This window comes from Epinephelus fuscoguttatus, linkage group LG20 (genome assembly GCF_011397635.1).
Source record: "Epinephelus fuscoguttatus linkage group LG20, E.fuscoguttatus.final_Chr_v1".
Taxonomy (NCBI): Eukaryota; Metazoa; Chordata; class Actinopteri; order Perciformes; family Serranidae; genus Epinephelus; species Epinephelus fuscoguttatus.
The window spans coordinates 14,374,876-14,436,642 of record NC_064771.1 but is presented as its reverse complement, the minus strand read 5'-3'; the positions used below and the strand labels follow the sequence as shown (position 1 = coordinate 14,436,642).

The 61,767-nt window shown below is 41.0% G+C and overlaps 3 protein-coding genes and 4 non-coding genes across 7 annotated transcripts; 4 read left to right on the top strand and 3 right to left on the bottom strand.

Annotated features, from left to right (window-relative positions):
- Positions 1-9,827: 9,827 nt before the first annotated feature.
- tex2l (testis expressed 2, like) lies at positions 9,828-32,993 on the bottom strand. Its single transcript, XM_049562586.1, has 12 exons — positions 32,929-32,993; positions 25,477-26,893; positions 21,296-21,496; positions 19,178-19,508; positions 17,456-17,733; positions 17,115-17,264; positions 16,347-16,446; positions 15,650-15,782; positions 13,346-13,483; positions 12,688-12,897; positions 10,580-10,700; positions 9,828-10,491 (listed from the first exon to the last, which is right to left on the bottom strand). The coding sequence occupies exons 2-12, from the start codon at positions 26,860-26,862 to the stop codon at positions 10,318-10,320; spliced, it is 3,222 nt and encodes a 1,073-aa protein (XP_049418543.1). The 5' UTR covers positions 26,863-26,893; positions 32,929-32,993; the 3' UTR covers positions 9,828-10,317.
- A 4,386-nt stretch (positions 32,994-37,379) lies between these two features.
- neurl2 (neuralized E3 ubiquitin protein ligase 2) lies at positions 37,380-39,657 on the top strand. The gene is made up of 2 exons (XM_049562585.1): positions 37,380-38,364; positions 39,400-39,657. Exons 1-2 carry the CDS (start codon positions 37,578-37,580, stop codon positions 39,513-39,515), a joined length of 903 nt encoding a protein of 300 aa, XP_049418542.1. The 5' UTR covers positions 37,380-37,577; the 3' UTR covers positions 39,516-39,657.
- A 646-nt stretch (positions 39,658-40,303) lies between these two features.
- msrb1b (methionine sulfoxide reductase B1b) lies at positions 40,304-44,282 on the top strand. Its single transcript, XM_049562584.1, has 4 exons — positions 40,304-40,722; positions 42,524-42,666; positions 42,789-42,906; positions 43,693-44,282. Exons 1-4 carry the CDS (start codon positions 40,668-40,670, stop codon positions 43,707-43,709), a joined length of 333 nt encoding a protein of 110 aa, XP_049418541.1. The 5' UTR covers positions 40,304-40,667; the 3' UTR covers positions 43,710-44,282.
- Positions 43,436-43,554, bottom strand: LOC125881382 (5S ribosomal RNA). The gene has a single exon (XR_007448236.1). It is a non-coding gene; the product is annotated as a 5S ribosomal RNA (ribosomal RNA).
- Positions 44,283-44,804: 522 nt separating the features above from the next.
- On the top strand, positions 44,805-44,923 carry LOC125881376 (5S ribosomal RNA). Its single transcript, XR_007448230.1, has one exon. It is a non-coding gene; the product is annotated as a 5S ribosomal RNA (ribosomal RNA).
- A 1,196-nt stretch (positions 44,924-46,119) lies between these two features.
- On the bottom strand, positions 46,120-46,238 carry LOC125881383 (5S ribosomal RNA). The gene has a single exon (XR_007448237.1). It is a non-coding gene; the product is annotated as a 5S ribosomal RNA (ribosomal RNA).
- A 1,584-nt stretch (positions 46,239-47,822) lies between these two features.
- On the top strand, positions 47,823-47,941 carry LOC125881381 (5S ribosomal RNA). The gene has a single exon (XR_007448235.1). It is a non-coding gene; the product is annotated as a 5S ribosomal RNA (ribosomal RNA).
- The last annotated feature ends 13,826 nt before the right edge of the window (positions 47,942-61,767 follow it).

Sequence of the window (61,767 nt, the reverse complement as noted above, 5' to 3'; positions counted from 1 at the left end):
CTGTAATATCAATACAATGGCGGTTGGGTTTAAGCAACAAAAGCACCTGGTTAGGCTTAGGAAAAAAGAACAGGGTTTGGCTTTAGAATCTTACGGGACGCAAACACTGCCCATTCAGTTGCAAGCCGGTGTTTGCCGGACCCAGCCACCTCCTGTTCATACCTCTTGGACATTCGTCGCCTTAGCTTTTGTCCTTGTCCGCCAGGGGACGTTAAAGTATAAGGGCAAGGGCACCTTTTTTCGTTGGTTTCTGACGCCCCATGTCACTGCCCAAGTGCCGGATTTCGACGACTTTGGAGTGAGACAGGGCTCGGAGATCTGGTTTAGCCTTGCCAGTGGATATCTGGGCCAAGACTTCCTCCTCCATGTACCAGTCATTAGAGCTAATCTCTATGAACAGTAAAACTGACAAAAGCTAATATAGGGCTGTTGTCAGAGGATACTTGGAGGGTTCTAAGATTGCACTTTGGCCAATGCATTGTGATGTGTCAGTACTACTCAGACTACAAAGGGAAACTAGAAAACTTCCGATACCAAAATCTTGTCTACAGATTCTGCAAACGTATGCATATATCTGTATATAAAGACTGCGTTATGACCAAATCCCTTCAATACCAAGACTATTCCCATCAGCCGCCTCAGCTGTACTTGTTTGTTTAGCTCTACTTAGCAAATGTTAGCATGCTGAACTACGCACATGGCAAACATTTTACCTGACCATCATGTTAGCATTGTTGTGGTGAGCATGTTAGCATACTGATGTTAGCATTTAGCTCAAAGTACCACTGTGCCCAAGTACAGCTTTATTAATCTGCTGGCATGGCTGAAGACTCTTCATCTTGAGAGTCTTGTGTCATTATCAAGTGGTAAAAAGTTTCTTCAGCTTTAAGGCATTTCAGGATTTTCGTCATTTAGCAGGTTTGCACACATTCTTCAAATGCAGAATTCACAAAATAGTTGGATGGAAACGCATCAGAGGAATTTTTGCGACTTCAAACGGCAAACAAAGAATCTCAGATGAAAGTTGACCTGTGTCCCTGTACAGTTTTTTAACTTGTGCAATGATGGAAGGTTGAGCTGCAATAAAACAATCAAAGCATTGTCTAATTTTCAGTGAAACCTGTGTTGTGATTAATCAGTACACACAGTGCATGTAAAGTGTATTAGGTTACATTTGACAAAAAGAACATATTTCTCCGTGTGATTCAGCTTCAGGTTGGACAAGCTGCTTTGGGCTTTCCCTGCTTTCATCAGTGATAAGAAGTGAACTAACGCACGGGGTTTGAAATACAGGGAGTGTTTCAGTGCTTATCAACTAAAGGCAGCAACATCCAGGTCAAAAATCTTTCTGTAGACGTGATATACTTAGAGCCTATTGTTCCTGTTGCAGACTCTGTAACCTAAACCTGAGCTGAGCAGTACATCCCAACAGTTACAGAAGATTTAGTCAAACTCATGCAGCCGCATTGTTTTATTATAGTCTGATTGCTCAATAAAATTTCACAAGAAAAACATAAAACATGACAATAGATATGACTTTTATTATCATTGATTTGCCACGCAGTAAGAAGGAAACAGGTTTGGGTCATATTTCAAGAATCGGCTCCTCCGTTTACTTTAGGAGGGACAGTTGTCGTCACAAAGAAAGGATTTATTGTGTTTACGGAGAGTGACAAGGAAGCATGAGGTGAATAATTGGTCAGAAACGTGCTGCTGATCGGAAAAGATGCCCTCTGGCTAGGCTGACAGCACGCTCTTTACAAACACTAAACCTGTTTTATGGATATAATGAGTGTGTGTGTGTGTGTGTGTGTGTGTGTATCATACAGTAACCGGGAACCTTCAGGAAGTGCTGTGACATGTATTGGGTCATACAGTAATTTTGAGGAATGTACAGTGTGTGCGACACTCTGTTACACACTAATGACACTGTACACTGCCATCACTATTATGTAAGATCACCTTTAACAATAATGACCAGAAAAATTGCCAGTAATTATATTTGGTGCAAAGCTCTTCTTAATTTTAAACAATATCTGGAGAGAGCAAAGTAAAGGAAAGGAAAAACAGGTATCAATGAGCTGACCTGTAAGATGTCTGCAACTCATTCAGTCAACCATGTATTTGCTGATGACCTGATTAAGAGATTTTTTACCTGGGACATGTTCGACATGCTTCCTTAAAGGAATCTTATTCATGTGCATGAGAGTAAAGAATGAGGCTCTAGCTAACTAACAATAGTTGATCTAATTATAGCGATTATGTCACTAGAGTCACAGGGCTGCCATCTGGGAACATAGCTGTGATTGGGAAAAAGGCTGATTTAAAGTTTGAGCTTTTGTTCAGGAGTCATGGGTTAGATTTCAATCAGACAGAATTACATAATGAAGGTTTAATTTCAGGTGCGTGTTGAAAAAAAATCCCCGCAGATAGTCTTCCTGGACGAGGTTTTGCCACCCTGCAAGTTTGGTGGCGAGCCTAGACTCTGGGCAGCCCCAGGCGAAGAAGCCCACTGAGGCCCCTATATGTAGGTATCTGACTGTCCTGACTCACACTTTACTCACTTACTTACACACTTTACATACTTAGCATTGCATAGTTTGCATAGTTCTTTATTTCGTACTTCTTATTTCTACTTCCTTAAAATCACATCAGAGTGACTGTAACGTATCACAATTTCCCAACAGGGATCAATAAAGTATTTCTGATCTCTGAAAATTAATGGTACCCAACTGTCATACAGCAGGGTTTTTTGATGCAGCAGCAGTGCACTCTACATAGTATTACTGATTTTATCCCAGCAACAACTCATGTCCCTTGTTATGTATGTTATTTTATGCTATATAAGGTGACATTGGGTGTTTTGAAAGGTTATTGTTATCCATAGTGCCTTTATGGGATGTTTAACTAAGGGGGTGTCGTTGCAAATATGCCAATTTGAGTGGCCACTGGAGGCATGTTTTGGTGGTAGGGATAGTGCAAACAGTTCTCTCTCCTGGTGGTGTGCCACTGAGGTATTTTTATTTTTAATGGGAAAGCAAACATGTTAATTGTTATGGAATATCTGGATACTCAGAAGTGTTACCATTTCCTCTATGAAATCTGTGCAAATGGATGTGCAGTGGTTAGCACTGTCCCCAAGCAAGCAGCTCAGTGGCCTAGCAGTAGAGTGTCCACCCTGAGAATGGGAGGTCGTGGCTTCAATCCCCAGCTGGGTCATACCAAAGACTATAAAAATGGGACCCATTGCCTCCTGCTTGGCACTCAGCATCAGGGGTTGGAACTGGGGGGTTAGATCACTACATGATTTCCACTGCTGCTGCTCACCGTTCCCTCAGGGGATGGGTTAAATGCGGAGAACAAATTTCACACACTCAGGTGCGTGACAATCAGTGGTACTTTAACTTTAAGGTTCTGGGTTCACATCCACCAGCCAGAAGGAGCTCTTCTGTGTGGAGTTTGCATGTTCTCCCCCATGTCAGTGTTTTCTGCGGGTACTCCAGCTTCCAACCACAATCCAAAGGTGAGCATAAATGGTTGTCTGTCTTTATGTGTCATCCCTGTGATAGTCTGGTGACCCGTCCAGGGTGTACCCCACCTTTTGCCAGCCCCCTTTGACCCTGTACCAGGATAAGTGGTTACAGAAAATGAATGAATAAATGAATCTGTGCAAAGTTTAATATTCATCCAAAACTTCACATTTCAAGATAAATGAATTGAACTTAAGTGTAAGTGTTGTACATGGACTATATTGAAATTAATTCACAAAAAAAGGTGAATACCAAGAAAATATTTACAGTTGCATTTACAGCCATTGTAAAGAGTTTAATTTGGATAACTTTTAAACCAAACAACAAAATTATTTGCTTTATTTTTTAATTCGGAAGAAGTATTGTGGCCAGGTGCATGCATCTTCATTATCATCATCATACAATTCCCTTTTTTTTTCTTTGTTGCTGTTGTTTTAAAAGCCGTAGCCGGTCAGGTACAGCTTATTTATACATATTTTAAAAGTTCCAGCACCATAATCCCTGTACTTATATTTACAACACATCATTTAGTATCGGACCAGACTGCTGTACAAAGGCAGTCTCAGGAAGAAGATGGAGAAGGAAGGATGGATGCTTTCACTTCCAAAATATAACAGACTTACATAACAGGTGTTTTTTTACAGTAATGCAACACCCACATCAAAAAATCATGCATGAAATATGTGGAGGAATGCAGTTTGATTGACCTAGCTGGCTTATCTTCAACACTGATATAATGGCCTCTAGTTTTGCAGACTGGGCGAGGCGGGGGCGCAGCGCACCTCCAACTGGGTGTGGCCAGGCGGATTTTGCAAGTTTGGCACACCGTGCGTGCTGGCGCAGCTACTCCTCTTTCCCACCTTCATCCCTCCTACCTGTGCAAGTTGGAAAGAGGGAGGAGAGAAGGCGTGGAGTAGGTTTTACACACATCACACCAATCAAATGAGCCCCTCTCCTCGCCCTTAAATGCGCTGCGTGAAGGCGTAATGAGAGTTTACTCAATTCGCCATGGCAGAAGAGAGCAGCAGAGTCAGACAGCCAAACTTCTCCCAGGAGGAAACTGATGTTTTGGTCCGGGAGGTCTGCTCTCAGTGTCCGAATATAGAGCAGACCTCCACGGGCTGATGATGCAAAGGTAGCCTGGGAGGAGGTCACCACAATTGTAAATCAATGTTGCGTTTCTCTCGTGTGCGCACACTCTCTCTTTCTCTCTCACAGTCTCACTCTGTTTCTTTTCTTTTGACTTTTCTAAGATGACAGATGCTGAATATATACTCTCTATCTGATGCTGTGGCTGTTTGTGGTTGGCTGAGAGGGATGTGAACTCATTAGTTTGCAGCTGTATTAATCAAATCAGGTTGGGTTTCCATTACGCGTGCCAAACGTGCCAAACGGTGCCAATCCCCTTTGATCTGACATCAGATGTGACGGAACAGTCGATATAGAGATACATTTATGTGCTGATTGCAGATAGTTGCATTGAATAGTGGTTTTGTGGCTATTTATTGCATCGTTAATGTGCCTGACATTCTGGAAACCTGCCTGTGAGGTTTTGGTGACGTGTGCGCACTGTCCGCCGGTCAGCCAAACTTCGGCTTACACCGACTGCGCTCCGCCTGCGCTGACAGTAGACCTGGTTTCAGTTGGCAAGCTTTTAGTGCACCTTCAGCGAAGCCTTTTGGCACGAAACTGTCACTGCGCCAAGCTGCATCTGTCGACACCTCCCCCTGCTGCGCCGCCGCACCCATCTCAGCGCACCTCGGTCTGCCAAACTACCAAACTGAGCACGCCTCAGGTTGCGCTGCTCGAAACTAGCTCTGCGTGGGGTTCGCTACCCTGCGCCACCCTGCGCCACCCTGTGCCGTGACAGGAAACTACAGCCCAATATGTTAATCTAACAATACTATGCCTAATTGTGACTGTAAGGCCGCAGTCTGGGAACTTAATTGTGACGGGAAAAGCTTTTGTTCTGAATTATATTTTCAGATTTTAATTTGAAAGACCCCTCTCTCATGTGAAGGTTTAAAATTCAGGTGTGTGCTAAAGAGCCACCAAGAATGTTTTCCCCCGAAACTAGTTTGCCTCACTTTAGAGAAGATACCAATCTGCAGGTCTGGTGTCTTTTCACTTTTGCAGAACCAGATCTGAAAAAAAAAAAAAAAATACACTACTAAAATTAGTAGCACTTTATAGGCTGTAGATATTGTCATCATAAGAAAAGCAGGTGTTGCTAATGACATCAATCATGACTCAAAATTACCAAGAACATTACCAGATATCATTTGTTTCATTATTTACACTGGTGTTTGTCCTGCTGTGAAATACCAACATTTATTTTGTGAAAATATTTGTTAAAATCTGTTATGGAATATCTTGATATATGCAAAAGTTAATATCCTGTATTGATGTCCTCTGTAAAATCTGCACAACCTTTGTAAAACTTCACACCAGTCACGTTATATTAATCATAATTAACATGAATTAATTCAATTAAAGTTCAAGTGTTGTACTCATGGTCTCTGTCATCCAAAGTTATTGCACGAACAGTAGGTAAATACTGCTTTAAATCTGAGGGAACATGTTTACAGTTGCAATCATTTTAAGGGCTCAAATTTGGATAAATGAAATGGCAAAATTACTAGTTCACATTAGTATTTACCAGACTGCTGTGCAGAGGCAGTTTCAGGAAGAAGATGAAGGAGGAATAAGGAAGGATGATGATTGATTGATGATTTGACCGCCAGGACTTCCAGACATACATAACAAGTTGTTTTTTTTTTCTGTTTCATGATGTACAGTAAAGCAACGCCCACATCAAAATCATGAATGAAATACAGTTTGATGATCCTAGTTGGCTCATGTTCACCACTAACATGCCTGTTTAATTACAGCACATTGCTTCTTGAACAGACTGTCATTGTCAGAAACAGAAACAGACACAGAAACCTAAAAAAATTACACAAAGTGTTATACATGTTATAATATGCAAGATGATACTAAAGTAGTACACAATTTCAAGTCTATCTTAATACAATACTGATGTGCTAATAGGCCATATATGGGGTTATTTGTCGCTGTGACTGGACCTCCTGCAGGTCTACGCAAGTGCAGCGTCTACAGTCCCTGTTCTGAGAAAAATGCATGCTGAAGTCTAACTAAAGCTAAACCGACACTTCAGTAGTCAAAGTTCAATCAAGTTAGTATCCTTCATTGTTACTGTCTTTTTAGTATTAAATTCCATCCTTTTGCTTCCTGGCAGTGACAGTAACACAAAGTGGAAATTTGATTCTAAAAGGGATGTAACTAGATACCCACCATTTTATAACTTAGACTACTAAGGCTTCATGTTAACTTTAGCTGAACTTTAAAATCCATCTTTCCATGGAAACTGCATGTCTATCACTTCCACTTAAAGGGTTGGTTCATCTCAAAATCAAGAATGCGTATTTTTCCTCTTACCTATAGAGCTATTTATAAGTCTTGATTGTTTGGGTGTGAGTTGCAGAGTGTTGGAGATATCGGCTGTAAAGATGTCTGCCTTCTCTTGAATATGATGGGAGTAGATGGCACTCAGCTTGTGGTGCTCAAAGCACCAAAAAAATTCATTTGAAAAATTCAACAGCAATGTCTCTTTCCAGAAAACATGCCCTTGTTACTCAAGATAATCCACAGACCTTTTTGTGTAGGAACTATTTTCTTTCTACTGCACTATACACGCTAACTGTGTCACCTCGCAGAAGGAAGCGTGCATCTACTTATATCTACCGAAATACAACTGTGAACCAGAGCATGTGCATTCGTGAAAAACCCTGCGTGAGTTCATTTATTATGAGACTGATCTGACCCCATAGAGACATTGCTGTTGAGTTTTTCAAATGTATTTTTGGTGCTTCCAGCACCACAAGCTGAGTGCCATCTACTTCCAAAATATTAGAGGGAAGGCAGACATCTCTACAGCCGATATCTCCAACACTCGGCAACCATCACCAAAACAATCTAGACTGATAAAAAGCACTACAGGTAAGAGGAACTGTCCCTTTAAAGTGCTTTAAGAAAGGAATAACTCTGTGGATGGACCTACTGCTTTTAATTTACAGGCTGGTGAGCGCTGGGTTAAGATAGACTCAGAAAAATAGGAAAACATCCTTCAAGGATGAGAGTAAGATGGTAAGAAAGTCGTGTTGTTGGCAGGTAGAGGAGTGTTGTAGACTTCCCTCCTAAATGTTGAGCAGGTGCTGCCCTCTAATGTTTGCCTGAAGACACTACATGGCATATGGTCAGTCCAACTACACAGCCTGAAGGAGGAGGTCTGCACAGGCGATCCTTTTTCATAAACTCTAGCTTTATTCAAACAGCATTATTCATGCTACTTTAAAGTCTTGCCAACTGATAATAATTTGTTTATTGTGAGGCTTGGTTTTGTTTGTTTTCATCATTCAAAGGACCATAAAAATATAGTTAAGAGGTTACTACAAATGACTTCATGTGGATTATTTCTGACTGTGGAATAATTACAATCACTGCAGCAGTGAATCTGCATCTCATACAAGTTTCAAACATAGACCTAGGTTCTGTCTAATGAACCATACTGCAAATAACTCGACAGTATCCCACAGAGCGACATGTTCACACACACTCTCACACACGCACCCTCCCACACGTTATCACACCTCCTTCTCCATGTGATTTCATTTCATGCATCAGGACTTTGCATCCTGTGCGAGCTGTTTTACCACTGTGTTGTGTTGTCGTTTTGTTGAACAGTTCCTGACTTCTGTATCATTGATTTACTTGTGTTTTCTTTAATCAATAACCATTTGTCACGATTATCTTCTGTTCCTGCATTCGCTGTTTGCTAAGAGTTGAGATGTTTGATTTCAGATAAAGCCTGAGTTAATGAGTCATGTTTTCTGAAGCATTGAAGCAGAGCTCAAAACCAAAAAAAGCATTAATGAATCACATTTTCCCCTGACTTACAGTTCCCCTTATCTCTCCTGTTAAATGAAGCTGTGGCTATGAGATGATGGAGTCACAGTCATTTGAACTAATCTCCAAACTTTTTCACTTCATAACAACTGCAAATGACATTCATATTATTTGGGTCAAGTGATGTGGAGCAATGCTCTTCTTCTAATTATCCCAAACAAACCAGAAAAATAACTTCCTGTTCATCGGAGTGTATTTACAGGCGAGTAAACTCTGCCTTGTGGCCTGCAGGAGAATGCTCACCCAGTCTGTAATGCAACTCATCAGAGGGCTCCCATGGGCCAGGCTTTGGAGTGGAATTACAATTTCCAAGTCTGTCACATGATGCCATGGGGCCCAAAGAAGCTTTTTCCCACAGACATACAAGACAAAAGAGATGTCTGTAAATCAGTGGATACATTTTTTACACCCCCTGCAAAATGATTCATTTTACTATCTGGGTTTGATCCACTCCGTCAGATTGCATTTGACTCTCTACAAGAGACACAAAATTAAATCATTTCATCCCCATAGTTAGCGGAGCACTAAATTGAAAGTAGTTAACTTGGCAATGACGCGGATCATCCAATCCAGGTAAGTTTTTATGCAATAACTGTGGTGTAAGGAAGTTACAATGGCCCAAGTGCACACTATTATGACGGGTCCTAGTACACACTGTCGTGCATGTATTGTCTTGACACAAATCGAGACTTGACATTGGACAACATCAACATTGCATATCTGACAAAAATATCAAATAAAGTAAGAAATTAATAATTTAATTGAATAGTTTTATAGTAGGCCTATATTTATAGATTTTGTAGCCTATATAGAAAAAGCATATAATTCGGTTTTATCATTTATCACAGGTATATTTCCAAGGCAGTCTGAATCACTTGCAAGGGCCCACTCTCTCTACGGGCCCCTGCACCCCAAGGGCCCTAATGGAAACGCATCACCTGCACTGTCTATATTTACGGCCCTGCCTCCAACACTGTATCCACTTAGCTTTATACATCCATGATGTACATATAAACGTCTCACTCTAAGTTAAGGAAAACAGAACGATTATTTTTTCAGGTGATTATAAACTAATGTAAATATACTTCTGAATATTAAACACTTTTTCTGAAAAAAAAGATGCCCCTAAATCCTACACACTGGACCTTTAAGCATTTTGAAGGTTTGCTATATGAATAAATATTAACCAACAAAGGAAATCATAAGCATTATAAACTAATGTAAACATACTTCTGAATATTAAACACTTTTTCTGAAAAAAAAGATGCCCCTAAATCCTACCTTCATGATCCATGAAAATGCTGCAGGAGAATAAGTTCAAGTATGTGCAGGAGGTCTCATAAACGATTCATGAGCATCTTTGCGGTATTTATAAAAAGGTTCAAATGTAAGATATGTAGAGGAAATGTGTTTCTGGTGTGTGATGAAAGTTTCACATTTACTCTGTGGTAGCAGGTGCTTTTAATCATCGTATATCCAAAGTGACACTGAGCTGTAAACGTCACAAATATAATCTCATAGGGGTCATTCACATGTAAACATTTGCAGAAGGTATCACTTGTACTTGTGCAGTAATCTGTTACAAACAAACCCCACCTGAGCACCTACAACACTGAACATCAGACCTGTAGAAACTCCTGGTTCAGACATAAACATGAGGGTTAGTGAGTCTGCCTAAGAGCTACTGAAGTCTGTGGAGGCAAATGTCACTTTGAGTTCTCATTCCTCTGCTTCCTCCCCCTTTTCTCACTGTGAGTATTAATGTAATGAAACTTGCAGTGAGGCACTCAACAGCGAGGCACTAGTCAGACTCTGCCCCAGAGATCTCAGGTGGGATCCTCTCTATGGACTCTGTGGAGGAGCTCTGGGACCGGTGGGACTGCGAGGACAGATGCTGGGAGGCTTTAGGGCTGTCCACACTGGAGCGCATCAGGGGTAAGTAGATGTCGTCCATGTTTGGCAGTACAAACACTTTCTGGAGGAAGAGGGAACATGATTGGTAGGAAAGTTAAGAAAATGGCAGCACTGCACATAGCAGGTTCTCTTATTTTATTTCATCTTACCTGGAACTCATCCTGTAGTTTCTTTTCTATCCACTCCGTCACATGACAAAAAGTCACCTCCCTCTCCCCGAGTTTGGGACGGACGTGCAGATCCAGCTTGGGGGGCACGCAGAAGCTGTACCTGCAGAGGAGATCCAAACAGAATCAAATCATATCTTTATTAAATAATGTTTTTTTCAGCCACATTTCAGCCTCATGTTGTTGCTTGAAACAGGCTCAGTACTCAACTAAAATAGTACAATAAATAAATGTTCTCTTGGCAGGAGATGAGGTGTGAAGAGTGAGTCACACCACAAACATTCACAAACACAACATGTTGCTGAAGATGAACTGATTTGTTTCTGAATTAGCATTGTTTCTGAAGCAGCAGTGCATTTATGATATACCTCTTTGCAGCTGTTTTGCATCTTTTTGTGGTTTTGTGTCTCTTGCCAGCTGTTGTAGTTTTTATGTCTCTTTGTAGTTCCTTTGCATCTCTCTTGTAGTCTTTTTGTGTTTCTTTGTGGTTGTTGTGAGTCTCTTCCTGAGTGTTTTTTTTTTTTTAAAGATGTATAAACGTATATAGTCTTAAGATAGTTCTGTCTATAACCAGAGTAGAGCTCAACCAATATTTGCTTTTATTAGCTTATTGCAGATAAATCTGTGTTGGTGTGTATATATCGGCCGATAACTAGCAAGAGGTAGTAGAGAAATTCAGGTAGTTTAAAAACTGTGTCATGATTATTATTTAGTTTGTCCACCAGAGATCACAAGTAGATTTTTACACTGTAAAATGTCCCACTATGTATGTCTCTTGGTCGCAATTTAAAAAAAAAAAAAAAAAAAAGTTATGTGTTTATGTTAAAAAATAAATAAATATGGGTAGATAAATCCCTTTTTTTTTTCTCGGTCGCCGATAATCCAGAGCCAGTAACGACAAACAACAAATCTGAAATTCTTATATTGAGTTTGGGTTTTAAAACATGGATAAACAAAGAGCTATTATTGATGGACAAATTCTGAAATCATTTGAAAAACTTCTAAAATAACTTAATTCACCTACACCTGCACTTTTGTACAATTTTTACACATTATCTTAAAAAAACCCACAAGTAAAGCGAGACAATATATGAAAACTGCAATCCTAACTAGAAAAATGTTAATTACAATTGTCAAAAACAGTAAAAACTTACTTCTTTCTCCCAGTTTAAGCGACAATTGAGTAATTTTTTGTAAAAAAAATAATAATAAATAACGTTTTTTAAATTTGCTGAAACTGTCACTACATTCGCACAGCACTAAGTTAGATAGATAATCTCTTCTGCCTACTGTATTGCCTTGTAGCATTTCTAATGGCCTTACTGCAGGGAAAACAACCAGTGATGTCATCATTGACATTTGTTGCTGACTGCAGAATGGTCGGATTTTAGCCAGTGCTGTTAGAAGCAGTTGGACATGATTGTTTATCTATCTGTCTCATGTACGTCTTTCAGAATATACCAACAGTTTCAGCAAATCTGACACAGTTATTTTCATAGAAGCTACCAACTGTAGGTTTAAAGCTACAACCCATAGTGTATATGTCAAATCATAGACGGTAGCCTATATAGAGATGGATGACATGTCTCTAATTCCTCCCATTGTACAAAAATGATGCCAAAATATCCAAGAAAGGGCGATGCTACCTTGTGATGTCACAAGAATCTGCCCAGTAGCTATCAGAGGGTGGAGCCATGGTATATCAAGATCCCACCCATACACTCACTGAACTCCATCACGAGGCAATCACCTGGACGTTAAACCCCCTTTTTTATGGCACCAAATTTATCAGAAAATTCAAACACTCAAACCTGCATCAGTGTGATAAGAACTATATGAAAAACAGAAACCATCTGTTAGAATTTTTTTTTTTATGATGTATACTTTATTTCTTTAGTTTGGCCCATGGCCCATCTGCTAACATGGAGGGGGCAGAGTTTATGACCTACACTGCAGCCAGCCACCAGGGGGCGATTGAGATGTTTTGGCTTCACTTACAGGGAGTTGTCATATCATTCATCTTTATCATAACCTCTATGTTCCAAATCATGAACAGTGGCAAGAAGCTGCTCTAATGCCTCAGTATTTACCATATCCTGTCTGTAGGAGGCGGTGGGATGTTGACGACCAGAGATCCTGACAGCTCCTGAACCTCCACAGTGAGCAGAAGGGGCGTGTTGGACATTTCCTCAAACTTCTTCTTAATGAACTCGTTCTCTGCCGCCTTCTGGAAGTACTTGGATTTAGCGATTTTGTCCACAAATCTCAAAATCTTCCTTCCAGTCTTTCCGCCCCCTGTCCTGTAAGAGAGGATTAGAGGAGGAAAGGAAAGGAAAGGAAAGGAAAGGAAAGAAGTTCCAGTATTAAGAGTCAGAAATGTAAATGAAAAGGAGAACGAGAGCCATCTGGAGTGTGACGCACTTCATTTTCTGATTTAGAAAAATGAGCATTCACAACACAGAAGGGCAGAGGTAACACTTAGAGGTGTTGCTTACTCAAAGTTACACGTTCACTCCTTTTACGTAGCTGTAAACAGGCCTATCTTTTGACTTCATTATCACACAAAAGTAGCAGTTGGTGGCTCATGGGTAATATTCCTGAATTAACGTAACCTACTCTGGACAACTTTTAGCTTTGAATGAGTCATATGATACTTCTGTCTCATATTTAGCAACATACTTTAGTACACATCTACATGTAGGCAGTGTTTTTGTTTGATACTACACTACTTAATATCTCAGTATTTACCCATCAGTGGCTGGTGTGGATCCCTTCTCCCCCACTGGGCCCTGAGGCTCGGAGAGAGGCAGCTCCTCCTCATCAGAAGACCCAGCGCTGGAGGACTCCTCATCGCTGTCCGCCAACACACTGAAGATGGGCCTGCAGCTGCAGTTGCACGGTAAACAAGTTAGGAACGGGCGGATGGATGACAAAATGATAGTATGCATGGAAGCATCAATTATACAGAACTTTCATCATTTTAGAAAAGTGAAATAGAGACAGATGCATGTTTAAGATCAAGTTGTTTGTCTCTGTGTAAAGCTCCAGATGCAGCACAGACAGCTAATATAAAGCTTTGCCTGAACTGTAATCCCCACAGCTGCAGGTCTGTGACAGGCAGGTCTACGCTAATCAATGTAATGTGGAGCTCTGCTCTGTAGATCTGACACTAGAGGGATAAAGGGATAGAAAGAGAGGTGCGTAGGTGTGTATGCGTGCTATGAAAAAAATGCAAATACAGGGTTTACTGCTATGTGGGCTATTACTGCTGCTACTTGGCCTGGGTGATATGATGAAATACACCTTAGGATGACAGAAATATTGAGGTATTGATTTTCTTTAAAGGGCAACCACAGATTTTTCACATAAAGGGCAGCTTACTCATCACAAGGAGTCTGACTCACGGCCAAAATACATGGGCACGAGACAAAACGTCAGACGTGGCCCGCAGGAGACTGTGATCATTTTAATTATCTGAAGCTGCTACACTGAACACAGAAGCCACGCTTGCCCACACAGACACCGCACTGCTCAACTCTATTTTTGCGCAGCTGGACGATTTTTCTACATCTGCGCATGGCTCCAACAGGATTTGGTTGGAGATTGCCCTCATTTTTGCAATGTGACCTGAACCAGTCGGTGAATGACATCCCTCTGATTGGTAGTTCAGCTCAGTGCACAAGAAAAGACTTAAATGAGGAAAGTAAACAAAAGGCTTAGGTCTAGAGGGAGCGAGAAACAAACTTGTTGTATTAGGTAAGACTATGTTTTTTAGCCATTGAGCTCTATAGCAGAAACGCTTCGTAATTGTTTGTGTTATTGTTCACTAGTACAGGGTAAATATGCTTTATTCTTCCAACACAGGGTTGTGTTGTTAAAGTGCTAATTGGCTAACTAGTGTCTTGAATCCCTCCTGTTGGTCTGCTGGTTTCCCTTTTTGAATGACGATTACAGACTACTGTCGCCTACTGATATGGAGAGTAATTTCCTCCTGTGATCATACATGCTAGTTAGCTGTTGATTATAGCGTTTGTGGTGTGTTCAAGTGCAACTTTTTGGCCAAGACACAGGGCACATGAGGTATTGCAACAGTCAGTCTTTGTTTTTTGATGTCAGTTTGGTGTCTCTGGGCCTTAAAAGCCACTGCTCAACAACAAAGCATGGATATAGGTCTGGCTCTGCGAGACTACTCAGCGACATACTCTTGTTCAGCAAGCTAACCCAATAGCACAAAGGGGCTAACAATGACAGAGAGCAGGTAAAAACAGTGTACAGAAGCAACATATTTTAACATCTAAACTTAGTAAATTAAGAGTTTATTTTGACCAAACCAAAGATGAAGATTGTTGGAACAATGGAAAAACTAACTAAGACAGTTTTATTTTGTTTGCTGATCTCATTTATTGAAAGAAAGAAACTAATTCAGAAAGTGTACAGTACAGTTTTTCTGTTTAATGAGTAATAAATATTATATAAATATTTCTCTAGTACCCCTTTGATATATCTAGGTGTCTTGATTCATTAGGTATTTAGTTCACTGGAAACAGATTATTTATCTGAAAACAGCCATTCTCATGAGGTTGTTTTGACCATGAGGTACCTCTCAAATGAATTCCCAGCAAATTTAAAATATCACAGTATTACCAATATAAAATGTCATATATTGTGACAGAAACTTTATCCATAGCACTCACCCCTATCCGTAAATGGTGCTGATATTAATAGTGGCTGCTGCTACTACTACCACAATTTACAGCATCACATTTACATTATTTCATACACAAGTGGAGATTTAGACACAAAGTGCTACAAATAGGTGTTGAAACTGTTTAAAAAACATAGGAATGTGCTAGGGTGAGGACAGTTGTTATCACAAAGAAAGGATTTATTATGTTTATAGAGAACGACAAGGAAGTATGAGGTGAGTAATTAGTCATAAACTTCCTGCTGATGGGAAAAGATGCCCTCTGGTTAGACTGACAGTACACGCTATACAAATGCCAAACCAGTTTTATGGATGTGAGTGTGTGTGTGTGTGTGTGTAGTACACACCGAGGGCTACCAGTTTCATTTGTACAGTCCGTGTCCTGACCTCCCTCTTTCCCCAGCTTGGACAGGTTGAACTTTGTCTGCAGGGTCATCTGCAGGGCACCAGTGTAGACCAGCTGCAGCTCCACCCACAGGCCTGCAGGAGGCAGCAGGAAGAGGTCAACACCAGCCCGCCAAAATGAAGACAAAACTCACACACACAGCTCAATCTGGACACACACACTGCTTAGTGGGCAGATTAAACAGCTTTTACAGTGATTATCGAGCCTTGAAATTAAATTTTATAACAAATTACGAGGGATTTTAAATCGCCTTTAGGAGCAGAAAATGGGATAATTTGTTGAGGGGTGGTTGTGTAACAGCGAATTGGGCGGAGAAACAGAAAAATTATGAGGTCACACACGTAGACGAATGCTGACACACATTAATTCCTGTGTTGTCTGCCAGATTGCCTGTTTTTATAACACACACACACACACACACACACACACACAAGCCAATATGCTCTAAATTTTAAAGGCTGTGGCGTAATGGCTCTTCTGCTCCATGAGATTACAACAGGATAACAACGTCTGATCTGAAGCTCTGCAGTGCTCAGCTGTAATCACACGAGCAACAGGTCATCTCCACACTCATCTCTTACATGTGTGTTACACTGGATGTGTGTGTGTTTTTTGTTTGATCTCCAGTCTGTCCTCACCTCTGTAGTTGACTTCTGGTCTGGAGGTAGTGGTGATTTGTGGCATGGAGCAGCCCATATCCAACTCAGTCAGAGTCAGCTCATTCATAAAGTAAGGCAACTGTAAAGAACATACCATATTCAAATTGATGTTAAAAGTATTACACTTAAAGGCCCAATCCCATTTGTTATTTTTACCCCTTCCTGTCCTTTTCGGATGCTACCTTGTCCCTGGGAACAGAGTTACAAGGGGTGGTAGTTGAGATCTTCCCTTGTGAAATGGCACAACCCTTCAAGACCCTGATACATCAGCAGTAGTTGTAGATGCTAACGTAAACAGTGCCGACTAGTGTTGTCAGACATTGTAAATATGCCGTCTTGTGGTTGTCAGGATGCTCACTATTTGTTCGCAACATATGTTTCACGCCATCAATCAACATTGCTTCGTTAACATTCGTTAACAACTATTGTGATTTTTAAATCTTTATTAACGAAGAAAATACAGCTGTGGGTTTCATTGGTGCTTCAGCAGCCATCTTGCCAGTGACTTATAGTAAACACTGGTGTTGAGAGTGCCTCTGAAAACCTCAGTTTAGAGGGCCATGCAGCCCCAACACATCGCCCTAAACCTGCATCCAAACATGAATCAAGAAACCCTACCGCTAGACGTGACTGCACAAAGAGGAGGGGTAAGGGCTAAGTCGTAGGGGCAAATGCTATATTGGGATTGGGCCGTACTTTCTTTTGACTTTAAACTGAGACAGTGAATTGAAATTAAACTGCACGCACTCTGATTTTGCTCAGCTTCTTCTGGATCTTGTGGGAAACCACATCAGCCCAGTGCTTCTCTTGCAGGAAGTCCCAGAAGATTCGACCAATTAGAGCGTTAGCCCAGTCCGTCTGGCTCGTCCGAGGATGCTCTGCTATATCACAGGTACACTGTAAAGAAGACACCTGATTAGAACTGAGCAAGGGCAAGAAAAACAGAGAAAGAAAAGTAGAATAATTTCATAGATGTGTCACTTCGCTCTCTGCACATGCAATATAAGATGTAAACTGTCCACCTCTGGAATGTTCCTACAGTCTCACTTCATTTTCTTCACTTAAGTGTATCTGTAAGCATGGCTTACATGTCCTTTGATGGTGGGGCTTGTCTCTGTGCTGTAGGCTCCGGGACTGGAGAGCGGCGTCAACTCCTCTGTGGCCAGGAGACGAGCCATGTATCCAGGGTAGTCTAGCAAAGAAAGGCCCCTGGTGCTACCGGAGGTCTGACCGATGGGAGCTGCAGGGATGCAGGGGACTGGGGGGGTGAAGGGGGCGTCATCGTCACTACTGCCCACTCTGCTGGAGCCTCTGCTGCTTGGGATGTTACCTTGGTTAGTAACGCTCTGTGCTAATGTTGGATCACCTGAGAAGAAAAACAGGCAGCATTTGGAGTCGGATGAGATCATGTTAATGTCAGAAAAGATTTTGTTTCTTTTTTGTTCTCAGTACACTAGAAATCAATATAATTTGGTAATAAGGATCATTCACAGAAAACTAACTACTGTGATTTTTGAGAGCACAAGAGGTTGCAAACTTTTAGGGGGTGCAATGAGAAAATTATTTGAATGGGACAGTATTCACCTTAAATTCTCACTGGCAAAAAGAACCATTTGGAATTGGGATATCCATTTCCACAGCCCTCATTACACTGGCACAGCAAGAGACATGTTATTCAAAATTAAAAAAGTACTTCACTGCTGCAAAGATGGTATTGTCATAAAACTTGGCTGCCTATGCAGTAAAAAGACGCAAATACTTTTGAAAGTGGCACTGCATGACCAGAGAAAACTGAGGAAAAGGGCTGTGGCATTTGCTTAATTTGCTCAAGAGATGGAAAACCTACAACTACCAGAATGCACTGCCTCACACTGCACCTATAAATGCTTCCCCTGGTGGGAAACGTAGTGCGAGCCTGTCCATTTTGACAAGGAAACAATATGGCGGCTAGCTGGTAACAAACAATCTCGAATTACAGTTAAACTGTGAGTTAAAATATGTCTTTGTAAACATTTGAGGCAAGAAAATTAAGGCTTGATTTACAGTTCAAAGGAAGTGTGGCAATCATTACGCAGCCCACTAACTAGCCATCCACAATTACCAAAGAGTATCAATGATTGTTGGAAAGCCCATGCTGTTGTGTGATAAGTGTGCCTCTCTGCCTCTCCAGTTTTTTCACCATTCATGTATACTACATTTGTTTATTGTTGTGCATAAATGCTTGAAGTTGAGTGTGTTGGTATTTATAATTGAAACCCAGTTATTAGATGATGCTAAATTCTGAGAAAAACAGAAAGCGATACAGTTTTCTGCGTCAGCGGAGTTAAAAAGTAGTCTGTTTCCACTTTAAAGCATAGACATGAGAGTGGTACAAACATTCTCAACTGACTCCCTGCAGCAACTCAAACTCTTCGTTTAAATCCTCAAATCACTTCCATTACTCGCCAGCAATTCCCAACCGCTTTTACTGCTCCTAAGTAATGCATGAAACAAGAGGGTGGCAATGTAAAAAGGAGGTGTGAAAGATGACAGATGAAATGACAGATGTGTTTTAAAAAAATAAGAGTGTTATATATTCCCACTCAAATATTTTCTTCAAAACAGATTAAAAACAAAGCTGTTTTATTTTTTTTCCTTTGACCTGCCATGTCACCAAACAACTGAGAGATCTGTGTGTTCCCTCGAGAGGGATTGGCTTTGAAATGCAAAGAATTGGAGCATGTAATCCATAATCCACACATATAGCATTTGTATAGATGCCTTATCTGGAAGCCCTCTCTTCTCTAATGCATTAATAACGTTTCTCGTACCCGATCTGGATACACATCTGCCAGGCCTCTGTCTGTCCCTCTCCTTCTCCCTCTCTGTGTGCATGGATGCAAACAGGAAGTGACGAAACCACTCTTCTTTCTCTCTTCCCGTGCGGCCAAAGAGGTAAAGAGTGGTTGGAAAGTCATGGACGTGTTTGGTGGAGCTTTGACACGGACTTGCTGGTTCGGCTCCGGGTTCCTCTCCTCGACTCTCCTCCGGCCTTCCTCCCTCATCCTCCAGGGAGTTTGCTCCCCTGGCCAGTTGGATGCAGATGGGATACTTTGGGTTCCACGTCCTCTTCCGAGCCAGCACAGATGGCAGCAGGAATACCTTTGGGGAACAGTGGCAGAGTTTTGTTGAGTCAATTCAGAAGACTCATTTTCAGGTTAATACTTGGGTTTCCACCAGAAATGTTTACATTCCTTAATGTTAAAAAAAGACTCTTAATTTGTCTTATGCTGTTTGTGCTGGAACAACAGTATTTAACCTGTCTCAGGAACGTTGTTTTAGAGCCTGTCTCTATAAGGCCGATTAAAATTTGTGCATAAGCTCTGCTGTAGCCTACACAAATGATCTAGGCTGTTGTGAGCATTTATAGGGTTCATGTGTGGTGGTGTGTGTGCATCACTCTGCATTCACACCTCCAAAATGCTAGTTGGAGGTGTTGTTTCTATGATACTGTGTTACATTTCTGATTGAATCAACTAAAACACCTAAAACACATATAAAACATGACTTAAAAGCATTAATAGTAAAGCAATAGTTTACTACAGTTTCAACAGTTTTCCCTCCAAATACAACATGTTAACGATCGCATAGCGGCACTTTCTACCTTGAAAGACAACAATGAAAGGTCACCCAAAATCTTCACAATCAGACATGTTCCAGCAGGAATATGACCTGAAACCATGGAGAGGTTAAGCCCTTTGAAACCTGAAGCGACATCACTTTTTATTGTGCTGCTTTCAGGCGCCTTTCGCAAGTATTTAAACCTTTGAGCAGATTGGTGTGTTTTTTGTGTTGTTTTTTTTTTTAAAAAAAACAAAACATGAGAAAAAAGGCAAAGAGCAACTTGATAAGAAATGTCCCACAAATTGCGAAAAAAAAAAAAAAAGATTTAGAAAATTATAAAAATAAATAATGATAATAATAATAAATATAAAATATATATAAATATAAATAAAAATAACTAGGGAAAAAAGAAAAAAGCTTGGGGAAAACTATATTTATACTTATTATTATTATTATACATTTTACAGAATTATTATATTTTTAAGCACTCTTTCCAAGTCATTTAAATGATTTTTTTAAAATTAATTTTCTTGTTTTTAATTTTCTTCTTTTCTTTTTTCTTTTTTTTTTTTTTTTTTACATTTTTTTGCTAATTTTTTGTGTCATTTCTTCTCTCATCGCTTATTGCGTTCTTCAATGTTTTTAAAAGAAATCAAGCCAGGTTAGCAACATTGGCAACCATAATTACATACATGTTTCCCTGATGTTAGTATGTACCTACATGTAGCAGTGTATGTAATGTAAACACTTGCCGTACCATGCCTTGAGCAGATGACCATTTAAAGAAATACGTCATAAAAGTTGATGTCATAAAATGTTGAAAACAGAATATTCTGAGCGGTCTGAAGCCTGAGGTTTTGGCTCAGTGATTATTTTTTACCTCATTATTTGAAACTTTGGCCACATTTAATATGAACATCGGTCACTGTAACATTTTTATATACAACAGGAGATAAGTAAAAGCATAACAGATCTCTTCTAACATTTCTTAACAATTAACATTCAAGTCAACAGTCAAGTATGCTTTCCACTCCCTTTTGTCTCTCAGGCATTACTTACATTTTTAGGCACTGTACTAGCTGTAAATGTGACTCCAAGATCCATGCAGTAATTAGTCAAAATCCTATGCATTCATTAATTGGATAGTAAATGCTATATAAGTTGGACTAAGTTTACAGCAGCTCTGCACTGAAACAGTATCAGAACATCACCAGAATAACAGAATATATCACGTCTTCTCTATCCTTAGTATATCCCATAAACAAATACAGCAGTCTCAGATACAGAACAAATATTCCCATACAACAGGAACTTAGTCATCATACTTTGCTCTCTGCGAGATGAAAGGAGCGTGACTTGACGAAGGTGGCCTCGTGGAGTCTCTCATCGTACGTGGCCCTGCGGCTAATGTTGTTACGCGGCGAGTCCAGACGGAGACAGGAGCCCTCCAGGGTGGCAAACACGGAGTGAGTCAGAGCTAGATGGCAGGTTTCTGGGTCGTAATCGTGTACTTCATTCATCCAGCCCTGAAACAGCAGACACTGTTTGTTAATTTCAATCAACACTGTACACAGTCATGTTGTTATGATTGTAATCAGTCTAAAAATTGAATGTACGACAGAAGGTAAATATGCCTTTGGTCAATTTTCCACTGTGTATTGTGGAACAAATTCAGTACAGAAGGCAAGTCTGCAAGCTGAAGATTTAGAGGATTAGTCATCTATAGTAATGTAAGCACTAGAGAATATGCATGGAGTATAACCAAAAAATAGCTTTTATTTTAAGGAGCATTGTGCCCTGGATGTGGCCTGCCCTGGCAACAGTCTCTACCAATCAGACACTTTAGAGTATAGATGGTAAAGGTTGGAGTAAGCCAATGAGAACAAATCAACCCCTGTACCTTATACACTGCACTACACATTCAATCTCACTTAAGTGGCTGAGCAATTCTATGGCTGAATCAAAACGTCCACCCTCTGCCCTCGTGGACTTCAGTCATACGTACTGTGACCAGTTCACTATTATCACGTAAAGTCTGCGAGGGCAGAGACCTCAAGCCGCTGATAGACAGCCCTGGAGACTATTTTATTCATTGCCATGGAAACGTTCCAGCTAGAACAACATTGAATCGTTGAAATCATTGAAATTGCTGTTATATTCTGTCTGCTCATCTGTCCCTGCAGATAACAAGATATAAATCTCACGTATAGGGTTGTTTTGTGAGTGAACAAAATACATTTCTGTAAAACATACAGACTGCAGACATTCAAATACAGAGATGTATCATGATGTTGCTGAATATTATTAAGTCAATCATTTTTTGTACCAGGCTGTAAACATGTTTATGTCTGCTGCAAGGTTGGGCATTTTTAATGGAGGTCTATGGGATTTACTCTGTTTTGGGGCCAGCCTCAAGTGACCATTCAATGAACTCAAGTATTGTTTTAGGCAACAGTAACCGTTTCACATATACTTAAGTATTGTTTTTATAGTTGGCTACTGAAAAAAACAAAACACGTCACATCCTCCTTGCAATGAATTGAAGGCAATTAAATCATTGAAGTCTGCTGAAATCTGCACCCCGAGTGGACTCTGGAAGTCTGCAGTAAGTCTGCTAGAGGCCCCTTGTGGACTGGTTGAGTTGTGGATTTGGACAGCCCTCAGTGCTCCCAGACTTTCCAGGAACGCACCCGCAAAGTCCACATATCTGCAAGTGCAGAAAAGTCCGGACATTTGGATTCAGCCTTAGGAAGTTTGCTTGACTAAGCTAATAGACTTGGTTAAGCTAATCAAAGTTATGTGCAAAGTTACATATTGGAACTATTGTTGAGGAATAACCATGGTTGAGTTATCAGATCTGGATTCTGGACCTTAAGATGGAGCCTGTTCAGACCAGTGAGAATTGCTCACCAGGAGCATACACCACAAAGTTTTTGCTTCCTGTTTTACTTCCAGGGTATGTAGCCCACTAAATATGCGCAACAGTGTTTCTCCCATTAACTTTACATTGTGATGATGTCTTAGATTTTAAAATCGCTTTTTGCCGCTCAAGAAAAGTTTTACAAATATAAAACCTCCCTGGATCAAAAATTTACAATAAAAAGAGTAATAATTGTTCTTGTTGGTAGTTCAATGTGTCCTGTCTTTGCTACACTACTGCAAGTCTCACAGGGAAGAATGGAAATACTTTCACCTGCATGTCTAAATTAAACAGAAAGAGGAAATAATGAGTTTTAGACTTGCTAATAGGCGATTTATTTTTATCTTCAGACAGGGCCAGGCCCACTCTTTCCAGTCTGAATACAAAGCTAAGCTAACTGGCTCCTGGTTCTAGCTACATAATTAGCTCACTAACACCAGAGTGATATCGATCCTTTCATCTAAACCTCAGCATGATAGCATGTCTTTAATCTGTACTTACATAGGTCTACATAAATTCAGATGCTTGAATAAAACTCCCTAATTTTGAGAGACATAAAAGCATAATGAGTTTAAATTTGCCGGTTTTAAAGTAAATGAATGAAGAAGCTTTAGTATAAAACTTAGCTCAGTCGGAAATATATGCTGAAGTGTTCATTAGAGCGGCTGCATGTCAGCTGAATTCTGTCATACAGCTCCCTTTAGGAGTTTGAAGCTTCCTCTTAATGTTGCAGTTCACTAATAAATAATGTATTATTCATACTGAAATTTTATTTGTACTTTATTCATAGCAGTGTCAGCCTCTGCCCTCATCTGAGAAGTGACTGTGTGTCATCTGATTACCCGGCACTTCGCAAAACTTGCGGCTCTGACTTTCACATTTCAACAGCCGAAAGACTGAAACCAAACTGCTAATGACTGAACGAGGGAATTATCTCAACACTAAGACAGTAAACCCCCATTTCCAACCATCACCACCACTCTCTACCCCATTCCTGCTTCGCGCCCTGACAAATTACAGCTTCCTCCTGCCTGTATCCCACACTAATTGCCCGTGGAACTGACAGTGTCTGGATGGTAGCTGTCCTCTCCAGTTGCCCTGTGTCGAGCTCAGCCAGGAGGAGAACAGTAATTACCGCTGTGGCTCAGGCAGATTTTATTATTGAAGGTTTTAATTGCATTCTTGGAAGCTTTCATCTGCAAAGGAAACAGTCAGCGGAGGTGATGAAGCGACTCACCGACTTGTCACTGTTCTTTGAGAAAAAATTAACACAGGTGAAAACTAATGTGAAAACTAATTCTGTGTTTGGTGTAAACATGCCTTTTAAAGTGCATTCAGATATCAGTCTCTTCACTCAGTGACTTTATCCTCATACAACAGTTTGTATGATATCTTATGAATCTTTCAATGGCTAACGAATTAGCGCCCCACAAATGAAGTTGCGTACTTAATGTGAATTTATGTTGCTTAGATTTAGGCAAGTAAAGGTTACGTTTAGAAAAAGAAACATGGTTGGACGTCTTGAGGTTTGAAATGTAAAGCTACAGGGTTATGTTTACAAAAACAATCATGATTGGGTGTCTTCATGTTATGTAGTTAATGTACAGTTACATAGGATTAGATTTAGGGAAGTAAAGTTACGTAGGGTAGGTTTAGGAAAAGAAACATCGTGACGACGTACCATAAACTAACTAGAAGATCACCTAGTTTCACATGGTCCTGAATGTGAATTTGCATTTCGTAGCAAGGTTTATGCTTCTGCGCGCCTACGCTGCTTCGTGGAGGCGTTGCATCCCTATGCGACCAACGCAGAGACACGACATGCACCTCCAAAAAATTATAACCATGCGTTGAGGCAATGCAGACCCAACGACCCAAGAGCTATGATTGGTCCTTCAAACTACATAATTTCCGGCATTTCGCAAAGTTTCACTTCCTGCTGCAGTACCACAACACCGCCATTTTCAAAAGTCTCCATTGTGATCGGTTGTGTTTTAAGTTTTGATTAAAAGATGGATGTAATAATGTAATAAGAGCTTTTGTTGTTCGATGTCGATCATTTCGAGCTCCAGCAACAGTCTCGATCGCCATCTTCACTGTGACTAGAGCAAAGCCGGAAGATAAACAAACAATGAATGAGCAACGACCACAGACGTCACAGAGTCTAGGTAGGTATATCAAAGAACACCGCACACCCATGCGCTTTGGCCATTATTTTTTTGTGGGTATACCTACGAACAATGCATGAGAACAGCCTGGTCATTTTCACTAAGTTTCTAGATGTGTCCTCTTGTTCCCATTCATTATGCTATTGATAGTATGGTATCAATCTCCGGATCTCAGCAAGAAAGCAAATAAATATATCTCCCAAAATGCCAACTATTGCTTTAAGACACAAGGGTTGGCTGGAACAAAGGAATTTAAATTCAATGCTTAATGATTCTTATTCTTTCTCAGGTGTTATTTAAACCTATATTGGATAACATGTTGAGAAATGTGTCAGTGTTGGATTGATACTGAGGTGGCTGAAAATAAGGTGAGAATAAAAATGTGACACTTGCCACCTTAATGATTCATCAGATTTACCTTGAGGGTGTCAGGCTCAGCGCTGATGGTGCCACCTGTCAGAATCGCCTCTCCCAACAGAGTATGTGCTGGTCTGTGTGGAGGAGCTGTGCAGCGAGACCTGGGCGAACCCATCCTAATGAGCAACAGTCCTAACAAGAAGCCCAGTGCTAATCCCAGTGCCAGGCCAGAGAAGTATGGACTGAGAGGTAAGATGAAATAGCCATAGGACAGCACTCCCACGCAGAATAAACTCATGCGTGGCAGAGGGCGAGGGTGCTGAGAGAGAGGAGAAGTCCTAATGAGGGGTGCTGCAAGTATAGGTGATCTCCTCTCCTGCCTGTGAGTCTCCGTAGCCAGTACTTGCATCACATCACCGTCCGTACATATTTCCAGCTCCTCCTCCCTGTAGTGTTGTCTGTGGTGATGCACAGGGCAGGAGCTACGGTGGCTTCTCCCAGGATGTCTAACAGACGGCCAGTCAAACACTGGTAAAACATCAGCATCTGTTTTTCTAGTGTTCCTCACAGGAGACTCAGAAAGAACTGTGTCCGTGCTACCTTCACGTCCCAAACCTCTGGAGCTACCCTGATGAGGCCCCTGGCTCTTACTCTGGTGTTTGGGGCTGCCTGTGCTCTCCTCCCTCATGATCTTACTGAACATGCTGCTCAGAGGTTCGTGCATGGCTTCCGACAGCTTCCTCTTGGTGTCCTCTAACTCCATTTTGAAGAAGCCCCCTCTCAGACCCTCTCCGCTGGGCGAGAGCGAGCTAGGAGAAGGGGGTGCGGTGCGAGAGTCCCCATTGCTGCGGGTCTTTGTTTGGGTGAGTTGCTTCCACAGGTGGAGGTTGAGGCGGGAGTCTGATTTCGACTGAGACACCTCCGGCTCTGAGCGGGAGATTTCCGTGGAGATGGACTTTACGAGGCTGAGAAGGGGCTTGGGTCTGAGGGTGGAGCTTTCTTTGAGCTCCAGCTCTGTGGAGAGAGACTTGACCAGGCTTGAAAGGGGTCGGTGGGTGGGTGAAGAAGGGCCCGGGGAGAGGAAGCTGGGGCCAGTGGTAGAGCAGTTGCCCAGAGAGCCAGGGGACGAAGGGGAAAGAGGGACATGGAAAGCTTGGGACTGTAACCGTCTGTCATCTTCAACAGAAAGCTGCCTCTCCCTGGATAGAGATATAGATGGGTAATCTTCATCGTGGTCCAGGGAGAAGATGAGCTCACTGTCATCCAGACTGTCCCATTCTCCCTCTGTCCCAGTCAACTGAATCACGATCCCTCGAGGGAGGTGCCTCTTGCTCCCACCACCTGGGGAGAGGCCAAGAGGCGAGCTGCAAGGCTCCTGGAGAGGTTTCCTGCCTCCTCTTCCTTCATCCTCGCTTCTTCTTTCCCCATTGCTTCCACTTTCTGCCATTTCTTGACTTTACATCGCACAGCCAAGGCACCTAAGAGTCAGTGATAGTGAATAAATAAAGATCATGGTCAGCTACATTATTAAGCCTCAGAGGCAGAACAAATAAAAGCAGTGAGGGAATGAGGTACAGAGGGAGAGGAAGGGCATCTTTTCTATGCTTGTGCCTCATTTTCACAGAAACTGCTTACCGGTGCCAGCTCCGCATTAATGTGTGAATGTCACGTAGTTTAGCTCTGAAGAGTTGTGGGAACCTACATTAATCTGAAGACAAGCGACTGAATCAGATCCAAGTAAGCAGCCTACCTCTCCCATAGCTGTCGCTCCACATAGTGAATGGGCTTTAGAGGCATGCAAAAATAGACATTCTGTCTCCCCCAAATGTTGCACAAACTAGGACAGCTCAGACTTTGATCTAATGTCTGTTGGGGCTGATTGAATTTCTGTACAGAATTCATTAGATTTATGTGTTTTCTGTCCACATTAAAAAGCATAGTTTGAGTAAAATGCATCCATTCTGTAAAACAAAAAGGGTATATTTTTGGCCTGTTAAAATTGTAATCTCTGAAGTAGTAGTCAGCACGCTATCCCCCCAAGGAAATGGCTACAGCTCAAACCCCTACAGAGCTAACCGTCAGCCGAGTCACAATCCTCCCTCTGGTGTCCTCTCAAGAATTACTTATGTAACCCTGAAATGAAAAGTGAGGGGAGTTCAGATTTGCTCTGTCATTCCCCACATGTGCCTGTTGTGTGTCAGCGGCATTAACGCATTATCGAGCCACCACCTACTGACTTGTCAAAAATGATAGTAAGCAAAGCCCAACACAGAACAGAGAGGCGATGTGTGCTATCAGCCGTCACTTAGTGGGAGAAAAGAGCAGCTCTGCATCACTGGACACAAGCTGGGAAACAGCACAAAGCCCCAGTAGGGACCCTTTCATTCGCTGTCTCTCTGGGTCAAGTGCCCTGCTCTTCATGCAAGTTAAACCCTACCTCTGACTGGTGGCATTTACGTAACTGTATTACAGCGCTGTGTGGCACAATTTCAACCAATTCCACAGCAGCTGGTGGATTCTGACTAATCTGCTCTCACCCAAAATGGACGGTGGGGAGATAAACCTCACAGACACACATGAGCCAGGCGGCATTAGACTTTCCTCATAGCTTTTCACAGGGTGAGCAAGGGACCAGGGCCTGCAAAGTGCCAGAAAACACACGCATGCATTCACACGCACATCAGGAGGGCTAAACCACTCTTAAGCTAACGGTGTTTTGTCCAAGCTAATTGTAGAACACAATTGGGACAGACCAGTGCTGCCATATTGTCATGCAAGTGTGGAGAGTGCTGTATAGGGACTCCAGATGCTGCTGTACTTTTTCCACTAATCCAAAAGTTAATTTATCAAATCACTGAAGCTACAAGTCAGTTTTTGTACATAATCTCATGGCAACTGGGTATGAAATAAACCTTTCTCATGGCGGACGGACCAAATCAACAAGTTAATATACAGCTTTTGGCCTTGAGTATTACAACATCCACTGTGCCGAGAGTATTTAACTGAAAATTGTTGTTTTAAGAGTCTGCAGCCATGCTAGCTTAGCTAAATGCTAACATCAGCATGCTAACATGCTCAAAACATAGATTTTAATAATAACTACACACTAGATGATACTCTACAAGACGCCAAGATGGCGCCTATTCATTCCAATGGATTTGTTCACCTGGTGCATACCTCGTAGCTTCTGGGTTTACTTCCACAGTATGTAGCCCACTCAATATGTGCAGTACTGTTTCTCCCGTTGGCCCAACCCGCTAGTTCCCTCTTAGCTCATAGACTTTACATTATGATGATGTTACAGAATTTTAAATCACTTTTCTCAGCTTGGGGAAATTTTACAAACATAAAACCACCATGGCTCAAAAATTCAGGATAGAAAGATTCATAATTGACCTTGTTTGCAGTCAGAGGTGTCTTGTCAACAGTTTCACAAATGTCTCTTTCACAATGATGGTCTATGGGAAAAAGGCTTTCTGGGCAACTTTCCTGTGGGCCTGGCTCAAAAGAACAATGTAAACGTGCTGACGTTTAATAGATATAATGTTTACCATGTTTATCATCTTATGTTGTGTTCACACTACAAGCGACAACGCAACAACGTGACTAACTACATTATCGCCATGGTACTGTTGAAGTGTTGCTCAAGCACTCATTTACATATGTCATGAAGGGTTTGGGTGTATCTGCTTCTTGCCACAAAACACCTTGACTGAACGTCAACTAAAGTTTGTATTGATCAACAAAATGTCTGAGCCTCATTTGCACATCGCATTTCGCCACCCTATTGCATCCCACTGTGCACCACAGTGTACATAAAATTAGCATAACATCAGCAAACTCAGCGAAATAACACAGTATCACAGCTCGAAACAAAAACATCTGATTGATTGATGCTTCACCATGTCATAGAAAAGTGAAAAAAGTTGAGACCAGCACAACTTTGATTTGTAACGTATCACACCTGTGACGCTGGCCTCCGGCCTCCGTTAAAAATGACTTGTAGCCTGTTGTGGTGTCGCTCGTAGTATGAACACAGCATTAGTTTTGTGTGTTAGCATGCTAACATTTGCTAATTAACACTTAACATGAAGTGAAACTGAAGCTAATGAGAATGTCATTAGCTGTTGCCAATAAGCTGAAGTGGCTAATCAACAAACTTTCAACAAGATGGTGAAGCTAGATGGGAAATTGTGGGATTACTAATGCAATTAGCCTACAATTCATCCACTGGGGATATTAATGTGTGTGCCAAATTTCATGGTAATCCATTCAACAGTTGTTGAGTAATTTCACCCAAAATCACAAACCTCATGTTTACGCTAGAGAAAAACTCATTGGATAAATAAAGTCAGTAGGGTTAATCTTCTGGGGACCATGAGTGTGTGTGTGTGTGTGTGTGTGTGTGTGTGCCAGATGAACTGATCCATAGAGTCACACTGCTCGCATAGTCACAATCATGGCTAAAAATATGATCCAATTTAAGGTTTGAAAGTGATAAATGTGTCATATATCTGCACTGATAGTAGCTGATGCGTATACTGACCCAATGGTGTACATTTAGCAGATATACTATCTCAAAGGTTTCTGCCCAAAATTCCCCAATATGTTGTAAAGTGTTTGTGTGATTCCTGTGACTGTCCTTTGGGTTTTTGTTTTAACTGTGTCGTTGGAAGTATCCAGCTGTGACAACCCCAGAGGCCACAGAAAGCTGAGGACAACTAAAGAAAAGAACAGAAGGAAGAGTGGGGTGAATGTTGTTCTGTATATATCGCCTATTATGTGCAAGTTTTTTTTTCAATGTCTGCTTGATTTTTTCCCGTCACCTGAGCTTCTGTTTGCAAGGAGTCATTTTAGGTCCCTCAACAGCGGCATGTCATGCTTATAATGGTGAATTGTAATATAAAAGAGCTGTTAATGTCTCCATGAGGCTGCGTGTGAAACACAGAGTGATCATGTGACAACTGCAGCACGAAACACACATCTGCTCTGAGTGCTCTGTAACATGTTTGATGAATCTTTTACATTCTCAATCAGTTAAGCATCAGCCTGAAAGCATATCTGTGACCGTGACTCAGTGTGTGTGTGTGTGTGTGTGTGTGTGTGTGTGTGTGTGTGTGTGTGTGTGCTAGGGTCTGTGTGTGTTTCTGTGCCACCCTCTGATCAGACACGAACAGTAACAATCTCAGATTAACATTAATGCAGGGTTTTCTGTGAAATCTGACAAACCACACAGCCGGATTATGGGCTAAACCAACATTTGGTGGGATGTGTTTCCAAGCTAGCTCATCTTCGTGACCCGGTGTTGATTGTAGTTATTAGTAACATCACAATCCTTCAGAGTTGCTTGCGGTCAGCGCTCTCACCCATATGCTTAAGGTCAGATATTCCTGTCCAGGGTGCACGGGGTCACTGGATGGTTTAATGAGTTTACAACACATTTCACCAATGAAAACAAACACTGAAATGAAATGGAAAGCAACCCTTATTCTCAGTGACTGTGGCATAGTCTCAGTCATGATAAACAGGCCTACTACAGAAAGTTATCCCCCTTTCATGCATGTAGTGAGAGTCAAGATATCATAATTTAAAGAAAGTCTTCACTTAGTTTTTCAACTAAGTGAGAGTGTTACAGCTTTTGGCTCCTTTTTGATTACATAATGCACCTATTGTGAAACGACATATAAGACAAGCTACGGAAACGTATTGCATTCACTTGACAAATAGAAAAAAATCTGTTTTATTGAGTAATTTTTTCTGTTTTTTGAGTATTTTTTTCTGTTTTTTGTGGTAGTCGACAAAGTAATGATAACACCATCTATATGACTTAAAGACAAGAGTATCTCCCGGTGTCTCAAACCCAAAACAAAGTAAAACTGGATTAAACTAAACAAGCGGGTCATTTTTGCTTCCATCATATCGAGCTCTCAAGAAAGGAATGAAAGCGTGTGTTCTATTGCTCTGTTAACTCAGAAAAAATACTCCGAAAAATAGAAAAATTTATCCTGAAAAACAAAAAAATACCATGAAAAACAGAAAAAAATACACTGAAAAACAGAAAAATAAAAAAATTACTCCGAAAAACAGAAAAAATTACTCAATAAAACTGATTTTTTTTTTTGTAAAGTGAATGCAATACGCTTACGTAACAAGCTCAGTGGCCCCCTGTATGTACCCTGTAATTACTTAATTTGTATCAAGTCACTTTAAAAGTACACGCCCCTATGCAAATCAAAGCATACACCAGACGTAGCCTGGCAGGGCATCTGAAAAGGTCCAGTGAATGGGCCCTCCCCAAACCTGCTTTACTTCCTACTAAACAAACATATGCAAACTAAAAGAGACTAACTCAGTGAAAGACTGCACAGGCTCATTGCCCATGTTTTTTTTTTCTTTTTTTTACTGCAACGCTTGCGTACAGAAAAAAGGGACTCATATGATTGCCAGGAGAGGGGGTTGTTATTATGAAACAGGCAACAATTTACTAAAGCAATAGAAACAATGCTTTTTTGTTGGAATAATGGTAAATGGGGAATATTTTGGTTCAAAATAAAATTTGGGTTATGATAGCTGAAATTTAGGTTGAACATGATCATTGTTGGACCCCCATTGACCCCCCTATAACAGCTGGGACTCAGAGAGCACCCCCCTTTTTACTCGGTCCTGGAGTTAGCTGATAAATCCAAATTACATAGACCTATATTTTGCTTGGGAACAATACAATTAAGTATTTCTCCATTATAAATGATTTCTTGTAGCACTGTATATCATTTTATGTAAACGCTGACCTTCAGATCATCATTAGCAGGTTAATTATTCAGTCACAGAAATGAATAAAGGCCTGATCAATCAAACATTTGCTGGCTCCAGTTTCTCAAATGTGATGGATTTACTGCTTTTCTTTTCTGAGTGAACTGAGATTTGGACTCTTAGTCGAATAAAACATGCATCTCAAATATGGCATATGAGCTCTGGGAAGTTATAATGACCATTTTCTCTACTTTCTGACATTTCATAGAAAAAATAATACAAATAATTTGATCAACTGAGAAAATAACAAACAAATTGATAGTTGCAGCCATAGTTACACCAGAATAGGTAAACTTTGGGCAGATAGGCAGATCCTTAAGCAAGTAAAAACAAATGCTGCTGTCACAACTAGAAAATATGTGACCTAATCAAAAAAAAACAATATGGCCAAAATTATAAATGCACACAAAACAGCATGTGGCACCTAATTTATGCAGTATTTACAGTATGTTATTATAATACAGGTCACAGGCGTCAGTGTAGCACCTCCACCTTCACTTCCAGAGCTGCATTCTTTCTCTTTCTGGACGACTCCAATGCACAAGACAAGAGTGACATGCAGACATGACAGCAGAAGTTACAGTGACTGTTGCAGTCAGTGCACACCCAGGACAGTAATATGGTCTTACTTTTGCAATGCAAATGTGTGCAGTGCTGATAATGATAAAAAAACATAAATGAAGATAAGGAATGCAGTACTTACATGAGAAATTATTCTGTGCATGGAAATGTGACTAAACCCACCAGTCAGGGATGTCTTCTGCTGGTTCCCTCTCCATCTGTGTGCGCGAGGACCGCGGAGTGAGTCTCAACGCTCCCTCTCTCTCCCCTTCTCCCTCTCCCTCTCTCTCTCTCTCTCTCTCTCTCTCTCTCTCACAGTCACACACACACACACACACACACACACACCTCCCCTTCACCGACTGCCTGCATCCAGATGTGTCAGGCGCTGCCGAGAATCACAGCTCACCAAACTGATTATGAAAAGCATGGCCGCGCTGCATGATAATCCAGATTAAGAGTCCTGCAGCAGCCCCAACAGACGCACACACAAAACTCACCCACACAAAGTCTCCATCCAGAGTGTAAATGCTGTGTAATTGCACAAAACACGGTGACAGCTAAAGTTCAGCCCGAGGGTTAAATAGTGTTATTTTCTAATCTGGTGAGCACACATTCAGAACTGAGGCACTCACTTTATAATCAAGTAGAGCAGTGTCCAAATAACTGCTAATTGGGCTCCAGTTGTTTTCCTACTGACTTCATTAATGTGTCCACCGGCAAAGATAAGTATTCTCGTGACAGTGAAGAAAGGAAGAACAGGATAAAAGGATGAATTTCCTTTTTTCGCCCTCCTTCCCTCCCTCCATCTTGGCCTACATAAAACACACCGGAAGCCCTAGAAATGACAATATGAAGAACAGGGCTGAGTGGTGTGCAGGCTGCAGCTGGGGTGAGAGACAATAACCTCCATCCATCACTGACTGGAGGAGATGCTCCTGAATAGCCCGGCTCTCTGGATGCATGACTGACAATATCACCCTCCAGACCACATTAGTACAGAACACACTTTCTTACTCTCATTATCTGTTGTCTTATAGTTTACAGATGTATATCAGTTTCTTTGTGTTTAAGCACGGGAATAAGGGATCCAAGTCCCCAGGGCCACAACATGAGGAGGACCCTGGAGTCAAAAGTACCTTTTAATCTGCAATTTTGAAGTGTTGTTAACAGTGTTGGACAAGTTATTTTCAACATGTAATACTGTCTATATTGTTCTACATCCTCATAATGAAAGCTTCATAGAGTTGTTAAGAAAAGAGGGCTATAATATGAAAAGATTTCTCACTGACTGATGACTGTGTGGTCTGGATCCAGGCAGCAGAATCATTAGGTGAAGTGTCTTTTTCTTTGTTAAATATCGTAATTGCCTCAAACTCCAGGATCAATGCCTGTGTTGTCAAAAATATTGATTTATCAACATATATTGATTCTGAATGTTCAAAAAGGTTTCAATACTCATTGTTCAGAGTATCGATACAACTGTGCTTTCTTGCTCTCTCTTATTGTTAATGGTTACGACAGTCATTCTGCTGTTGTCACGTTATAGCCTTTTCTATATTTATCTTTTAATAAAAACTTAAAAGTTCATGACCTCTGCAAAATTTTCCCCAGAGTATCGAATGTCAGTTTTTTTCAAGGTATTATTTAGAGATAGAAATTCCAGTATTGTGACAGCACTAGAATCTGCGATAAAATGGAGGACAGAAACAACCAGTGTCTTCCCATGACAGAGCTGCAACTGATCAGACACCAATGGGTCACAGCCCTACCACACCTAAGGTTGATGGGAATTGTCAAAGTGTCAACAAATATCAGGCTTTATCAATGGGTTTTCACTTCTAAATATGACACATTAGGTACCCTCCTGCATCTGTTGTTGATGTTGTGGGACGGCATGTCAATATACGCTTGTTACATGCAATGTGTCTTTTCAAAATACACTTCCATTGTCATAGAAAATGTACAGTTTCTGTTCCTTAGATGCATATTGTTCGCGAAATATATGTAGGATGGAGGTCAACCACCTCATTTTTACATTTATTTCCTCCTGCCACTATCAGACTGGTACCAACAAAAGAGAGGACTCAAAAACACAAGGACTTTGACATTTCTAAAAGCTTAGGGCTTACGCAGAATACATAAAAAAATGCAAGATATCAGATCAAAAACTGGAAAACACTAGGAACAAACGGCAAGAACATGTGCTCCAAACTACAGAGACAAACTGGCACAGCCAAAGGGCAGCAGGTGGACTAAATACACAAAGGGAGGAGGGGTAATGAGGGACAGGTGAAACCAATCAGGGCGGGGCAGGTAATCGCCAGGGAAACACACACAGGGGCAGGAAGTGAAGTGCCTGAAATGAGAGACAAGAGTGAATGTCAAAATAAAACAGGAAATACTAACAAAACTGAAAACAAGGAAACATGATCTTGATAGGGACCTCAGGGTATAACAGCAACAAAAGCACAAGGTAAGGTTTAGAAAAAAAACATAAGTTGGCTCTACATTCAGGTAAAATTCCAGGGTGACAGACTGGCTTCTTCAAGCTCCTTATATCACACCCTTACTGGCAGAGTGCGTTTCATAATACCGTGAAAGGTGCCTTTGTGTGTCGGGGCATTTACACAGAGATCCACTGACGTGAATTCGGTTTTACGTCTGGACCTTCCCATCTACGACGGTCTACGATGGGCCTCAGACACTGCCTCATTGATGACTTGCTTCCAGAATTATTTTTTTGTCTTCAAGCCTCCTTAAGGAATCTGATCCCGTTTTATTCGGCGGTGGGAACTTCTTGTGACTGCATACCTTTGCTGACGTTGACCTCAGCAGGATACGAACCCTTGACCTTCCGCATGGACGACTGGTGCTCTAACCACTACACTAGGGAGGCCCCGCAGACATCCACTGACATAGCGGTGATATTTGATGACTTAGGGTGGTGCTTCAACGACTGCTGCCGGCCAGTGCATTTTATACATAACACTGGCAATGCCCAGAACACTGACAAAGCAGTGGTATCTGATAAGCTGGGTATGAGAACGAGCTTAATTTCACTAAAATGTACAAATGTTTTATTGACGGACTTTTTTTTACATGTAAATTGGTTACTAAGAAACATTAAATGTGCAGGTGCAGTTTAGATGAAGTATAGACGAAACAGCAGGCTCCTGGGTGAAAGTCCAGGGTTTGTTTGACCCATCCACCTTCCCTCCTGCCCACCCTATAGGGCTCCTTATATTACCTTGTCACTGGCAGTGTTACAAACTGACACAATATTTGACGAGTTCAGAACGAAAATGGAACTGAACATGCAGTTCTCAAAGTGGACGATGCTATAGTTGGACCGCCTGCAGCAGTCACTAAAAAGGTCAAACTCATTGTCTTTGGCCTGGCATGTCCTGTGTGCTGTTCAGCCTGGTGTCTGTGTGCAGACCACCTGGTAAAGAGCACCCGAGGTCATGCTGCGTATTTCATTTAATGAGGTCATCAATATGTAGCTGCACAGCTGTCCACAGGGTACCCGCTCTACCCTGGGGAGATGAACTACAATGTACTCAGCTTCATCATCGAAACTCTGGGTCAGAGATTTAAGACCCTAGAGCATCATTCTCAGATGTCTTGATGGCCTTGAGCAGGTGATGAAGATGAGTGGACACCAGAGAGACCAGCATCTGTTAATAGATCCGGTTGAGAGGATGCCGCAGCTGGATGCAGACCAGGGTATCACACACTTTTCTCACAGCCTTGCTCAGAGGTCCTACCCTGAAAACCTACATAGTGATAGTGGACACTGAGGAGGCTGAGGCAGACGTCAGCTGGCAGCCTGCCTTGTATCACACTGCTAGACCGGAGAGAGTTGTCAGACATCGCAGGAACACAACTACAACTGATATTGAAAAAATTGAGTGTAAGGGAAATGGTGGAGTCGGGTGTTTCCTGGGGCTCTGAATATAAGTCCGGCACTGTTAAAATTAGACCTGTTATGTAGCTAATGAGGGCTATACCATGGCTCCTAATTACCATACTGTATAATTAATATGACCTAATAAAAAAATCTGACACCTTTAGATTGAAATTATGTGAGCTACTGTAATTCAGCAGTGACAGTGTGCAGGATCCTTTACTCTCAGTTATATATAGTGAATGTAAAAATGATCTTTTTTTAAATTCTTCCTCACATTCTCATGCTGTAATTCCATTATCATAATAAATCTCCACAGCCCCCTCTATCCTGGTTTATTACTTTAATTGCTGCTTTACATAAGAATGAAATCCACACTGTATTTGCGTAGCATGACTATATTTAGAGTGCAGATATGAGAGGCCTTCTGTGTAACATATCTCCCTGGCATATGGTATTATAATAATTACGCACACTATTACTTCAGTACATGGGATCATGAAATTGAATGAGCACCATGGCCGGGAGGGCTTTGTTGCTCCCACTTACCTCACCTCTGTGCATGTCTGGTGTGAGTGAGTGACTGTGGGCATGTGCGTGTTAGCCACCCCCCCTCAACACACATGCACATGTGCGCGCACACACATACCTTGCCATCTGTTGACATGCAGCTTCAAAAATAGCCCTCCACCAGAAGCTTCCCTGAGTGGCTGACAGATAAGTAGAGCAGGGGTCTTTGCTTGTGTCAGTGGAAGTTGTTGTGTCTCTGCTGTGACCACATGTGCCAGAAAAGCCTGAAACCGTTGCAAGACTGATTGATTGGAAAGTTTCAGTAAGTCTGCTTCTGTTTGTTGTGTTTGTTGACAGCTGTCCAACTGGAAATGGAGCCCTTTCCTGACCAGTTCACGGAGTTCCACCCGATCCATGGTACCAATGTCAGACTGGACCACTCAGGGACGAAGGCCACCAGGGTGGAGAGCTTTGCAAACGGAGTGTGTTTCAGCAAACACCCTCTGAAGCCTGGGGAGATTTTTCTCATAGAGATCGAGGATAAGGAGCTGGGGTGGTGTGGCCACCTGCGGGTCGGCCTGACCGCCAGGGACCCTGGGAGCTTAGACGTGGTACCTGAATACTCCATCCCGGACCTGACAGACTCAGGGGACAGCTGGGTATTTGCCATCACTCGCAACCACAACAAGATCATAGAGGATCCTGAAGCAGAGGCTCAAGAGGCTGGAGATGGAGGACTGGGTGGGGGTCAGAGGCTTGGACGAGGGGAGGTTGAAGATGGAGTTGGAGGTGGTGAGAGAGATGAAGGAGGAGGCAACATAAGCAAACCAAAGACTTTTTTCACTGACTCTCACTTGCACATTGGGGATGTTCGCATCCCTAGAGACAAGCTGGTTGGTCGGAGCAGGCCCGGACGCTACAGCCACATATTGGACGACTTGTATAAGACCAACGCTCTGCCTCCCACAGCCAGACGCAGCCGCATCGGAGTACTGTATGTGCCTAAAGGGCGAGGCCTGGCTGACATGCACATTATCATCAATGGTGAGGACATGGGAGCATCTGCGAAGGGGATTCCCTCCATCCAGCCTCTGCACGCTGTGGTGGACGTCTTTGCTGCTACTAAGTGTGTCCAGATTGTCCAGGTGGAGTATGGATGTGAGTGTCACAGTGATGTATTTAATCATGGATGGATTGTAAAACAAAGGGCCCCTGGGCAGATAATCCAGAACTCGCAGACTCTCAGAGACACGAAAATGACTCAGAGATGTTATATGTATCATTTTGTGGACTTCTGTGGTCATCTTGCATCTGTTTGATGTTGCTTTCTTTCTCTCTGAAGTTGCTTTGCATGTCTTTGTGGTTGTTTTTGTCTGTTTGTGGTCATTTCGAGTCTCTTTGTTGTCACTTTTCATCCTTTGTAGTCATTTTGCAGTTCTTTGTTGTCATTTTGCATCTCTCTGATGTTACTTTGCGCCTTTTGAAGATGATTTGTGTGTCTTCGTTGTTGTTTTGCATCTCTTTGTAGTTGTTTTTTGTTGTCGCCTTTCATCTTTCTATTGTCGTTATGCATTTCTTTGTGGTCATTTTGCTTCTCTTTGATGTCACTTTATGTCTCTTTGAAGTTGCTTTGTGTCTCTGTTTTTTTGCGTCTTTTTGTAGTTGTTTCACGTCATCTTGTGGTCATTTTGTGTCTCTTTGAAGTTGTTCTGCCTTTCTTTGAACTTGTTTTGAGTGTTTATGTGGTTGTTTTACATCTCTTTGCAGTTGTTTACAGTCCTCTTTTGATCACTTTGCGTCTATTTGATGTTATTTTGTGTCTTTTGAAGTTGTTTTTTGTCACTTTGAAGTTGTTTTGAATGTCTTTGTAGTTATTTTGGGTCTCTTTGAGGTCATTTTGAGTCTTTCTTCAGTCCTTTTCTATCTTTTTGTGGTTGCTTTATGTCTCTCCAGTGGTTGTATGACTCTTTGTGGTTGTCTTGTGTCTTTCTGTGGTCATTTCATCAACTTTCCCACAAGAACTAAAACTGTCACTATATCCATTAATAGGCTCAGGCTCAAGAACCCATTCAGTAATCTATTCATGCTTTTAATAGATATTTCTTCATGAATTCTTCATAATTTCTTTTCTCTACTTTTATTCTGCTCATCCACTGTCTTCTTGTTTCTTGTTCTCTTTCCATGTGCCTTCAGTCTCGTCGTTGCAGACGTTATGTAGGAAGGCCATCCAGAAGCACATTGTCCACAGGATGGCGATCGATTGGCTGGAGCTGCCAGAGGCACTTAAGCACTACTGCAAATATGAATAAAGGATACAGCCCTGCCATGGACAGAAACACAACATCTGAACTCTCTTCCAGTTTTTAACCTGCCAGACACTGATAGCGCTGACATCATTTGTCTGTGATGACAACTGCTAACTAAAATAAATTCACGGTATTTGTTAGTTTGGCTCTCTGTGTGATTCTGTGTCTAATTTCTCCTCACAGTGTCAGCGTCAGGAATAACTGCACTATGACTCATCACTACTTCCTCTCCCACAAGAACAGAGTCACATTACTAACAAGTTACATGATGATTGTGAAAAGTTACATTGATTTTAATATAATCAACCCTAGTTCACAAAAAGTGAAGCATGTCTTGTCTATTGTATCTTTTTGTGATTTCAAATGATCAGTGTCATTTAACTAATAAATAACTGAAGTCCTGGTTATCAGAATATGATATGAAAACATGGCTAAGAGTAAAAACAGGCGGACCTGACTGTCAGTGTTGTATTTCTTTGCGCATAGGTGTAGGTTTTGAGGGTGAGTTTGGGGTACAGGAGACACATTCCTCCCCAATATTTAGAACACTGGATTTGTCTCCCTGAATGAAAACATAAAAATAGTGAAGGACTTTCATTCTGACAAAATTAAAGAAATTTACACCATAAAATAGTGAAAAAAGTCACAAATTGGGCCATAAAAATTCACTAGAAAAGGAAAATTAAGTGTTTGATTGTCAAAATTTTCTGGGAGAGGACCCCCAACCCATCATTTCATGTGTCCATCTGTGTTTAAGTGAAACCTGCGCCCTTGTTTTTGTGATCTTTAGATTTATTTAATGTCTCAATTTGAACCAATTTTCTCTTAAATCTAGATTAGACAGACCCGTGAATGTTTGTTCAGAAACAAATCATGGAGCTAATAATTTGTCTGTTTTAGGCTGAACTTTCCTAATACAGGGCTAGTAAATACCTCCTTGGAGTGCCATCCATCCACCTGCAGGTAATGTGGTCAGACACTGACATCTGGTGGTAAATACAGGTAACAGCAGTGGGCGGAGCTCTCGGTAAATCTCCAGCCAGGATCATTTCACACGAGAGGAGGAAAAACCGGAGAGCGTCCGGCCGTTTGAAGACAGACTGAAACAGATAACGGTTTATTTTACCTTCAGCTGCTCCGTGCACACACCACAACATGTCTTTCTGTAAATTCTTTGGCGGTGAGGTCTACAAGGATCATTTCAAACCAGGTGAGCAGGCTGTGGCTGCTGTTCGGTCAGCAGTGAAGTGATGTAACCTGCCTTTAGTCTGGATTATATAGGACAACATTTACATTTCGTTTATTATGTTGGCTTCACATGAGATTCTTTAATGAAGAATTGTTATTCGGTTATTGTGCAATATCATGGTGATGAGTAGAGAGGAGGGGCACGTGGTCTGACAATACAGTATGTGAGGATATTTCTCTTTTTTACACCATAATAATTAAGGTTTGTAAGATTTAAGTGACCTGTCTAACAGAAATAGTAATAGTAATAATCGCAATAAAGCTGTTAGTCATGATTACTGTAAAAAATACAACAGTAATATAATTTTGTTTCATATTTAAAACCAACTAGCCATAGTCTTGTGGTATATTTAAGTAAAATGACCCTATTACAATGTTTCTAACCTTTTTTATTTTATTTTTTGGCCTGTGGCCTCTTATGATAAACCATTTTGGACCCCATCATCACATGTTATGGCCTTTGTGTTGACAAGTTTTCAGCTCTTCAACCAAAGACTGATTTTTCCCCTCCTCAGGGGGGGATTGAAGTTTAATTTTAATTTTATTTTATTTTTATATACTTTATTAATCCTCAAGGGGAAATTCAGTAATTTAGTATTGTTATTATTCACTTATTCAGTCAGCAATCATTCAGTAGAGATAAATGTATTGAGTATTACAAAGAAAGAAAAATTGGACCCAATTGGCCTATTAAATTGTTATTAGTAAATGTGAGACACAGCTATTTTCTGGTCCTTCAAAGGTCACAGAGACTGTAGCATAAAGTAAATTTTTTTGGCGAGGTTAGACTGTAAACCTTTTGTATTGTAAAACTGTGTCACATAGAGATATTGAAAATGTGTTACTCTTAGTTAATAATAGTCATAGGAATCAGCTACAGTTTGATATAAGTTTATAAGTGTGTGATCAGTGAGGGGAGGTGGCTAACATAATTTTATCATTAAGTTGGATGAGATGTGTGCACTGTTGGTTAGCACCAAAGAAATAGAATGAGAATTTTATTTTATTTTTATTTCTATGGTTGGCACATGTGCTATCAAATTTTAACAGTAACAATTGCAACTGTAACTGTATTTTAAGATATTAAGACTACATTTAAAGATTTAAAAAATACATTTATATTGTTTTTTATATTTTAGATTGTTTATATTGTTTATATTGTTTTTTATTATTATTTTGAATAATAATAAAAATAAAAAACAATATATTTTTACTATATTATTATATGTATATATTATATTAATTATTATTAAATAAAATCTATAACTATGATCTAATTATTTAAATATTCCTACCCTTGAATTTCTTGAAAATATTTGTTGCTGTTTTTTTAAATGAGGAGGTATTCTATTAAATGTTCATGTTTTCTGGATCTTGTTCGATTAAATGTTTTTTTGTTTGTTTGTTTGTTTGTAACTATAGCATTTTAACAGTGTCAAGCAACCCTGCGATGTGGCTGGTTGGCACAATGTAACTTTAATGACAAATCATCTAATTTTAGAATGCTTTTCTGTACATTAAACACACATTATAAATATGTATATATATGTGTGTGTGTGTGTGTGTGTGTGTGTGTGTGTGTGTGTGTATACACATTTGTATAGCCTAGACCTTTACCTTCCATTTGCTGCTGGTTAAAATATTCTATCACAATTTATGCCAGAGGAATATGGAGAGTGAAAAGCATGCCCCAGTCTCCCCTCTGTGTCTCAGAAACGATATGAAAAAAATGCAACAACTCTTAAAACTAACTGTTCCTGCAGGTATATATGTGTGTTCCAACTGTAACCATCCACTGTTCGCCAGTCGGTCCAAGTTCGCCCACTCGTCTCCCTGGCCGGCTTTCACCGAGACCATCAGAGAGGACAGTGTCACCAAGATGATGGAGACTCTCACTGCCTACAAGGTCAGGGTCTTCTGAACCCTGATTGTTTCACTGCTGCTGCATCGGTCACATGGTTTTAATTGGCACCTGTTCCATCAGGATGTGACACAGGAAGTTGATGTGACTGTGCTTCATGTACGCAGGTTCTGTGTGGCAAGTGTGGCAACGGGCTAGGCCACGAGTTTGTAAATGACGGCCCAGAGGAAGGAGTGTCACGGTTTTGAATATTCAGTCACTCGCTCAAGTTTGTCCCCAACAAAGGTAAGAGGAACACAGGCATCGGCAGGTGTGCAGGCCAGAGGTATTTAAGCACTACTGTCTCTGAAGAGAGCATCGATAAGTTTTACTTCAAATTCAGTTACCTGTCAGAAAGGGTTGCCTGTCCTCTATGAATTCAACATAACATGAGATGAGTAATTGATATACAAATGGTCAATTGGGGAAATATTCCTTTAATACCCAGGGTAGTATTTTTAGACAAAAGTAGAAAATAAGGAGAACCCTCCAAAGTGTGTGACACTGTAGTTCATTTCAAGCTAATGTAAACTCACAGAGTGCCAAATGTGTGATAATGAAAAGCAGTGCACACTTTACAGAGACATCTTCCCACTGTCTAATTAAAGTGATTACTGAAAATGACAAAAATATAAAAAGTAAAATCACAATACAGAACACATAAGTTCAGACGACCAAATATAAACCATAGAATTTCTCCAGTGGTGCTGCTTTTCTTTGGTGTCTGTGGTAAAGGAGGAAGAGCGGCCTCTGCTGGTGAGTGTTGATAATGAAAAGCTTACAGCACCGGGTATTCCCAGGCGGTCTCCCATCCAAGTACTGACCCGGCCCGACCCTGCTTAGCTTCCGAGATCGGACGAGATCGGGCGTGTTCAGGGTGGTATGGCCGTAAGCGAGAAAAACAGATGCACACAAACTATTTAAAGATGGTAAAGCAACATTTATGGTTCTAAAAGCTGTTAGTTTTTGTATAATTGTGAATCTACATTTTTCTGACTTCATATATGTATTTCTCTTTTGTCTCCATCCCAGGTAAGGACAAGCAGTAAAGAGCGAGCTTTGACTTTCCACTCCAGCTGCTGTATCTGCTGCTCAGTCCAGGAACTGTGATCAGGTCGGGTCAGTGGGTGACGTGAACGGGAGAAAGGCCTGAGAAGGACGTCCTGTCCACTGAAGAATCTTTGACCAGCCTGTGACACAGTGACAGGACCACACCTCTGCAATATCTTAAATTCCTTCAATACCTCATATTTAAACACACATTAACTTATTATTATGTCACTTCTAATACAGTGTGTCAGCAGATGGCACTTTAGCAACAATTCAGTTTTTTCGGACACAGAAAGATGCAACAACATCTTTTTTTTCACTGTCACTTTAATTTCACATTACTGCTGGTATCATTTACTCCCATTCACCTCCTTAAGGTAAATATAACCATAATATCTATGCACTGAACAAGTCCACCTTCCTCGTCAGTCTGCACTCTCTGTGGCTGTTTGTATGTTTATTTCAAGATTATTCAACAGCAATGACACTTAACTGCATTTATCAGCTACATTTTTTTTCAGATTTTTCATGCACTGTAAGCAGGTTTACTTGAACAGATACAAACAATAAATTATACTTTAATAGACTTTTGCCTTTCATGATTTCTTTGCAGTGGTGGCACCTCGAGTACAGCAGGCTACTGAAGTACAGTTTTAACATAGGCTACTTGTACATTGCTTGACTGTTTCTACTTTATGTTAGGCTACTTTATACTTCTAATTCAAAACAATTCAGAGGAACATATAATGCTGTTTTGCTTTATTACATTTCTCTGACAGCTGAAGTCAGTTTACCAATTGGGATTTTACATTTAAACATATGATGAGCAGATTTAACTACCCTCTTTGTTACCATCAGTGTGTCAATAAATGGTGAACTAAGTGAAAAACACGCCCTCTAGTAAGTTCACATTTACCTCAAATGAACTACAGTGTGTGTGTTCGTGTGTTTTAATTCATGGGTGGTTTTAGTGTTTTCATGAGATTTGTTGACTTAATGAAACTTATAGATTAGTGTTAGCTGTGTTTAACAGACTTTTGAATGTTAATATTGTTTCATCATCTTTAAATAGTTAGTGTGCAACTTCATCACTTGCTTACGGCCATACCACCCTGAATACGCCCGATCTCGTCCGATCTCGGAAGCTAAGCAGGGTCGGGCCGGGTCAGTACTTGGATGGGAGACCGCCTGGGAATACCCGGTGCTGTAAGCTTTTCATTATCAACACTCACCAGCAGAGGCCGCTGCTCCTTCTTTGCCACAGACACCACTTTCAAAACCAGCACCACTGGAGAAATTCTACATGTCTTTTACTTGGCCGTCTGAACTTTATGTGTTCTGTATTGTGATTTTACTTCTTATATTTTCGTCATTTTCAGTCATCACTTTAATTAGACAGTGGGAAGATGTCTCTGACATAAATATGTTAGTTAAGCACATATTTCACACATACAGAATAAAACGCAGTGGTGGGACCTATCTTAATACCTTTATTTAACTTTCATGTAACTTGCTATGAATTATTCTTGAATTATTGAATTATTCTTCTGATTATTCTTATTATTGGGGTTATTTCACGTAAAATAAGAGGGGGGGTGTTACAGTCATTGGTGCACAAAGCACAAATGAAATTCCATTCCTCTCTAGTTAGAGCAACAAAGTGGCAGAGGCCTTAAAAACAAAACTCCAGTATGTGCATGGCTAAATATGACTGGGAGTGTGTGGAACAACGCAAGTATCATAACAACAACAGCACTCATTATGCCACATGATCTCTTTCATAGCGTTTTATACTGCAGTATATTAAAGGATTATCATCATCATCACCACAAACTGGATGGCTGCATCAGCAAAATGAAAAAAGTATTTTTCAGTTCTTAAAAAAATGCAAAATATAATTTAAATTTATTTTTTTTTCTTCATTGGGAGATGTGTTTTACTTTTTATATATAATAAAGCTGAAGGACTAAATTCTAAACCCAAATGACTTGATAAGAGGGACTATCACTAAACTGACATCTCATAAGCAGATCGCTTTATTTTTCTTTTCTTTTTTTAATATTTAAATAACCTCAATAATAAGAATAATTAGCAGAATATTTATAATAAGTTACATGAAAGTTAAATAAATGTATTAAGATAGGTCCCACCACTGCATTTTATTCTGTATGTGTGAAATATGTGCTTAACTAACATATTTATGTCAGAGACATCTTCCCACTGTCTAATTAAAGTGATGACTGAAAATGACGAAAATATAAGAAGTAAAATCATCACAATACAGAACACATACAGTTCAGACAGCCAAGTAAAAGACATGTAGAATTTCTCCAGTGGTGCTGGTTTTCAAGGTCGTGTCTGTAGTAAAGGAGGAGCAGCGGCCTCTGCTGGTGAGTGTTGATAATGAAAAGCTTATAGCACCGGGTATTCCCAGGCGGTCTCCCATCCAAGTACTGACCCGGCCCGACCCTGCTTAGCTTCCGAGATCGGACGAGATCGGGCGTATTCAGGGTGGTATGGCCGTAAGCGAGAAAGGCTGCTGCAAACAAACTATTTAAAGATGGTAAAGCAACATTTACGGTTCTAAAAGCTGTTAAATATGGCTAACAATAATCTAATTTTCATTAAGTCAACAAATCTCATGAAAACACTAAAACCACCCGTGAATTAAAACACACGAACACACACACTGTAGTTCATCTGAAGTAAATGTGAACTTACTAGAGGGCGTGTTTTTCACTTAGTTCACCAGTTATCAACACACTGATGGTAACAAAGAGGGTAGTTAAATCTATAACAATGCATCATGTTTTAGATGCTCATCATATGTTTAAATGTAAAATCCCAATTGGTAAACTGACTTTAGCTGTCAGAGAAATGTAATAAAGCAAAACAGCATCATATTTCCCTCTGAACTGTTTTGAATTAGAAGTATAAAGTAGCCTAACATAAAGTAGAAACAGTCAAGCAATGTACAAGTAGCCTATGTCAAAACTGTACTTCAGTAGCCTGCTGTACTCGAGGTGCCACCACTGCAAAGAAATCATGAAAGGCAAAAGTCTATTAAAGTATAATTTATTGTTTGTATCTGTTCAAGTAAACCTGCTTACAGTGCATGAAAAATCTGAAAGAAAATGTAGCCGATAAATGCAGTTTGTTAAGTTTCATTGCTGTTGAATAATCTTGAAATAAACATACAAACAGCCACAGAGAGTGCAGATTGACGAGGAAAGTGGACTTGTTCAGTGCATAGATATTATGGTTATATTTACCTTAAGGAGGTGAATGGGAGTAAATGATACCAGCAGTAATGTGAAATTAAAGTGACAGTGAAAAAGATGATGTTGTTGCATCTTTCTGTGTCTGAAAAACCTAAATTGTTGCTAAAGTGCCATCTGCTGACACACTGTATTAGAAGTGACATAATAATAAGTTAATGTGTGTTTAAATGGGCAGCTCATTCAGCCAAAGGATCATCCAACCCAGGAGCAGAACTGAAGGATTGAGACGCTCTTTTGTGCCCACCACCATCAGACTGTACAACAGCGGTTTGGCTTAAGCTACATTTAGCTCTGAACAGAGTTATCTTGCATCCGTCCAATATGACACTTTATCTGCCACCTGTCACTTTATTTCATTCAACACTTTGTCTGCCATTTTTAGTCACTTTATTCATCTGATGCAGCAGTTTTATTTTATCTTTTATTTATCTATTATTATCTTTATTTTTTCATTTTTTTTCTTTAATCTTATTCTATTTAATGTCCTTTGATTTTGTCTTGTGCTGCTGTGATACTTGAATTTTCAATAAAGTATATCTTATCTTAACTTAAATCATACAGAAATAGGTGAATGTGTGTGTGTAGCAGCATAATGTTACATTAATAATTGGTGAACTAAGTGAAAAACACGCCCTCTAGTAAGATTACATTTACTTCAAATGAACTACAGCGTGCGTGTTCATGTGTTTTAATTCATGGGTGGTTTTAGTGTTTTCATGAGATTTGTTGACTTAATGAAAATTAGATTATTGTTAGCCATATTTAACAACTTTTAGAACTGTAAGTGTTGCTTTACCATCTTTAAATAGTTTGTTTGCAGCAGCCTCTCTTGCTTACGGCCATACCACCCTGAACACGCCCGATCTCGTCCGATCTCGGAAGCTAAGCAGGGTCGGGCCGGGTCAGTACTTGGATGGGAGACCGCCTGGGAATACCCGGTGCTGTAAGCTTTTCATTATCAACACTCACCAGCAGAGGCCGCTCTTCCTCCTTTACTACAGACACGACCTTGAAAAGCAGCACCACTGGAGAAATTCTATGTTTTTTATTTGGTAGTCTGAACTTATGTGTTCTGTATTGTGATTTTACTTTTTATATTTTTGTCATTTTCAGTCATCACTTTAATTAGACAGTGGGAAGATGTCTCTCTATAAAGTGTGCACTGCTTTTCATTATCACACATTTGGCACTCTGTGAGTTTACATTCACCCAAAATGAACAGCAGTGACATGAATGTTTCAGTAAAGCACATATTTCACATATAGAATAAAACGCAGTGGTGGTACCTATCTTAATACATTGATTTACATTTTATGTAACTTATTATAAATATTCTGCTAATTATTCTTATTATTGAGGTTATTTAAATATTAAAAAAAAGAAAAGAAAAATAAAGCGATCTGCTTATGAGATGTCAGTTTAGTGATAGTCCCTCTTATCAAGTCATTTGGGTTTAGAATTTAATCCTTCAGTTTTATGAAATATAAAAAGTAAAACACATCTCCCAATGAAGAAAAAAAAATTTTTTTTAAATTATATTTTGCATTTTTTTAAAAACTGAAAAATACTTTTTTCATTTTGCCAATGCAGCCATCCAGTTTGTGGTGATGATGATGATAATCCTTTAATATACTGCAGTATAAATCGCTATGAAAGAGATCATGTGGCATAATGAGTGCTGTTGTTGTTATGATACTTGTGTATTTTAACATTAAAGTTAGCTGGTGAATGGGCCACCCAGCATCACCTGGTAGAGCAGGTGCCCCATGTACAAAGGCTGTGTCCTTGCTGCAGTGGCCGTAGGTTCAAGTTCAACCTGTGGCCCTTTGCTGCATGTGGTCACCACTCTCCTCCCCTTTCACACTCATCCTGTCCCATCTAATAAAGGCAAAAAAGTCATGTAAGAATCTTGTTTAAAAAAATAGTCCAGGGGCCAAGGGGCTAATTTTCACAAATTGGTATCATTTAAAGGGACCAAACAATTTTGGTATTTTTGACTTCCTCTATGTCTCTAGTTTACATTTTGGTATGATAGACCTGCCTATCTAGTAGCTTAATAAAAAAAATTGGATGATCTTTGGTTGCTGCACACAATGCAGCAAAGATTTCATCAGCACCTTGCTCCTTTTAAAAAATGCATACACCTAAACACACATGAATTATAGGCGGGCATGGAATAAGGAATGAAAAATCCAAAAGGCATGTATATATGTGTTTGCCATTATTAATGTAAATAAGCCAATCACCCCAAAATTGCATTTATATGTACCAAAGAATGTTATCTTATCATAAAAGTAGGTTATTAGATTATTCACCTCACCATCTGATGTCACCAGCCCCTGACAGGTAACTAGTGCAGCCAGAACTTCAAACAGACAAATAAAATGGGGTCCTATACCACTTATTAAAAAAAAGTTAAAGACAAAAGATGCAAACCAAAGTCAAAATACATTTAAAAAAAAAAAAACACCAAAAAAAGAAAGAAATTTGTATTTAATCAAATTGATATAAGTTGTTATTTGGTATTTTGGTGTGTTGTCTTTCAATTATAAACCAAATGAACAGAGGTGCAGCTCAGGATGTATATACAGGATGCCATGATGAATTAGACCAGAGTATGCAATATGATCCAGTATGTATTGAACCTTGTATACAACCGAGAAAAAAGGAGATGGAGATGAGCTTTTCATGTATTTAATCTTTGTTGACAATTGTGTGTTGAATGTACTGTACTGTATATTGTATCAGGAACTGGGCTGTGAAAGAGAAAGAGAACTGTTAGTTGTGTGTGAGGAGGCGTTCGTTAAGACCATAAGGTTGTCTGCTATTGAGTTACCTGATCCAGGTTCCCTCCGCTCTTGTTTGCACCAGTGGGAGAAGACCTTGCCAGCAGTTTCCGGGGTCCAGTGGATATTGTCCTGGGTGGTCCTGAAAAGATGCTGTGGAAGTGGTTGGTGAGGTAAGTGTGAACGGATGTAATCATTAATGGTTGTTAAATTCTGACGTTGTTCTGGGGGGAGGTGTGTTGAAAAATTGATGATGGGAAATTTGATTTCAGCATTAGGAAAGGTGAATCTGGCCTTCCTATAGACTGCTCTTAATTGTTTAGTGGATGTGTTATGTGGGTCCTGGTCTCTGTTATTTATGCCCATAGAGAGCTTCCATTTCCCGCCTTGTCCCTGTGAGCATCCCACTTTGTTCTGTTGTAGGTCTGTTACCCTCAGGGGCCAGTTGGGGATGCCCCCTGTTGGGCAGGGCAGGAAACTGAGCATGGTCCCCCAGGTTCAGTTTCTCTCCCCCTGTGTGGCCCTGAAGTCTGTTGCTGAGTACTTCAGGGTCCACTGGCTGTGAAAAGGATTGTGAAGGTGAGTACATGGAATGTTCAGAGGAGGGAGAGGAAGAGCGAGAACATTGTGGTGATGAAGTGGAAGGTGATGATGATGATTGGCTGGATGTGTGGAAGAGAAGTGAGCGGGTTCTGTTTATGGTTTCAGGGTCCAATCTGGCTCAATATTGTTTTTGGGCCCAGTTAGCCACTTCGCTAAGAGCGAGTTGGTTACCCTGCATGTTGGTGAGTGTGGTGATGGTGGCTGTGTAGTGTTCTTGTAGAGTGTGTGTGTGTTATCAGTTCTGGTAGGCCTGTGTATAATTCTGTCCCTGCTTCTGCCTCGTCTAGGAGGATTATGTGGAGGCCTATGGTGTTCAGCTGTGGGCCTACTCCACTCTCCTTGGCCTCGCCCACACTGGTGTCTGTCAACCCCCACCATTGTACCACCCGTGTGTGAGCGTCCCGCCTGAGTCCAGCTGCTGCTGCTGTGATGCTCCGGCCTCCAGTGTGGTCCGGCCTGTCTGGCCATGTGGTCTCTGGAGGTCCTGTAAGACATTCCTTGGGATGTGCAGGTTATGTCCAGCCAACAGCATAAAAAGTTCTCTTGTGTGCCTTCAACCCGATCTGTGTCCTACCCCGGGTCGCGGGGTGTTTAAAAGGCAGTGTGGTCCTCAAGTGGTGCTCCGGGTATGCTAAAACTTAACTTTTAATCAATTAATTTAAAAACCAACTGTGGGTCTAGTGATGTTAAAATGTGCCAATTGCAAAAAAACAAACAAACAAAAAACAACGGTTGACAAAACGTTCCGATAGAGGCCAGGCTTCCCTGACGTTTCGAACCGGCTGGTGGTTCCTCAGAGGGAAAGTGGAGAAAACGGAGCGACACTTGCAACTCGTTAAGGCAGTCAACTCAAGCTGCACACACAGGTGATAGGCTATGTCACTCTCCATATATGTAATCTACAAAACACACCCTCGTAATTTGGCGGTCTGTTTAAGCAGCAAAATTTTCCCAGCTCTCCCTTTGCTTGGCCTATGCCGCTGCTACCCTGCATCAGTGCTACTGCTCCCTCTTCCAGCCCCACCTCCACCACAGCATTCACCTGCAGGCTCTGGCTAAAGGGGACATCGTTAATCATCACTCCCCAATAGCCAGAGTCTAGATGCCAAACTTTAACTATGTTCTGCCATTGAAATAAACATTTATAACATAAATTATCTGACTGAACTAATATTAGTGCACTTCATTCTCTTCAAATCTCCAGATCTGCTTTGTTTGAATCAGTTTAACAGCATCCAATGAAGTTGCAGGAGAGAACCATAACGAACTAACATAATCTTACTAGTGCTAGTTAGAAATAAATATACCAAAGATAATTTATTTTGCGTACAAAAACTATGCTGTGGTCATCAAAAAACAAATTGCAGTATGCAAAATGTGCAGGTTGAAAATCACAGATGGAGGTACAACAACTTCAAACTTCATTTAACATTTGAAATTGCACACAGAACAGTAAGTCAAGGCTAACATTAACATTGCAAGCTATTGCTTAGCTAACAGTATTACTCTGCTGTTTGGCATTAAATTTGGGACAAAGTGCATTGAGACTTGTTTGAGACTGGAAACTCAAAGTTAAGAACTTGGTACTTGAGTTGGGACTTGAGTGCAAAAACTTGAGACTTACTTGTGACATGCAAAACAATGACTTCGTCCCACCACTGCGGGTAAGACATACTCTTATTTAAAAAGAATATTCAGTGCAGGACTTGTAGGCTACTTATTATACTGTTTATTTATGAGGAAGTCTTGAAGTTTTAGGCAAGTAGAGGATTTGCTCCCCAAATTGACCTCTAGAGGGAGCCATCATCCTGCCCAATCACATTCACTCCTCCTCATACAGTCTGATGTAAACAATGTGATACTATCTGTTATTGTGGTGCACTATCTGAACCAGTGGAAGCTTGATTTACATGAAAAGAAACTGCATGTGTTTGCTTTCTTGGATTAATTATTACTGTTGGTTGTTTCAGTAACTAACAGGGGGCTCAGGCTCTCTCTGTGGCCCAGCTGCAGGCCATATTCTCTGGGCTCTGGGGGTTGGCAAAGACCATGAGGTTTAGAGGAGTAGCCTGGCCGCCTGGTGAGAGACTGAGAGCTATCATTACAAAGGAAGTATACACACACTATCCCAGAAAAACATGTGTGCCAATCAGCAGGCTGCCACGCTCCTATTGGACTCGTGTCTTTTTTCACCTCATGTTATTGCATGCATTAATGTCTTACACAGCACCTTTACATACAACGTTCACACACACAAAGACACACACACTGTACTCCACTTTTATTGGTCTCACCACAGACAAGTTAAGTTTGAAGCATATTTTCTTTCATAACATCACTTCTTGTAGTGTGCAATTACGGGAGGTCATCATAACATTGGGAGATGTCGCTGAACTCTCAGCATCAACAATTTGAATATTCTGGAGCACCACTCCACATCCATCCAACTGCACTTCTGCACGCTGCCAAAGGTATTCAAATGAATTTCAGCCCTCAGTGTGGTGGAGAAGCCTGACCTTGCATTGAGGTTGTTATGGCTGAGTAAATTTCCTCTTGTGTTGTCTTGGCAGGCAAACGCTCAGCAGTTTATTCTTTTTACACAGCGTAGTCCATATGGTGGATGTTTTTTACCCAAGCTGCCTTCACTGTGCTGTGAGTGCGTGCATTTTTAGCATAGGTGGTCCCGCTAGTAATCAAACCCACAGCCTTGGCAGTGGTTGTGTTACGCTCTGCCCGTCTAACTGTACAGGAGTGGCTATGCCAGATAAGCGTAAAGCAAAATACACAGAGATGAGAATGCGATTGCAGCGTCAGATAAGTGAGGTGAACTCTAATTAAAGCTGAAAAACAACCCTTGGATCATCTCCTGTTGTTATTCCATCAGTCTGAGGTTTGGTGCATTCCAGCTCTAATTTACCTTTTTGATGTAGCTACTCACAATACTTTAGCCTGTCATTTATGTTAGGTTATTTCAGCTTTGCCTCCCACATTAGCTTTCTCTTTTGAGGCTGTGCTTGCTTTGAACTAAAAACATGTCAAAATTTTAACATGCTGGCAGTAGCAATACAAACATGCTGACATTTATAAAGTATAATGCTGACCAGTGTAACTATCTAGCATGAATGCTAACATTGTCTAATGAGCAGTACACGTACGATTGGTCATAAATGAACAAAAGTATTGTACAAATTAAACTAGTGGTGACAGATGAAAAGTAAGGGATGACCAACGTTATTAAGGTGTTCAAACCACAGACACAGAACACAAATGCAAAGCACCATTTTGCAACGTTTTAAAAACTTGCCAGTTCACACCAATGCAACTAGATGAGATGGTGTATCATCTCTATGCAATCTGTACTTCTGTTCAGATTTCCAGCTTTTCAGGCTCATTTTGTGACTGAATATAATTTGTAGCTTCTTAAAATACGAATGACAATAGTGAAAGTGAGATACTGGCTACAGTTGCATTTGGTGAAGTGATGAAAAGGCAAAAAACAACAAAACGTGCATCAGATGGCCTGTATTCATAATCAGTACGCCACAATAATATAAATAAATAGCAGCAGCGACCCACTGTCTGACACCAGCACACTGTTAGGGTGGAAACAGAGGGCTCGGTGGGGATGGAACACCTGCCACAATAAGCAAACATGCCGTCTGCAGTGATTTTGACTTGACTTTACTACAAGCCAATTGGCTGTTGGAACTTGATTTTCTAAAACCAGCTGCTGGCTATTTAACCAGCTGACTTGCAGGTGACACCATCTGCCAACTTGAGTCAAGCTCAGACCAGCCAGTTCACACCGCTGCAACTTTTCTCTGCAACATTCCAAAGCAGTTTTTTCTTGTCGCGAAGCTTTGGTTTGAACTGGGCTTTAGGGTGACAACAGAGTGGAGCCATAAAGCATCACGCTTAATAGTTTGAGAACTCAGATTTGACCTATTCTTACACCAGTTTTGTTATGAAACAGAAAAATACAGCTGGACACCAAAACGGTCAAGAAGTTGAGTGTGGAACTATCACTTTTCGCCCTCAATGGTCACTATCTTGGCTATGTAGCAGAAGGGAAGGGGCCACTTTTCAAACTGGAAATGGCGGCCGAGGACTGTGCGACCGTGAACGTCGCTGCACGTGTTTTTTGCACTAAGCACCACTGTTGTCGGATATAAGCCAGCAGTATGTTTATTGGGTTAATTTAGCAGTCTGTAATGATTTGGTACTGTGAACAATAACGCAAATGCTAATGCTAGTTTTCTAAGTAGCTAATTTGTGGCCGTCATTTCCGGTAAGTGCACACCGGCCGTGTTTAGTTTGAGGCAACACTATCCTGTTGAAATTCGTGCACTATGCCAGGTAGTGCACATAGTATACGACATGGAAGTGTGCTAACGGAAGCATTTGAGACACAGCAGTAGACTAACATTAGCTTAATTACCTTGTTCACTCTCCATAAAACACACTAAATTCAGACTCAACAGAAGCAAAACTCGCCATTAACATCACTCACTCGACTGTTCTAAGGTTCACCAACTCTGGTTTGGTCGAAATAGTCCCCTAATTCACAGAGTTAGAAGTGAATATGGACATTTATTCGGAAGTCAGCTCACTACAATGATTGCAGTGGCAATGGTACACATAAAAATGGCGGCAGCTGACTCGCCTGCTATGTTAATTTGAATAGGAATGTCCTTTCTATCCGTTCTATTTCTATGGTACAAACAAAGCAAAGTCCATTTTCACCTTGCCTTATTCACACAAATTCAAACATTGGAAGGTGTGTATTTGTCTCAGACAGATAATATATTGATTGTAGGCTACAGACAATAGCTGTAAGCTAGCTAGCAACTTGCGCATTAGCTGTTAGCATTTTTGTGCGTGTTCCTGTTCTCTCTTCTTTTTTGTTTTTGTCACCAGTTTCTCATCTCCCCTCTCAGCTCTGTGCTATAATGAAGTCGATGCTTTCACACCACAACTGGTTGCTGTACTTTTATTTTTCTAAATGTGTCAGTTTATCTGCTTCAGTTTGTGATTTATAATGCTTCAGAACTGCTGTGGTTTCAGAGACTGAACCTTCCTTCAGGTGGTTTACTATTATTTTTCTTTCTGTGATTCTTCTCTTTGCCTGACTTGACACCTGACTACATTTTTAATGACATAATGTCATCCTCAGGGAAAAGAAAATACACCATGAGAGACAGCGCTTAAATGTTTTTCCTCCCAGGGTGACGTAGGTGGATGATAGTAACCTTCCCATCAGTGTTTTACAGTTCTATTTCCCAGGAAACCAGGACTCAAAGGCGTGTCTCGGCAAAAACAAAGTGGCATGTGTCTGGACCACAAAAACTGGTTTGAACAGAGACATGTTTCATAAAATGCTTCCTCCGGGCATTTTGCACTCAACTACGAGACAAATACATCAGCAATAAATTATCTTCTCATCACTGACGTTACCCACTGCATGACTCATCTTCAGACACACGCAGCATTTTGGGTTTCACATTTTTGTTTTCAACTGATGAACAAAGAGAAGTCCTTTCTTAATGCAGCGTGAATTCAACCCACCTTTTTTGTGTACCAGTGAGCTCGAGGTTAATGGTGAATCTCCTGAGAGAGCAGACAGTACGCTGTTGGGTCACACGGTCACTGCATTAACCCGGCTGCCCTGAGACATTTTGAACACGGAGTTAATGTTTGATTCAGAGGGGGGGAACGTTTGCGTTAGCACAAAAGTGCTACATACACGATGTTGTAAAAGGAAAGGGTATTCAGAGGACAGCTGCATCTTCTTAAAGGTCATTTTCATTGCACTGTTGCATTCAAGGACCCCCACCTTTCCTTTCAGGGGCTGTACAGGTGAATCCTCCATTAAATGTGAAGAGTCCAGGAAGAAATCCCCCGCCACAAAATGATTGAAAGGGTAACTGAAACCAAATTAGTGTATTCTATGAAAGTAAATGCTTTGGCCTACAAAACAAACACTTATTCAGACTTGATAAACATTATTCTAGAGGAACTGTGTGGAAAAACCTCTGTTGTACCATTTTCCCCAAAGCAGATAAACCCTCAGGGTATTTGTGAATAGTCGACTTTTCACATTTATGGTTTGTAATTTCTTCAGGTTTCAGCTCATGAGCTCTCCAGATCAGATAAGATGATTATTTAAAATTGTCCCATCAGTCATCAACGCCCCGGAGCCCAAAAACAGGTGGATGACATCATGGTTATTAGGGCATATTAGAGCAGCCTGCCGGGCCAAAACACACACAAACACTTTAACACACACACAAGCGCGGACGGTGGTTTTGTTATGGGACAGTGAAGCACTATTCTCTAGATCTAGATAAAGTTATAATTAACCATTAAACATTCATGTCAGCGCCCTTTACTCATAGGGGCAGCGAAGGCTTTACCACACCAGCATCAGGGCATATTGGTGGTATCCTGTCTGACAGGAAGACTGCCTAATCTCCTTTTTCAGATACAAAATCTGGCTCAATTAAACCTCACTGAAAGGGAAGTGTTATTGTAAAATGGCCACCACTCCCTCACCAACTGTTCAAATGCCTTTGGATGTCATACTTACAGGAAGACAGTCTCATGCCAGTAGATGTCAGAAATATGTTGTACTTGACATTTCTGGCACATTATGTCTCAACCTGTTATTCCCTTCATTCCTCAGGCTTCGACTTGCTTTCACGCAAAGGCATGTGATGTAATTTTGCACAAAAGCAATTATATTCTGCCTAACTGCTGTTGGCAGGCAACAAAGTTTTAACAGCAGGGTGTGTTTATGATGTCAGCCGTGTACCTCTTACAGTTTGATGAATTTACTGCGTATGGTTGTTAAACATTGGTGAAAAATGATGAAACTTGATGGCTGCAAGTGCAAAGTATGGTAGCATTCATGCAGAGCTGTTTCTTTTATTTGTTTGTTCATTTGTTTAGCAGTCTTTACTTTAAAATGGGCGTCAAGCCACTGTACATGGCTTGAGGGGGTTGTTCTACCTATAAAGTATTGCACTCAGTAGTGTAGTGCAGGGTGTTTGCAGGGTTAGGGTTAGAGTATTTGGGGGTTTACAATATACCCACCTTTCAGTATGTACATTTAAAGAGTATGTTCACTTCCTCCTTGGTAACCTACCCATCTACCTAGTGGTACACCTACCTCCTCAGCTACCACTCATCATCATCATCGGCAGTCACTCGAGGCAAGTATGACTGTCCTCCATGATGGGTTGTCAACTTGTGGGTCTTCAAATGGCTGTAGTGGCTGATCTTTGATCCATATACTTTGGTGCAGTGTGAGCAGGGGAATATGGTGGTGGAGGTGGTTGGTGGTGACTGAGACTGTTTCTCTCTCTCCTTGCAGTGTTGTCCTTTATCTATATCGTGACATGCAGCACCCTCTTATATCTATGTCTTCCAGGAGTGCCTATCAAGCGCAATGTGCTTCCAGTTGCTCGAGGTGGTGTGGAATTCTTTTAGGTTATTCTTTATGGAGGACGTCTGTGTGTGACTTTGTTTAACGTGAGGAGACTGGCACACAGACAGCCACCACGCGGTCCTTGACAGATATGGGTCAGGATCCAGTGGCATGGAGTCCAAGATGAAAGGGGGCCCAATTCTGCTGCAGCCTTCATTTGCTTTTGCCCTCGTCGTGAGGCTCCCCTAAAGTCAGCCATCATCCTCCGCCTGTTCTGTCATTGGGGTCTACCAACTACCACTACACTGCTGATTGCACTTCTATAAATTTAGGAGAATTAATTATAAAAAACAGTAAAAGTGATCTGATTTTAACTGCTTTCTGAAACCAGTTTTATCAACAAACTGCTGTTAGTGGCACATGTGACACCATTTTGAAGCTCAATGATTGGATGGATTTTGCCAAGATGCACCTTTGTAGTCATAGTTAACTTCTCCCTCAATTTTGTCATGTGCACATGCTTGTACCTTCAACTATTTATCAAAGAACCATATATTTTCAAATGCAGTTGCTGATTTTTTAAGAGATTTAAGGCCGATCCAGGTCGTAGAAGAGTTCTAACTGCGAGTCCATTGAAAAAATGCAACCCAACGGATATGTTACGTTTGTACATTATTATCCAGTGGATAAGTTGAAACTTAATGTTCGTTTGGTTCAGCAAAGCTGTGGTTAACCTGTGGTTAGGTTTGAGCACAGAAATCACTTGGTCATGGTTAGGAAAAGATCATGTTTTGGCTTAAAATATCTGGTTTTGGGGGCACAATCACCGCTGGAAGAGCAGCAATGTCAGCGATCAGTTTTCATGGCACTATCCCCTTGCTAATCACCCATGTTTGGTGGCTAGAAATCCGTTTTGAGTTTGTTGTTTGTTGGTCTTGAACAGTGGTCCTGGCAGGCATCTCACCTAGCTGTCACACTATCCACCATCCCTTCCACCTCCCAGTGACAAAGTCAGCTCATAAATGACATTATATAACTGTTTTACAACTGTTTTCACAGCCTGAGTCATATTTCAAATGACGCACAAACTGATCTACATGTGTAAAATCTGTGGAGGTTTGTGTGAAATTTGAATCCTGACACCTAGACTGATGATGTTATTGACAGTTTAAAAATCTCTCCAATCCCTGTTACATCTCCCTGACACACAAGGCAAAAATACTAAAGATGGAAAAATAGCCCTTACTTGCAAAATCGCTCACCATCAGCTGTTCTCTAAAGCGTTTAGTCATCCTCTTCTGATGTGTGAAGACTGTGTGGCCAGAAGTTTAATCATAAACTGGCTGCAACCACCATCCTCCCGCAGGCAGCTAACCAGTCTATCAATGGGACAAGAGTCACTCGGCATCTGGGCTAAATTATGCTCCATCCCCTGGACAAAGAGCAAATCTCCACCATCCATCTTGATGTCCTGACATGTGGTGCCTGCTGACTGCAGCGCCCAGCTCACCGAGCCTGCTGCGTGTCCCCAGTGTCGGCGCTGGCCTCTCTCAGGTCCCTGCGGACCCCACGCACGGATCGCCATGCATCATACTCTGAGGTCCAGAGCATTGAGCTGCTGCTCAATAAGTCAGTGGACAGGCGGCACAGACAGCGAGGTATCGACACCTTTCAGCTTCAGATGGGATTTGAGTTAGAGAGCAACAAGGGACTTTACTGACTTATTGCCTTTCTTTCTAAATGTCTCACAATGGCTCTGATTCTGTTAAGTGTCTGTGTGTTAAATATGTGTCTGTATATGTGTAATACTATTTTGCTACAACACTATTTCACAGTATTGCTGTTAGAGAGGAGTTGGTACACCAAATTTATTTTTGTAAAAGGGTCCAGAAAACTAAAACTGAGGGCAACAAAGCCTAAGGATAGGGATGCTTGATGCAAACTAGTTCGTCCAAAGTGTCATCCCATCTATGTCTAACCTGTTTTTAATGGCCGTTCTCAAAGGTGGGCACTTATGGGCGAGAACTTGTCGGTGAAGATTCTCAGTCATCCAGGTCATGGTAATCGTAAGTGCTATATCGTATGCAACTGGACTTGCTTGCGTTTCTTTAAGACGTTTCGACATTTCGTCTTGAATGGCAAAGTTTCCTGACCAGACACAAACTGGGGCGTTGCAGTTAATGACTGACACCTTAAACCCGAGACCACCAGGGTGCCCCCGCTGTTTGAGGTTTTAAATGTCATTTTCTGATGCTTTAAGCACCACAAATTAAAGGGATATGTTGCGGATTTTCAACCAGGTCTGTGTCAGGCTGTGGTGTGGGCAATGTGTGCAGATGGATGGTGTTAAAGGGAGAGGCCTTATGTCCAGCGTCACACAGAGTGTTGTGTGCCTGATGTGCGTTCTTGTTGGGTCACCTCGTCACTTTTTGGATGAGCTAGCAAAACCATAACCTAAAAAGTTTTTTATTGACCTAATCTTTCCCTTAATCCCAAGATTAAGCCTACAGCAGACCTTGCACCTCACTGTAATTTGAAACACAGATGATTTTTTAGTTTTTTCTGATCATCGATTTACGAAGAAGCACTTGTACTGCTGACACGGCTGCAGCCGCGGCTAATGTTAGACTTCTCTGCAGGTATTCAAACAACTTGTACCTGACTGCTGATTCCTATGGAAGTTGCTCAGTGGAGCATGAAGTCCAAATTGCTCTATTTCTGCGGTGTGAAATAACCAGGATGGTTGGCGCTGCTTCCGCATCATTGGGCCCATAGAGCAGACGCGCTAGAGACTTCTGGTTTAGTGCTCCACTAGCTTGAATGGGGTTAAAATACTTTCCAAATATTATCAGACCGAATGGATTAAATCTTGATAGTGGAATGAGTCATTTGCTAGGGGTTGTGATGTTTAAAATAAATTATCCACTGATTTATATTCGTCTCTTTCCCAGTGTAAGTCTATGGGAAAAAGTCCTTTTGGGCCCAGTGGCATCAAGTGACAGACCCTGGAAATTGCACTACCACTGTTTGACCACTATGAAAATTGGCTTCACAGCCCGATGCCCTTCCTGGGTGCCTGACGTGAACTCAGAGCACTGGCTGAGCAGGGCTGAGTCAGTCATCAAGCTCGCTGAAGAGTGCACTGCTACGTTCTGCTAAACCGCGTCAATTTAGGCGAAACACCATTGTTTTAGAGACTCCCATCTCATTTCTAATCCATCTCTGCTTCAAGTATTGCATTTGTGTACATGCCACCAGTAGTTTGGACCAAACAGCGTTCTGTGAGGAGCTGCTGGCAGCTACAGCGTTGTTTAGGCGCGTGACGACACAGAGAGGCAACTGTTTGTCCAAAACAAAAATGGCAGCTCTTAAGAAAGTTAGTGTAGCTGTTGCAATAGCATGAGTTATACTGGAGAGTATTGCTTCATCAAAAAACAGCAAAGAACAATATGAAGGCTTTTCTTGACGAGAGAGATATATTTGCTCCTCTTCCGACTGGCTCATGATATACAGATCCAATCACCTGCCAAGTATTTTTTGAAAGTGCCTGCCATTGACAGCTTCTCAGTTTGTTCTGTGTAATAAACCAGCTGGTGCGTCAGGTTAGTGTTTGCGCAGCTATAGTGAAACAAAATATGTTTCTGCATAATTTGGATGAAGTGACCCTTTAACAAACACCGAATGAAAAGCAGGACCAGCTATGAGCTATTTCAAAGTTTACACAAAGTGATTTATGGCGTGTCTGGCAGCAGCAGGTAGAAGCACATCCAGGTTTCAAGCTACATCTGCCCAATCATCACCGTCTGCTTCTGCTGAGCCACATTTCTGCATCACCATGGATCCCTCCTGACAGCACCGCTGACTGTTAGTAAACATCGTCTGTGAGCGCTGTCTAACTGCGTTATCTTCAGTCCCGAGAGCAGATAACAGCCGAACACAGGGACTGGCTTCAAAGCTGCTG

What these genes read in the sequence shown, in the direction of transcription:
- neurl2 (XM_049562585.1), top strand. Translation starts at nt 37,578, where the DNA reads ATGGAGCCCTTTCCTGACCAGTTCACGGAGTTCCACCCGATCCATGGT. An exon ending in TGTCCAGGTGGAGTATGGAT is followed by an intron (nt 38,365 to 39,399) that starts GTGAGTGTCACA and finishes ATGTGCCTTCAG; the next exon opens with TCTCGTCGTTGCAGACGTTA.
- tex2l (XM_049562586.1), bottom strand. Translation starts at nt 26,862, where the DNA reads ATGGCAGAAAGTGGAAGCAATGGGGAAAGAAGAAGCGAGGATGAAGGA. An exon ending in CCTCCTACAGACAGGATATG is followed by an intron (nt 10,701 to 12,687) that starts GTAAATACTGAG and finishes TCTCCTCTGCAG; the next exon opens with GTACAGCTTCTGCGTGCCCC. An exon ending in AACTACAGGATGAGTTCCAG is followed by an intron (nt 10,492 to 10,579) that starts GTAAGATGAAAT and finishes CTCTTCCTCCAG; the next exon opens with AAAGTGTTTGTACTGCCAAA.